Genomic DNA, 72,089 nt, shown 5'->3' with positions numbered 1-72,089 from the left:
CAGTGGACAGAGATGTGATGACCAAGCGAGGGTCAGAGAGTCAGAGAGAGACTGGAAGATGCTACGCTGCTGGCTTTGAAGACGGAGGAAGGGGCCACAAGCCAAGGAATGCAGGCAGCCTCTAGAAGCTTCCAGAAGCCGGAAAGGACAAGGAAATGGATTCTCCCCTGGAGCCTCCAGAAGGAACCAGCCCTGCTGACACCTTCATTTTAGCCTCATGGGAACCCCTTTTGGACTTTTGATCTCCAGAACTGCAGACAATATATTTGTTTTATGCCATAAGTTTGTGGTCCTTTGTCACAGCAGCTGAAGGACACGCATACCCATGTCTCCTGACTCTTGGCTGGTGAGCTCCTCCTGCTGCTTCCGGGCTGGTGGCCGTGGCTGGTCCTTCCTCCCTGCGTAGCAGACACTGGGCACGTGCTGTGAGCTGAGCTCTCCTACCCATCACCTCATTTGGTCTTCATGGCTGGGTGGTCTTATCTCCCTGTGCTACCGAGGGCCCTGAGGCCTGGAGAAGTTGAGAGAGAGTGGCAGTAAGTTGTAGAGCAGAGATTTGAACTGAGATCTGTCTGATCGTGAAGCCCGGGTTACAGATATGAGTGTTTAAGAGCGGAGGTGGCGGGAGAGGCCGGGCAGCTGCTTGGGCTCTGGACCCTGAGGACCAGGTCTCCTGGGAAAGGGGGACTCAAGATTCTGCAGTGCTGCTCTGTCCAGGAGCAAATGTGGGGGTCTGGTGGTGTTCTCAGAGAACCCCATCTGCAGAACAGGGCGTGGGAGGGGGGTAGTGAACAAGTGAACATGAGCTTTGGGAATCAGACAGACCTGGGTGCCACCCCAGCTCCGCTGTGTGCACTTGGCAGCTGCTTTCATCTCCCCGAGTCCCTCGGTCTCTTTATCCCTGAACTGGAGACAGCAACGTTGCCCCCTTTCCTGGTGTTTGCCAGGATCCAACAAGATTGAGGAGGTCAAACAGCCAGCCAATGAGGCCAAGTGTTGGCCTTCTCTTCCTTGCGTCCCCACAGCTCTGAGCGTGTGTGCATGTCTGTGTGCATTTTCTCTCCCCGTTGCACTGTTCACTACAGGGAGGAGCCCTCGCTTTATTCCTTTCTGTACCCTCCTTGACCCCCCCACTTAAGGGGAGGAGGGGGATGGAGCGAGATGGGAGCAGAGGATGGGGCAGCCTGGTGGTCAGGGGCCAGTCTGAGCAAAGACACAGAGAGGGGCTGCTGGGATGTGGGTGTGATGGTCAGCGGCAGAGTGTGGTCAAGACCCTGGGTACAGGCTGAGGTGTTGGGGTGCTCTCAGGAGGCAGGGCGGTTGGGAGTCTGGAGAGAAGCTTCCAGTGGGGAACCATGCAGGAAGGAAAAGGCTGAAGGTGGACGAGTGGCAGAGGGATGGGGACCCGGGGGCAGGGGCAGTATGTCGTGGGCATCAGTTAAGTCCTATTTGGCACTGGTCAGTTGGTGGAGGCGCCAGAGTGGACATTTCCCTGATTCCGTCTTCATGGCCTGCGAGGTCGGCGGGGATGTCATTGTCCCTCTCATGTTGCGGGGTTGGAGGCTCAGTGGGTAACCCGGCCAGGCTCACAGCTGGGACTGCCCACTGTCCCCTCACAACCAGCCCTCCAGTGGCCACTATGGCTGGCTTTGAGCCGAAGGAATGGAGAGCAGAGATCTCAGCTGGGAGCTGGGCTTTGCTGCCACCTTCCCATTCTCAGGCCATGGGTGGGTCTCAAAAGGTGGGGCCTCCCCCAGCAACCTCCGCAGCCCCTGGGAACTTGTTAGACATGCAGATTCACAGGCTCCACCTCAAAACTACTGAATCAGAAGCGCTGGGGGTGGGGCCTGGAAGTCTGTGTTTTCCAGCCCTCCAGGGGATGCCAATGTGGGCTCGAGTTCCAGAACCCCAGCTCTAATCTGCCTGTCCCTGCAGCCAGGCTGGACTGGGGACCCGGGGCCTCCCTTGGGAGTAGAGCTGACTTCCTGCACACTGCTCATGTGAGGATCCCTGGCCCAGCCTGGATGAGCTCCCAAGCACCGCAGTAATTAACAGCTTTACCTCGAGGGCCCATTTTCTCTTTGTCCAAGCCAGGAGTGCTTCTCGTGAATTCTCTAGTAATCATGAGCCTGGTACTTCGAATTGAATGTGATGTAGAAAAGCAAGTTGGAATCATGGGGAAAAGATTCATTTAAAAATAAAAAGGAGAGGAAAAGAGCAGGTGAGAGTGTTTGGCTAACGTTCAGTGAGCTGGGCCCATGAGGCCATGTGCTCACCCTGCCGACACAGGTGGATCTGAATCCGTCCCTACCCTGGAGGAGCTGAGCCAAGACCCACCCGTGGGCACAGGTCTGGCCTGGACACAGCCAGCTCTGCCGGCCTCCACGGGGAATGCCCCTACTTGGGCATCTGCCCCATCAGAGCGGTTTAGAGCAGTGGCACCTCCGCTCAGGGCTTGCTGGGCCTGGCTGCCGTTCCATCCTGCAGTCACCCTCTCCGTTGTTGGCCCATTGGCTGCCATCATCGTGGAGACCATGTGGGCTGCTCTTCGCCCGCAGATGGGCTTCGTGTGGCCTGCCAAACGTCTTAACACAAACTCAGATCAATTCTTAAAAACTGGGGGATTGCATCTGAAATCTGGGTTTCTGTTTTATGTTTGTTGTCCTTGAAAAAGTAAGAGATTTGCCACACGTGGCTGCATTGCACTTGGAATACAGAGGCCGTCCCCTGGAAGGGGGCAACCATCGCGGTCCCCAGATCTCCCTGCTGACCTGGACCTGGGCCACCTCCTTTCTCATGCTGCCCACCTGGCCCCAGGTACTGCCTCCTCCAGGTGCCTGGTGGCCAACCCTGAGCCGACTGCTCTGTTTCAAGGCTGGGCTGTGAGCCAGAGGGGGCTACGGACCGCACAGAGAGGGAGGGTCTGGGAGCGTGGGCCAGGAGGGGTGGGGGCTTCTTGGGAGAGATTTGGTGGAAGGTCTGAGATCCAACCTGGCTCTGTGGGTGGCTCTGAAGTGCGTCAGGGATGTGCCAAGGGCAGGGTCTGAGGAAGAGGATGGGTCCCAGGATGACTTGTCCCACGCTGCCTGCTGGGGCTGGTGAATGCCCCTGACAGCCTCTGAGGCAGGTAAGGAGCTGTCTTGGGGTGATGGAGCAACATGTCCTTAGGGTGGTCGTGTGGATGAGACCTGGCTTCAGATCTCCACTTTACCGGTTCCCATCTACTATCTTTGATGCAGTGTTGTGTGGGCAGACATATTAATGTAGATTAGATTTTGGAATCCTTTGGATGTTTCCATGGGGATGTGATTCAGTCAACCGTGGACAAGACCTTTGGTTGGATAATTTCCATGGCGGTGCTGCCGCGCCCATTCAGTGTGGGCCTTGATTAGTTTACTGGAGCACTATATAAGATCAGACAGAAGGAGCAAGCTTGCTACAGCCAAGAGGGGCACTGAAGAATGCACTAGAACTGATAGAGGAGTTTCAGCTTACAGAGACCTTTTGGAGACAGCCTTTGAAAGCAGACTTTTGCTCCGGAGAAGCTAAGAGAGGACAAATACCCCAAGAGCAACTGAGAGTGACCTTTTGGAGAGAAGCTGAAGCCTAGAGAGGAATGTCCTGGGAGAAAGCCATTTTGAAACCAGAACTTTGGAGCAGATGCCAGCCACATGCCTTCCCAGCTAACAGAGGTTTTCCAGATGCCATTGGCCATCCTCCAGTGAAGGTACCCAATTGTTGGTGACTTCCCTTGGACACTTATGGCCTTAGGACTGTAACTGTGTAACCAAATAAACCCCCTTTTATAAAAGCCAATCCATTTCTGGTGTTTTGCATTCTGGCAGCATTAGCAAACTAGGACAGACAATTATTTTTCCTTTTCTGGGACTCAGTGGCCTCATCTGTAGAATGGGTCTAATAATACTTTACAGAGTTATTGTGAGAATTAAATGGGGTGATGAATGTAAACCCCCAAGCTTCAATGTCTACACATTGTAGATGCTCACAAATAATGCTTTGCTCCCTCTTCTCTCTTCTCCTTCCCCTACCTATGTGCGGTGAGGGGAGAGTCTTGTCATGGCCCTTCACATCAACAGGACAGAGACGTGGCCTGGGTTGGCACAGGTGTTGGGACCCTGGAGGCCCCTAAATCCTAAATCATCCACCACATCCCCTCCGCTTTGACCCGTGGTGAGTCTCTCTCACGCCCATTCATGTTCTTGTTTGGGGCTTGCCCCAGACAAGCATGCAGTGAGCTCAGTGTGTGACGGCTCCTGTGTTATGGAGGACCTGGAGCGCAGAGAGGCTCGGTGCCTGTGCAGGAACCCAGAGCAGGGCTGGCAAAGCTGGACCAGAGCCCTGGTTTCCAGATGTCCTTGCACGGACAGGCTCCTGACGTTAGCAGCATGCTGGTGAGGGTGCCCGGGAGCACCCAGGACCGGGGTGGGCTGCACCAGCCCCCTGGCTGCTCCAACCCCCAGGCCCCTGGACCTGGAGGGGGCAGCCTGCCCCACATGGGCATTTGCCCAAGCACATGGTGCGGTTCAGAGACAGATTGGCCCCAAAGTCAGAGCACAAAACAAATAAATATTTGTTCAGAAACCCTTGTGATATCAGGTTCTATTGTAAGCACATTTGGTGAATGACAGACTGATAAATCTTGCATGTGTTAGATCCTCTAGCTCTGAGTCCTCTCCCCCTGATTGCTTGTCATTCCACAGTTGTGTGGCTCTGTCATCAAAAACACAGCCTTCTTTGGCTCAGCTCAGCACCCCAGCGGGTGTCCCCAGACCCGGGGCTGCCAGTCCCACCATCCCCCTTTTGCCTCAGCAGAGACCTCTTTCCCCATCTGGATAAAAATGAGGCTGCTTCAGATCAAACAGCACCGAGGAGGGGCAGTGCCTCTGGGCCCCTGGCAAGCTGACACCGAGCTGGGTGTTCGGACGCTGCTGGGTCCTAGGGGGACCCCCCACGGCCTGCTCCATGGGGCAGTGGACCCCGGAGATGCCCCACCACGCAGGCTTCCCTGTCACTCGGGAAAGGCCACTTTCTAGCTTCTCAACTCCTATTGGCATCTGGGAAATGATGGACTGAGGAACTGGTTCTGTACTGGTCCTGTACTGGCTGTGACTCTGCCCTGCTCTGTGACTTTTTGCTGCTTCACTTCTCTGAGCTTTTATTCTTCTGCTGCAGAGTAAATGGGTGACGTGAGATGAGCCATTCATTCACGGTTGTGTTGCTCTGGAAGCTTTTACAGGAAACCTGTGAAATTCTAGGCTTATGACCCATGATCCAGCACAGATGATGCATTAATTCAGTAACTTTTTACTGAGTCACTACTTGGTGGATAGCGGATTTCTCACAGTGAGGCAGGCTGGGTTCTGCTCTCCTGGAGCTCACGTTTGTGTGGTCGGCCTGTGGTAGGGGCATCTGACGTCCACCTGGGGCTCCCGAATGCCGGCAAGAGGGATCTGGAGGCAGGTGGATGTGGGGAGGTTTGGACCCCTGCCCCGCACCAGGCGTTGGCTTTCTTGAGGAGCAAGTGAGGGGCTGGGCTGCAGCCTGTGGGTAGAATGGTAGAATGGTGACCTCTGGACGTCCCACTGTGGTGATTCTCTGCTTCCAAAATTTTTAGGGCAACTTTTCTGACTTCTGTATTGAGGATTATCTGGGACAAAAGTCATGGATCTGAGCCAAGTGATTTTGAGTGGAGAATGTTTGAGAACAGGTGGAAAGTACGAGAGAAGCCAGATCTGGGGGTGAAGGGCTTGGGTTGGGTGAGCGGGTGGGGCCTGGTGGTCTCGATCTTTGCTTTGTGTCTCTTCTGTGCGGTGTGGAAGGATGAGGTGGCTTTCTTACCTAGGGCCATTTTTCATAGCACTGTTTATATCAGAGCAGAGAACTGGCTGAGAAGAGTTTAAAAATATTGAAATAATTCATTATCTAGACCAGGGGTTGGAAAACTATGGTCCTCGGGCCAAATCCAACCAGCTGCCTGTGTTTCTAAATAAAGTTTTGTTGGAACGCAGCCACACCCATTAGTTTAGTTATTCTGTATAGCTGATTTCCAACTACAACAGCAGAAACAGCTATTCACAGAAAATTTTGGCAGACTCCTCAGCTGGAAATGTACAGAGACATTTACTGAACATCGTCTACTCACCCAGATTCAAATAACAGAAAAAACCACTTTGCAATATTGGTTTCAGAGTTTTACTTTTGTTTGTTTCTAAAAGAATAAACGTCATGGTTTTATTGGAATTCCCCTTTATATCCTTCCAAAATCCCTTTTCTTGTCATCTATTTGCAGAGGCAACCACTAACTGGAGTTTGGTTTGCACTATTCACATTCTTTAACTGTGTATGCATTTGTACATAAACAATATTCCAATATCATCTGTGTGCTTAAAATTTCATAGGAATGAAATCTACTGGGCATATTCTACCCCTTTTTTCAAGACCCATTCCCATAGTTCACTCATTCTAACTGCTGCATAGTATTTACCATGAATTATGTGCACGTTCCTGAAATGGCGGATATTTATGTCATTCCCCATTCTCTGCCATTACAGACGCTGCTGCCTTGCACGTTGTCATCCGCGTCTCCGTGAATTTATGGGGCAGTCGGCCGTGGGGAGCATCCAGAAACAGAATGGCTGAATTGTGTGATCCGTGCCTCTTGCCTGGAAGCTGCTGCACGCTCACAGCTCACACTCGCCGGCACCTCTTTACATGCACCACACGTTAGCCCGCTCATCCTCCCAGCGGGTCTGTGGTGCGTGGACCCTGCTGTCCTCATTTCACAGTTGAGGCAGTTGAAGCACAGGGCGGTTTCGTGCCTTGCCCGAGGCCACACAGCCGAGATGGAAACCGGAGAGGTGAGCCCCAGGCGGGCTGCCTGGCGCTGGCCGCTGTCTCTGGAGCCACTGTCGGTGGCATGGGCAGTGAACGCAGAGGCCAGCTGTGTCACACACTCAAGGGTACGCGGGACGGTCAAACGCATGCTTCTGCCAAGCCCTCGGCATCTCCTCCTGCCTTTAACGTGCGTTTCCTGGTTGCTGGCGAAGGTGTGCATCTTTTCACGTTTAGTGGCCTATCACGTTTGCTGTCCTGTGACTTGCCTCTTTGCATATTTTGCCCATTCTTTATTGGGCTCTCGGTCGTCTTACTATTGATTTGTCAGAGTTCTTTATATATTCCAGACACTGATACTGCATCAGTTATGTCAGCTGAAATATCTCCCCAACCCCCAGCTGTGACTAATCCTTATGCTATTTTTTGATGATCAAATTCTCTTCCTTTATAGTTTGTGTTGTGTTGTGTGTGTGTGTGTGTTGTTTAGAAATCCATCTCTGCCTTGAGGTCATAAAGATATTCTCCTGTGTTTTCTTTGAAAAACTCCTGCAGTTTGCTTTTTACCATGCAGGTCATTGGCCCAACAGAAATGGACGTGTGTGTCGGGCGGGGTGGGGTCGTGGGGTGTGCTGACTGCTGGGTGCGGCCGTCCCTGGGTGACGTAGATGACCCAGCGCCCATGTCCACAGCTAGTCATTGAGATGAAACAGCACACCTGTGATTTCTAGTCACCATTATGTATTCTGTGGAGAATGCGGCCGTGCAGGGTTGGTAGTGTAGGAAAAAATTATATCCAGAACGGGATGTTTGATTCAGGCATATGGCTTATTAAAGGAAATTTTCTTCAACCTATGAAGTATTTATACTGCAGTTTCTACATGGTGTGACTGAGAAATAAGGGGCCAGGAGGAGCCTGCTGACAACACTGCAGCCCTTACTCTGGATCTGCCACTGTCACAGCGAGGGGGGGACGCCATGCTCACCACACAGACCCGATCTGGCTTTCCCATGGGTTCACCTGAGAAAGTGCATCATCTCAACTAGGAAACAACCTGTTACTGCTGTAAAATATTTTAGCCAAGCCTCCAGCCCACTCCTTTGCAGGACCGCTCCAGGGCTCAGATTCCATTTTGTTTTCGTATGTGGATAATCACTCCAGCAACATTTACAGAATAATTCATTTTTTCCCTGCTGATTTTTGTTTTGCTATGCTGTGTGCTTGGCTAATATCGATTGAATGTTGGGCACTGAATATTTAAAAAAAAAAAATGCAGAAATAATTAAACCCAGGGTCTGGTGATCTTCCTTTGGGGAAGCTTTGAGTTAGCTTCTGGGTGGGGCCAGGGGTGCTGAGACCCCAGGCCAGCTTTCCTGCCCTCGCAGGAGCTGGGAGGTTCAGAGCTGGGCTTTTGCGCCCGGGAAGGCTCATCTCTTTCTTTTCTCCTAGGTTCAAGGGTACCATAGGGGTCTCGTCCCACTGATTTCTAATGCCACTCTGTCGATGTCAGGTTTTTCTTGAGATGTGGGTCTGGTCTTGTGCTCTGTACCCAGTCCCATCAATTTGTTTTCTGCCCCTGTGCTAATATCACACTCCTTTAATTGCTCTTGCCCTCTGGTGGGACAAGTCCCACCACCTTGTTTCCTACCTCAATATTTCTTAGCCAGTTCTGGGCCTTTGCTCTTCCTAATGAATTTTAGGATGAGCTTATCAGGTTCCACAAAGCACCCTATTGGGATTTTGATTGAAATCGCAATGAAGATATAGATTGACTGGGGCGAAATGACATCTCCATGATGTCAACTCCTTCCTTGCGTGTGCCATGCATCTCCTGATTTAATCATGTCTCTATGTCCTGCATATGTGTTCTTTTTATTAAAATTAATAGACTTTATTTTTTAGAACCGTTTTAGATTTACAGAAAAATTGAGCTTGATAGCACAGAGATTTCTCACATACCACCACTGCTCCCCTGCAAACATGCACAGTTTCAGCTATTGATAACATCTTGCATTTGTGTGGTATATTTGCTACAATTGATGAACCAATATTGCTTATTATCATTAGCTGAAGTCCATGTATTAACTTCACTTCCTGTGTTTTACAGTTCTATGTGTCTGACATACGTAATATCATGTATCCACCATCACAGTATCATATAGAATAGATTCACTGTCCTAAAAACCATCCATCCTCTCAACTAGGAACCCTTGGCAACCATTGATCTTTTTACCATCTTTATAGGTTTGCCTTTTTCCAGAATGTCATACAGTTAGAATCCTATAGTATGTAGCCTTTTCAGACTGGCTTCTTTCCCCTAGCAATATATATTTATGGTTCCCTCATGTCTTTTGTAGCTTGATGGCTTATTTTATTGCTGAATAATTTTCCATTGTATGGATGTACCAAAGTTTGCTTGTCCATTCTCCTTTTGGTTGCTTCCAGTTTGAGGCAATTATGAATAAATCTGTTATAAATATTCATATGCAGGTTTTGGTGTGGACATAAATTTTCAACTCAATTGGGTAAACACCAGGAGTGCAATTGCTGAATTGCATGGTAAGATTATGCTTAGCTTTGAAGAAACTGCCAAACTGTCTTCCCAAGTAGCTGTACCATTTTGCATTCCTACCAGCAGTGAGTGAAAGCTCTGCTGTTTTGCATCCTTGTCTGCGTTTGGTATTGTCAATTGTTTTATCTTAGCCATTCTCATTCTAATGGATGTGTTGTGCTCTCTCATTGTTTTAATTTTGCAGTTCCCTAGTGGCTTCTGACATGGAGCATCTCTTCATGTGCTTATCTGCCACCTGTGTATCTTCTTTCGTGAAGTGTCTGCTCAGATCTTTTGCCCATTTTGTAATTGGGTTGTTTCCTTTGTATATATTGGGTTCAAGTTCTACTTCAAATATGCATTTGGCAAATATTTTCTCCTCATCTGGAGTTTGTTTTTTTAAAAACTTTTAACAGTGTCTTTCACAGAGCAGAAGTTTTAATTTTAATAAAGTCAAATTTATTAATTTTTTCTTTCATAGGTCATGCTTTTGTTGTCATATCTAAACATGCATTGCCAAATCCAAAGCCACCTAGATTTTCTCCTATTTATCTTGTAGAAGTTTTATAGCTTTTCATTTTACGTTTATGTCTATTGTCCATTTAGAGTTAATTTTTGTGAAAGGTGTAAAGTCTACATCTAGATTTATTTATTTTGCTTATTTATTTTGTTCCAGCACTATTTGTTGAAAAAACTTTCTCCCTCCATTAAATTGCCTTTGCTCCTTTGTCAAAGATGAGCTGAATCTGTGTGGGTCTGCTTCTAGGCTCTCTGTTCTGTTCTGCTGATCGATTGCCTGTTCTTTCAGCCACGCCCTGCCGCCTTCGTCTACTGTGACTTTATGTGAAGTCTGCAAGCAGGGTATTGTCACTCCAGGGTATTGTGTCAACTTGGCCAGGTGATAGTACCCAGCTGTCTGGTCAAGCAAGCACTGGCCTAACAATTGCTGTGAGGACGTTTGAGGCTGGTTGATAAACCAACATGCTGGTTTATTAAATCATCAGTCAATTGACTGCAGCTGTGACTGATGACTCACCAAAGGGCGTGTCTTCCACAATGAGAGAATGCAATTGGCTGGATTTAATCCAATTAATCAGTTGAAGACTTATAAGGGAGACAGATAGAGGACCTTCACTTCTTCTTCGGCTGCCCAGTGAAGCGTTTCCTGAGGAGTTCGTCGAAGTTGCTGGTTCGTTTCCTGAGGAGTTCATCGGACATCTTCCTTGGAGTTGACAGTTTGCTGACTGCTCTACAGAATTTGGAGTCGTGCATCCCCACAGTTGTGTGAGTCACTTTTATAAATTTTATAGTCGTAGACACCTCTCATTGATTCTGCTTCCCTAGAGAACCCTAACTAATACAACTTGGTACTGCGAGTGGTTCTTGAGAAACAGAATCTTAAAATGGGCTTTTACAATTGGTTTTCTACTCTGATTAGATCCAAAGGCACTAATGACTCTATTTCCAACAATCAAGAGGGCACTGACAGTCCATGGCATGAGTTGGCAAAGGAGATACACAAAATAGCACCATTTGATTCTCCTAATCATACTCTAATATGAAGCAAGGCTCTGGGTGACAGTGTTTTCGACACCTTCACAGAGTTTTGCAGAATTAAGAGGTATAATGATGTTGGCTGGCTGCTCTTAGATACTTTGGATAAAGTTGTAAGAGAAAGAGACAAACTAAAGGCTTCAAATTCAAAACTTAAATGCCATATGACAGACGTAAAGGTTTCTATGTGTGCCCTGAAAGAAAATCTTATTTCCTGTGCCAGCAAACTTGAGGTTTCTGACTCTCATTGTGCGAGTAGCAGATTTACAACATAAACTAAAATCTAAACCTCTCAGGGTGTCTGCTGTTAAAGTAAAGGCATTGATTGGAAAAGAATGGGATCTGGAAACTTGGGATGGGGATATATGGATTGATAATAATGGCAGTGAGGACATTGGAACCCTGGATTCTGCTGAGTCGTTGTTAGATTTACCTGTAGAGGGCTGTCCTGAGGAAACAGCTTCCCCGCCTCCAGTCTACCCTGAGGAGCCTGCCACCCGACCCCCACCTAAGGAGATTAACCCTTCAGTGCCTGCTAACCCTGTAATCGCCTCTCCTGAGGAAGCAGCCCTCACTCCTCTGTCTGGAGAGATTGATCCTGTTTTACAAGACGAAAATGCAACAGAATGTCCTGAAGTAAATTGCTTGAGGGATACGTCTAATTCTTTTCATGACCCACTCCCACCACCAGTCTTTGCTTCAAGACCTATAACTAGGCTAAAGTTCCAACAAGCCCCAAAGGGTGAGGTACAAAGTGTGACCCATAAGAAAGTACGCTATACTCCAAAGGAACTGTATGAGTTTTCCAACTTATACAGACAGAAACCAGGGGAATATGTGTGGGAATGGATATTAAGAGTGTGGGGTAATGGTGGAAGGAATATAAGGTTGGATCAGGCTGAATTTACTGATATGGGCCCACTAAGCAGAGATTCTGCATTCAATGTTGTAGCTTGAGGGGTTAGAAAGGGTGTTAACAGTTTGAGTGGCTGGCTGAAACATGGACCAAAAGGTGGCCGGCATTACCAGAGGCTGAAATGCCAGCACTGCCCTGGTACAATGTGGAGGAGGGGATTCAGAGGCTTAGAGAGATTGGAATGTTAGAGTGGATTTATCATGGAAAACCTGCTCACACAGCCCTGGAATGTCCAGAGGACACACCTTTTACCAGGACTGTAAGGAATAAATTTGTGAGACTAGCTCCATCATCCCTGAAGAGCTCTGTAGTCGCCCTTCTCTGTAGGTCAGATATTACTGTGGGAATTGCTGTCACTGAGCTGGAATCCTTAAACACAATGGGGATAATCGGGTCCTGAGTAGAAACCAAGTGGCTGCAGTTAATCGCCACAGACAAGGTGGGCATGGCTACCATAATGGAAAACAGGCTCAAAGCAGCAATCAAAATAATATGACTCGCACAGACTTATGGCGTTGGTTAGTGGGTCATGGAGTACCAAGTAGTAAAATAGATGGGCAATTGACTAAATTCTTGTTTGAACTATATAGGCAGAAGAATTCTAGGTCACGTGAACAAAAGTCTCCCTTGAATTACAAAAACAGAGAGTCACGGCCCGTTAATCAATTCCCAGACTTGAGACAGTTTACAGATCCAGAGCCCTTGAATGAGGGGAAGGCTGGGTACCCTTGGGGAAGGACCCTGTTACACTGCCAAAAATTTATACTGTTAATCTTCCTCCCAGCCTTCCCCAGGGGGACCTATGGCCTTTTACCAGGGTGACTGTTCAATGGGGAAAATAAAATGATCAGATATTTTGTGGATTATTAGACACTGGTTCAGAAGTGACATTAATTCCCAGAGACCCAAAACGTCACTCTGGTCCACCAGTTAGAGTTGGGGCTTATGGAGGTCAGGTGATTGATGGAGTTTTAGCTCAGGTCTGTCTCACAGTGGGTCCAGTGTGGCCCTGGACCCATTCTGTGGTTATTTCCCCAGTGCCAGAATGCATAATTGGAACAGACATACTCAGCAACTGGCAGAATCCTCACATTGGTTCCCTGACTCCTGGAGTGAGGGCTATTATGGTGGGAAAGGCCAGGTGGAAGCCACCAGAGCTGCCCCTGCCTAGCAAAGTAGTGAACCAGAAGCAATACCGGATTCCTGGAGGGATTGCAGAGATTAATGCCACTCGTAAGGACTTGAAGGATGCAGGGGTGGTGATTCCCACCACATCCCCGTTCAACTCTCCTATTTGGCCTGTGCAGAAAACAGATGGGTCTTGGAGGATGACTGTGGATTATCATAAGCTTAACCAGGTGGTGACTCCAATTGCAGCTGCCATTCCAGATGTGGTATCATTGCTTGAGCAAATCAACACATCCCCTGGTACCTGGTATGCATCTATTGATCTGGCAAATGCTTTTTTCTCAATTGCTGTCAGTAAGGACCACCAGAAACAGTTTGCATTCAGCTGGCAAGGCCAGCAGTTTACATTCACTGTGCTCCCTCAGGGTTATATCAACTCTCTAGCCCTATGTCATAATATTGTCCACAGGGATCTTGATCATTTCTCCCTCCCACAAGACATCACACTGGTCCATTATATTGATGATATCATGTTGATTGGACCTACTAAGCAAGAAGTAGCAACTGCTCTAGATTTGATGGTGAGGTATTTGTGTGGCAGAGGATGGGAGATAAATCCAACAAAAATACAGGGGCCTTCCCCCTCAGTAAAATTTCTAGGTGTCCAGTGGTGTGGGGCCTGTCAAGATATTCCTTCTAAAGTGAAGGATAAGCTATTGCATCTGTCCCCTCCTATGACCAAAAAAGAGGCACAACGCTTAGTTGGCCTCTTTGGATTTTGGAGACAACATATTCCTCATTTGGGTGTGCTACTCCAGCCCATTTACCAAGCGACCAGAAAAGCTTCTAGTTTTGAGTGGGGACTGGAACAAGATGAGGCTCTGCGACAGGTCCAGGCTGCTGTGCAAGCTGCTCTGCCCCTTGGACCATATGATCTAGCTGACCCAACGGTGCTGGAAGTGTCAGTGGCAAATAGAGATGCTGTTTGGAGCTTTTGGCAGGCTCCTATAGGAGAATCACAATGCCGGCCCTTAGGATTTTGGAGTAAAGCTTTACCATTCTCTGCAGATAACTACTCTCCATTTGAGAAACAGCTGTTGGCTTGCTACTAGGCCTTAGTAGAGACAGAATGCTTAACCATGGGCCACCAAGTTACCATGAGACCTGAGTTACCTTCATGAGCTGGGTATTGTCTGACCCACCAAGCCATAAAGTTGGGCATGCACAGCAGCACTCCATCATAAAATGGAAATGGTATATATGAGATAGAGCTTGAGCAGGTCCTGAAGGTACAAGTAAGTTACATGAGGAAGTGGCCCAAATGCCCATGGCCCCCACTCCTTCCACCTTACCTTCTCTTTCCCAGCCCATAGCTATGGCATCTTGGGGAGTTCCTTACAATCAGTTGACTGAGGAAGAGAAAACTTGGGCCTTGTTTATAGATGGTTCTGCATGATATGCAGCCACCACCCAAAAGTAGACAGCTGCAGCACTGCAGCCCCTTTCTGGGATGTCCCTGAAGGACAGTGGTAAGGGGAAATCCTGCTAGTGGGCAGAACTTCTAGCAGTGCACCTGGTTTGCTTGGAAGGAGAACTGTCCAGAGGTGCATTTGTATACTGATTCCTGGGCTGTTGTTAATGGTTTGGCTGGATGGTCAGGGACTTGGAAGGAACATGATTGGAAGATTGGTGACAAAGAAGTCTGGGGAAGGGGTATGTGGATAACCCTTTCTGAGTGGGTAAACAACATGAAGATTTTTGTGTCCCATGTGAATGCTCACCAGAGGGTGACTTCAGCAGCAGAAGATTTTAATAACCAATGGATAAAATGACCTGTTTAGTGGATACCAATCAGCCTCTTTCCCCAGCAACTCCTGTCATTGCCCAATGGGCTCATGAACAAAGTGGTCATGGTGGTGGGGATGGAGGTTATGCATGGACTCAGCAACATGGACTTCCACTCACCAAGGCTGACCTGGCCACGGCCACTGCTGAATGTCCAATCTGCTAGCAGCAGAGACCTACACTCAGTCCCCGATATGGTGCCATTCCCCAAGGTGATCAGCCTGCTACCTGGTGGCAGGTTGATTACATTGGACCACTTCCATCATGGAAAGGGCAGCGATTTGTTCTCACTGGAATAGACATACTCCAGATATGGGTTTGCCTTCCCTGCATGACATGCTTCTGCCAAAACTACCACCCATGGACTTACAGAATGCCTTATCCACCATCATGGTATTCCACACAGCATTACTTCAGACCAAGGAACCCACTTCACAGCAAATGAAGTGAGGGGATGGGCACATGCTCATGGAATTCTGTGGTCTTACCATGTTCCCCATCATCCAGAAGCAGCTGGGTTGATAGAACGGTGGAATGGCCTGTTGAAGACTCAATTACGGTGCCAACTAGGTGGCAATACCTTGCAGGGCTGGGGCAGTGTTCTCCAGGAGGCTGTGTATGCTCTGAATCAGCGTCCACTCTATGGTGCTGTTTCTCCCATAGCCAGGATTCATGGGTCCAGGAATCAAGGGGTGGAAACAGGAGTGGCACCACTCACTATCATTCCTAGTGATCCACTAGGTAAATTTTTGCTTCCTGTCCCTGCAAGCTTAAGCTCTGTTCCAAAAGGAGGAGTGCTTCCACCAGGAGACACAACAATAATCCCACTGAACTGGAAGTTAAGGCTGCCACCTGGCTACTTTGGGCTGCTTATGCCTCTGAATCAACAGGCAAGGAAAGGGATTACTGTACTGGCTGTGGTGATTGATCCTGACTATCAAGGGGAAATAGCACTGCAACTACACAATGGAAGTAAAGAAGAGTTTTCCTGGAATACAGGAGATCCCCTAGGGCGTTTCTTAGTACTTCCATGCCCCGTGATTAAAGTCAACGGAAAACTGCAACAACCCAATCCAGGCAGGACTACCAATGGCCAAGAAACTTCAGGAAGAAGGTTTAGGTCACCCCACCAGGCAAAGAACCACGGCCAGCTGAAGTGCTTGCTGAGGGTAAAGGGAACATGGAATGGGTAGTGGAAGAAAATAGTGATAAATATGAACTACGGCCACATGACCAGTTACAGAAAAGAGGACTATGATGGCATGAGTATTTCCTCCTTGTTTTGTTATGATTGTGTTTGTATTTGTCTGTAAAGCAAATATCTTTGCTTTCTTCTCTGTCTTATCCCCTTATCATATGGCATAACCCGTACTGTTCATTTTGCTGTATTTAAGCTAAAGGAAATCAATTTTAAGAGCTAATGTCACCTAAGGACTTGCACCCTATTCTGGAGAGATTTAGTGCATTTCCAGCTGTATGCTGCACAGCAGAGTATTGTTAGGCAAAATATATGTCTGTTATTGTTATCTACTTAGAGATAAAGTATGGTTTTAGGTGATGTGTATAACTGGCAAGTTGCAAAGTGGTGGACTGTGATGGTTAAGTTCATGTGTCAACTTGGCCAGGTGATGGTTTCGAGGTGTCTGGTCAAGCAAACACTGGTCTAACAATTGCTGTGAGGATGTTTTTGGCTGGTTAATAAAACAACAGGCTGGTTTATTAAATCATCAGTCAATTGACTGCAGCTGTGTCTGATGACTCACCAAAGAGCTTGTCTTCCACAATGAGAGAATGCAATTGGCTGGATTTAATCCAATTAATCAGTTGAAGACTTATAAACGAGACAGAGGACCTTCACTTCTTCTTCGGCTGTCCAGCGAAGCATTTCCTGAGGAGTTCATCGAAGATCCCAGTTCATTTCCTGAGGAGTTGTCAGAGTTGCTGGTTCGTTTCCCAAGGAGTTCATCGGACATCTTCCTTGGAGTTGACAGTTTGCTGACTGCCCTACAGAATTTGGACTCATGCATAACCATAGTTGCGTGAGTCACTTTTATAAATTTTATAGTCATAGACACCTCTCGTTGATTCTGTTTCCTTAGAGAACCCTAACTAATACACATACTAACTTTAGAATTTGTTTGTTGATATCTACAAAATAACTTATATGGGGATTTTGATAGGGATTGCATTGAATATATAGATCACATTGGTGTGATACATCCCTCTATTTAGATTTTCTTTGCTTTATTTCATCAGAGTTTTATAGCTTTCCTCATAGAGATCCTGTGCATATTTTGTTAGATTTAAACCTAAATATTTATTTTTTGTATGCTAATGTAGATGGTATTATGTCTTCAATTTCAAATTCCAGTTGTTTATTGCTGGTATGTGTGGAAGCAATTGACATTTGTATATTAACTTATATCCTGCAACCTTGCTTTAATCATTTATTAGTTATAGGAGATTTTCTGTTGATTCTTTGGAATTTTCTATATGTATAATAATGTCATCCTTGAACAAATATGTTTCTACTTTTTTCTTTCCCAATCTGTATTCTTTTTATCTCCTTTTCTTCTCTTATTGCAATAGCTAAGACTTCTAGTATGCTGTTCAATAGGGGAGCTTAGAGGGAACATCCTTGACTTGCTCCTTATCTTGGGGAAAAGCATCAGTTTCTCACCATAAAGTATTATATTAGCTGTAGGTTCATTGTAGATTTTTTTTTATCAAGTTGTAGGTTTATTTCCTCTACTAGTTTGTTGAGAGTTTTGATCATAAGGGGATTGAATTTTGTCAAATATTTTTTCTGCATCTACTGATCTGCTCATATGATTTCTTCTTATTTAACTTCTGTTAATGTGATGAATTTTATTAATTGATTTTTGAATGCTGAACCAATCTTCCATGCCTGGAATACATCACACTTGTTTGTAGTATGTAATGTCTTTTTCTGATTTTTTATCTTAGGGCAATGCTGGCCTCATAGAATGAGTTAGGAAGTTGTCTCTCCACTTCTGTTTTCTGAAAGAGATTATAGAAGACTGGTGTCATTTCTTCCTTATGTGTTTGGTAGAATTCACCAGTGGAACCATCTGAGCCTGGTGCTTCCTTTTTTTATGGGAAACTTATTAATTATTGACACAATTTCTTCAACAGATATAGGCTTATTAGGATTGTTTATTTCACACTGTGTGAGTTTTGGTAGCTTGTGTCTCTCAAGGAATTGGTCCATTTCATCTAAGTTATCAAATTTGTAGGCACTGAGTTGTTCATGATGTTATTATCCTTTTAATGCCCAAGGGCAGAAGGGATGACCCCTCCTTCATTTCTGACATCAGTCATCTGTGCCTCCTCTCTTTTTTCCTTGGTTATCTTGGCTAGAGGTTAATCAATTTTATTGATTTTTTTTTCATGGAACCGGCTTTTGGTTCCATTGATTTTTTTCCTAGTAATTTCCTGTTTTTGCATTCATTGATTTCTGCTCTAATCTTTATTATTTCTTTTCTTCAGCTTACTTTAGGCTTATTGCTTTTCTTCTTTAGTTTCTGAAGGTGGAAGCTTAGATTATTGATTTTTGATCAGTCTTCTCTTTTTATATGCACAGTCAATGCTGTTAATTTCCCTGTTTTCACTGCATCCCACAAATTTTAGTAAATTGTATTCTCATTTTCATATAGTTCAAAATTTAAAAATTTCTCTTGAGACTTCTACTTTGACCCATGTGTTATTTACAAGTGTGGTATTTAATCTCCAAATATTTAGGGATTGTCCGTCTATCTTTCTGTTATTGATTTCTAGTCTAATTCTATTGTGGTATGAAAGCATATTTTGTATAATTTCTATTCTCTTAACTTTGTTAAGGTGTGTTTTATGACCCAGCATGTGGTCTACCTCGTAGAATGTTCCATACGAGCTCAAGAAGAATGTGTTTTCTGCTGTTGTTGGGTGAGGTATTCTATAAATTCCAATTAGATCCAATTGATTGATGGTGCTTTTTGGTTCAACTATATCCTTACTTATATTCTGCTTGCTGGATCCGTCACTTACTGATAGAGGGATGTTGAAGTGTCCAACTATAATGGTGGCTTTGTCTATTTCTCCTAACAGTTGTATCCATTTTGCCTTACATATGTTGATACTGTGTTAAGTGTGTGCACATTAAGAATTTAAGGATTATTTTGTCTTCTTGGAATACCAGCCCCTTTATTATTATGCAGTGGTCGTGCTTATCCCTGATAGTTTTCCTTGTTCTGAAGTTTGCTGGGTCTGGAATTAGTATAACTCCAGTTTTCTTTTGATTAGTGTTAGCATGGCGTGTATTTCTGCATCTTTTACTTGCAACCTTCTGTGTCTTTATATTAAAAGTGGGTTTCTTGTTGACAATATACAAGTGTTTTTTAAACACTCTGACAGTCTCTAAGTATTAATGTATTTAGGCTATTTAAAGTGATTATCTTCATAGTTGGATTAATATCTACCATGTTTTTAACTGTTTTCTATTCTCTCCCTCCCTCCCTTTCTCCCTCCCTTCTTTCCTTTTCTTTTTTATCTTTTTCTCCTTTTTTTTTGGACTTATTTGGCTCTAATTGAGCATTTTTATGACTCCATTTTCTCTCCTCTCTCAGCACAGTAATTATACTTCTTTTTTACATTTTTGAATGATTACCCTAGAGTTTGAAATATGCATTTGCAACTAATCTAAGCCCACTTTCAACAGCACTAAACTGTTTCATGGGCAGTGCAGGCATCTCGGAACAGAATATTCCCAGTTTCTCCCTCTGTCATAACATTGTTGTCACTCATGTCACTTATCCATGTGCTATATCCACTGAATACATTGCTTTTGTTAATTTGAACAGTTATCTATTACATCAGTTAAGATTAAGAAGCATAAAAGATTTTAATTTACCTTCATTTATGCCTTCTCTGACACTCTTTCTTTCTTTATGTAGATCTGAGTTTATAACCCATGTATTTTCCTTCTCTCTGAAGAACTTATTTTAATATTTCTTGCAAGGCAGGTATACTGGTGACAAATTCCCTCCATTTCTGTTTGTCTCAAATTATTTCTCCTTCACTTTTGAAGGATAATTTCACAGGATACACAACTCTACATTTTTCTCTCCTTTGAACTCTTTATTTCACTCCTCTCTCTTCTTGCCTGCATGATTTCTGATAAGTTTGATGTACCTCTAACCCTTATTTCTCTATAGTAGGGTGTTTTTTTCTTTGGCTTCTATCAAGATTTTCTCTGTGACTTTAGTTTTCTGTAGTATGAATATGATATACCTAGATGTCAATTTCTTTAAAAATTTATTCTGCATGATGTTTTCTAGGCTCCCTGGATCTGTAGTTTGGTGTCTTCCAGTAATTTTGAAAATTCTCAGCCATTATTACTTCAAATATTTTTTGTGCTTATTTCTTCCTGTTTCTTCTGGTATTCCCATTATACATATGTTATACCTGTTGACACTGTCCCACACTTCTTGGGTGTACTGTTCCTTTTCAATTCTTTTCTGTCTTTGCATTTCAGTTTGGGGTTTTTATTTATGTGTCTTTGAACTCAATGACTCTTTCCTCCTCTGTATTCAGGCTCCTGTGAGCCCATTTCTTTTCTTTTTTTTCTCAAACACTCCCTGTCCCCCTCTCTCCCATCTCCTGGTAACCTTGAATCTACTTTCTATCTCTATGAATTTGTTATTTCTAGTCATCTCTTATACGTCATATTATACCATTGTTTGTCCTTATTGGCCTTGCTTATTTCAGTTGGCACAATTTTTCAAGGTTTTTCCGTCTTGCAGCATGTTTTATAACTTCATTCTTTCTTATGGCTGAACAATATTCCATAGTGTGTGTGTATTACATTTTTAAAAATTCATTCATTTTTTGATGGACACTTGGGTTGTTTCCACCTTTTGCCTATTGTGAATAATGATGCTATAAACATTGGTGACCATCAAAGGGATTTTTGACTTCTGTTATAGTGCTTTTGATTTCCAGTATTTCCTTTTGATTCTTGGATTTTCCCACCTCTCTGCTTATATTATCCATCTGTTCTTGCATGTTGTCTATTCGTTAGAGTCCTGTTGCGGGATAATACCACTACCGAGGAATCTGATGATGAGGATGCTCACTCCTTCTCTCCGTGCTGCTTTCATAGACCACCTGATGCTTTCTGTTCTGATCGTGAAGAACCAGTGATTCCTTCTGATATAGAAGCATATTTAACAGAACTTTTACCCCAAAACACTCAAGTACAATTTCCAAATGATACAAAGTGGAAAGGCCTTACTATAATAACTGGGACAGATGATTCATATCCTTCAAGTCCTATATTAGAAGATTATACTGAGGGCAAAGCTAAATAGTTAAAAGCTGTGAATATTTTCAAGAAAGCAGAAAGCCCTTCACAACCTTCTTAGATATAGATAACTTGTAACCATCTGGTCCTCTATGTGAAAAGAAAAGAGGATGGGGCTGTAGCTATTACTTCAATCATAGATAAGTTGTAAGTAATGTAACAAGGCTGGATACAGTTTTAATCAAATATATTCTTATCAACATACTACAATGGCTAAACTAATTATAGAATGAAATAAGAAAACTATATTAATAAGCTAGAGATAAGTAATAGTAATCTCTTCTAATTTTTAGTTTTATATAAGTAAAAAGTATGTTTTATTGTTCTTATAGAAGTCGTAGCTCAATTAGTAGAAATATTTTCAGTAGAGTTTTTGCAGACATTCAAGGTTAAGTCTCTGATAACACTGTGGATACAGTCCTTTGATCTTGATTCACTTGTGGTTCACTACACGTAATTCACCACTTGTGGTTCAAATATAAAAATAAAATATAACTTAATTGAATGTATTCTAAATAAAAAATGCCCTAAATACTCTGCAACTCAGCAAGGGGGAGCTCTCTGATCTCATGTCCAGCTATGTTTAGAGGAGTGGGGGCTCCCAGACTTGGTAATGTATCAATTTATTTTTACATTGTAAACTTGTTCCTTTTACCTTAAGTGCTCCTTTAGTAAAAGTATGCTAAAGGTGAATTTTTGTCTTGAGTGCTCTTTGCTTTTAAACTATTGTCTGTCCCTATACTCTAAATTTAGTCGGAGTTTACTTAATGAAGCCCAAACTGACTGAATCAAGACCTGATGAGGCTCAGGCCTTTTCTAACAGAGAACACAGGTTTGAGGTGCAAAGAGGCAAACCTGTGACAGTCCTTAATGTATTAATTACAGTTATTTTAAGTTCCTTATCTGCTAATTTCAACATCTGCATCATATCTGGGTCTGGTTCTGATGTTCGCTTTGCTTCCTCTGTCTTCTCCTGCCTTTTCTCATGTACTGTAAGTTTTTGTTGAAAGTCAGACATGATATATTGGGTAATAAAAAGTGAGGGTAACTGGGCTTTCAGTGTGACATTTCATGCTGATCTGGCTAGAAGCTGGGCATGTTTAATGATTGCTGTATTGTCAGAAGCTTCAGTTTCCTTTTCTCTTTTTTCCTTTCTCCACCATTGTTTTGGTTTCCCTAAGGACTTCTTAAATAGAGTCTGTGTCTTCCAGGTCTCTCAGTTTAACTTTTGCAACTACCCTGGAGCTCTGCTGATGTGGCAGTCAGGGGTTGGGTGGGGGATGCAGACTTTAGTCTTATGGCTAAACCTCAGTTTTTGTTAGTGGGCCTGGGTCCCTGGGCTCTGACATTCAGAAGCCCCCCCCCCCCCTTTTTAAATATAATTTTATTGAGATTGTTCATATACCATAAAATTATCCAAAGATTCAAAGTGCATAATCAGTTGCCTGCAGTATCATCATACAGCTGTGCATCCGTTACCACAATTATTTTTTAAAAAATTTTTAGAACATTTTCATTACTCCAGAAAAGAAATGAAGACAAAAAAAGAAAACTCAAATCATCCCATACCCATAACCAACCCCACTCCATTATTGACTTATATTATTGGTATAGTACATTTGTTACTGTTGATGAAAGAATGTTAAAATACTACTAACTGCAGTACATAGCTTGCAATAGGTATATATTTTTCCTTATATACCCCTCTATTATTAGCTTCTAGTTATAGTGTCATACATTTTTTTCTAGTTCATGAAAAAGATTTCTAATATTTGTTGTTAATCATGGACATTGTCCACCACAGAATTCAGTTTTATACATTCCTATCTTTTAACCTCCAACTTTCCTTCTGGTGACATACATGACTCTAAGCTTCCCCTTTCCACCACATTCACACACCATTCAGCACTGTTAGTTAGTCTCACAATAAAGTGCTACCATCACTTCTGTCCATTTCCAAACACTTAAGTTCAACCTAGTTGAACATTCTGCTCACAATAAGCAACTCCTCCCCATTCTTTAACCTTGTTTTATATTCTGGTAACTTATACTTCATGTCTATGAGTTTACATATTATAAGTAGTTCATAACTGTGAGACCATGCAATATTTATCTTTATGTGTCTAACTTATTTTATTCAATGTAGTGCCCTCAAGGTTTCTTCATCAACCTGTTTGTTTTTTTAAAGATGGTTTTGTTCACCCACCATACTTTCCATCCTAAGCAAACAATTGATGGTTCCCTGTGTAATCATGTATTTATGCATTCACCACCATCACTGTTATCTATACAAGGACATCTCCATTTCTTCCACAAAGAAGAAGAGTCAAAAAAGGTAGAAAGACAAGAGAAAAAGAAAAAGAAAAAAAAAAACATGACAGCTAAAAAGCAACAAAAGGAAAGATAGAGTTTACCTAAAGTAGAATAAAAGAGTCAGACAACATCACCAATTCCAAAAGTCCCATACCTCTCCCTTATGTCTCCCTCTTAAAGGCATTTAGCTTTGGTATATTGCCTTTGTTACATCAAAGGAAGCATGATACAATGTTTCTGTTAACTACAGTCTCTAGTTTGCATTGATTGTATATTTTTTCCCCAATACCACCCTATTTTTAACACCTTGCAAGATCGACATTCATTTGTTCTCCTTCACATAAAAACATATTTGTACATTTTATCACAATTGTTGAGCACTCTAGGTTTCACTGAGTTATACATTCCCAGTCTTTATCTTTCCTCTTTCTTTCGGGTGTCCCACATGCTCCTAATCTTCCTCTTTTAACCATACTCACAGTCATCTTTATTCAGTGTACTTACATTGCTATGCTACCATCACCCAAAATTGTGTTCCAAACCTCTCACTCCTGTCTTTTCCTTTCTGCCTGCAGTGCGCCCTTTAGTTTTTCCTGTAGAGCAGGTATCTTGTTCACAAACTCTCTCATTATCTGTTTGTCAGAGACTATTTTAAGCTCTCCCTCATATTTGAAGGACAGTTTTGCAGATATAGGATTCTTGGTTGGTGGTTTTTCTCTTTCAGTATCTTAAGTATATCACATCACTTCCTTCCTGCCTCCATGGTTTCTATTGAGAAATCTGCAAATTGTCTTATCAAGTTTCCTTTGTGTGTGATGGATTGCTTTTCTCTTGCTGCTTTCAGGATTCTCTCTTTGTCTTTGATGTTTGATTATCTGATTATTAAGTGTCTTGGCATAGGCCTATTCATATCTATTCTGTTTGGGGTATGCTGCACTTCTTGGATCTGTAATTTCATGTCTTTTATAAGAGATGGGAAATTTTCATTGATTATTTCCTCTGTTATTGCTTCTGCCCCTTTTCCCTTCTCTTCTCCTTCTGGGACACCCCAGACACATACATTCATGTAATTCATGTTGCCATTCAGTTCCCTGAGATGTTGCTCATATTTTTCCATTCTTTTCTCTATCTGTTATTTTGTGTGTAGGATTTCATGTGCCTTGTTCTTCAGTTCCTGAGTGTTTTCTTCTGTCTCTTGAGATCTGCTGTTGTATGTCTCAATTGTGTTTTTCATCTCTTGTGTTGTGCCTTTCATTTCCATAGATTCTGCCAGTTGTTTTTTTAAACTTTCAATTTCTATCTTATGTTCACTCAGTTCACCCAGATTGCCTTCATCTCTTTTGTTATAACTTCTCTGAACTTGCAGATTTGTTTTTTTATTTGATTTAGCATATTTCTTTGAAAGTCTCTAAAGACTGTTACATTAAAGTGAAACAATATCTCAACTGTATCTTGATTGAGGTGTACATTTGTTCATTTGACTGGGCCATATCTTTGTTTTTCCTAGTGTAGATTGTAGTTTTCTGTTGTCTAGGCATCTGGTTTCCTTGGTTACCCCAGGCAGCTTTTCCCAGAGCAGAACAGGTTCAGGTCTCAGATTGGAGTTATATTGAGGGTGTATCTTAGAGAAATGACAGACTATCCTGTGAGGTCTCCAGTCCCTGTGCTTTTCCTAACCTGCCCAGCAGGTGGCACCTGTCAGCCTGTCACTCCTGACTGGTGTAAGGAGGTGTAGCCCCTTGAGTTTCTATTTTGGCTGTTTTCCCCCTGGAGTCTGGGGGGAAAGCTGGGCCCCACATCCTTACTCTTTGGGAAGATACACCCCCTAGGGAGTTATCATCTGCATTTGAATTGTCTCTCTGACTCTGTTATCTCCACCCCTGTCTGGGTCAGAGCACTGTGAACTGAAAATGGCTGCGGCTCTCTCCTTTGATCCCCTCAGGTTGAGAGAGAGGAAAAGGGACAGAAAGCCCCCTTTTGGATCCAGTACACAGCCCCCCAGTTTCACTCATCTGCCAGAAGCAACACCTGGTCTTCTGGGCTCCCCCTCCCAGGACAGATGGGTCTTCTGGTTCTTTAAGGTCAGTAGTTACTAAAAGCCTCTGTCTGCTGGTTGGGAGTTTGTAGCTTGTATTCAGCAGTGCACATTTGTTAATTAAAACCCCAGTTGAAGCTCTGCTGAGCTATATATTCTCTTGCTCCAGGAATGCTGCTTTCTACCACAGTGAGGTTTTGCAGTAAAGCCTGCCATGGGGGGAGGGGGCTCCTGGCACAGTTCCACAGTTTTTACTTACAGATTTTATGCTGTGATCTCAGGCATCCCTCCCAATCCAGGATTGTGTATGATGTGTGGACAGTCACGGTTGTCCCCCCACAGTTATTCCAAATTATCTATTGGTTATTCCTTGTTGTTCATTAGTTGTTCTGGTGGACTAACTAAAACTGGGTCCCCAGGAGTTTTTAACTCTCAAGTCGTCCAAACTCAGCCTCTGGAATTTCACAATCACCATTGGTGTTCCTACCAGTTACTGGATTCTGCTGTTTCAGTGTCACGTAAGCTGATCTCAGCTGGGACTCTCTGTATTTGCAGGGCTCTCTAGATTTTGGGTTGCTGGGTCACAGCGAGACCTCAATTCTCTGATGGATCTAGGAAAACATGTTGATTTTCAGCTTGTTCAGTGTTTCCCTTGCTGTGAGGATTGGAGTGAGAACATCCGTGCTCTTTATGTGCTGGAGCTGAAACCGGAAGTCCCATATATGTTCTTCACACAGACCTTACACATTCTGTTAGAGCCATAGGTTCCCCATGATTTCTGTTATATTTTAGATATAATCTTTATTGTCTTTTTTTCCTTCAAACTATTTTCTAATGTTGCTGCTGATAAACTGGGGCGCTTTTGAGATTTGTTCCCTTGGCATCCAGCAGCAACATAATAGTTAATAGAGAAGGCTCTGAGGCCAGACTGTCTGGGTTTACAGCACAGCTCCTCCAATGATTAGCTGTAATAATTCAACTACTTAATTACTGCTCTGGGCCTCAGTTGTCCATGTATAAGATGGGAATAAAACTACTTCATAAATTTGTTTTGAGGTGATAAACACTTGAATAATGTCTTAGAACAACTTTGAATAATGCTACTTTTATAGCAACAACTTCATAAATATTATCTACAATTATTGATTACATTTTGTTATGATTACCCAAAACCTCTCTAATCTTTTTAAGCATGCATATTAAAATACAATTCAATTCCATAGCATCATCCTTTCAAAGTATACAATGTAGTGTTTTTAAATAAATTCACAAGGTTGTGCAACCTCATCACAATCTAATTTTGGAGCATTTTAGTCCCCACTGAAAGAAACCAATGCACGTTTTCAGTCAACCCTCATTTCTCCAACTCCACCTCAACCGTTAATCTAGCCTCTGTATGCCTATTTTGGACATTTCCCATAAATGGAATCATACAATATAAGGTCTTTTGTGATTTGCTTCCTTCACTTAGAATATTTTCAAAGTTTACCCATACTGTATCATGTATCAGTCTTTCATTCCTTTAAATTGCTATATAATATCCCATTGTATAGATATACCACCTTTTATTTATTCATTCATAGGTTGATGGGCATTTGGATTGCTTCCACTTTTTGACTATTAATAATAGTGCTGCTATGAACATTTGTGTGCAAGTTTTGTGTGTGGCTATATGGTTTCATTTCTCTTGTGTGTAAAACTAGAAGTGATATTGATGGGTCATATGTTTAGCCATTTAAGGAATTGCCTGACTGTTTAACAAAGTGGTGGCACCGTTTTACTTCCCCACCAGCAATGGATGAGGGTTCTGATTTCTCTACTTTCTCACCAAAACTTGTTATTGTCAGTCTTGATTTTGTCTATATTCGATTTGAGTATCTTAGTGTGAAGTGTTATCTCATTGTCATTTAGATTTGCATTTCCATAATAAGTAAGGGTGATGAACATCTGTTTATGTGCTTATTGGCCACTTGTATATTTTCTTTGGAGAACTGTCTATTCAAATTCTTTTCCCATTAAAAAAAAAAACAGTTTTATTGAGATATATTCACATACCATACAATCCATCCATAGTGTACAATCAGTGGCTTTTAGTAAAATTGCAGAGTTGTGGTATTCACCACAATCAATTTCAGAACATTTTCATTACTCCAGGAAGAAAAACCCCATCCCCCTTAATGGTCACCTCTCAATCCCTCTATCCTTCCCCAGCCATATATAACAACTAATTTATTTTGGTCTCTATAAATTTATTTATATTTATATTTTATATAAATGAAATCATACAATATTTGGTACTCTGTGCTTTGTTTCTTTCACTTAGTATAATGGTTTTTAAAATCATTGTTATTTTTTTAATTAGGCAAGTTGTAGGTTTACAGAAAGGTCATGTAAAAAACACTGTGTTCCCATATACCCCCCTATTGTTGGCACTTTGCATTAGTGTGGTGCCTTTGTTACGACTGATGAGAGTATTGAAATATTAATGTTAACTATAGTCCACTGTTTACCTTAGGTTATTTTTCCCCATATACCACCCTATTATTAACACCTTGTAATAGTGTTGTACATTTGTTATAATTCATGAAAGAACATTCTTATACTTGTACTATTAACCCTCCTTGGTTCATTGTCCACAGCAGGGCTCACCGTGTTACACTGTCCCATGCTTTATCTTCTAACTTTCATTCTAGGAACATACACAACCCCAAACTTCCCCCTTTCAGCCACATTCACGTACATAGTTCAATGCTATTAATGACACTCAACGATAGTGTGCTACTATCCCCACTATCCATCTCCAAATCTTTACAATCAACCCAAATAGAAATTCTGTACAAATTAAGCATCAGCTCCCTATTCTGTACCCCAATCTGTCACCTAGTCACCTATATTCTAGATTCTCTATGAGTTTGCTTTTTATAATTAGTTCATATCAGTGAGATCATACAATATTTGCCCTTTGGGCTTGGCTTATTTCACTTAGCATAATGTCCTTAAGGTTCATTCATGTTGTCACATGCATCAGGATTTCTTTCCTTTTTATGGCTAAATAATATTCCATCATATGCATATGCCACATTTTATTTATCCATTCATTAGTTGGTGGGCACTTGGGTTGCTTCCATCTTTTGGTAACTGTAAATAATGCTGCTATGAACATCAGTTTGCAAGTGTCTGCTTGTGTCCCTGCTTTCAGTTCTTCTGAGTATATACCTAGCAGTGGGATTGCTGGGTCATATGGTAATTTTATATTTTGCTTCCTGAGGAACTGCCAAACTGTCTTCCACAGTAGCTGCACCATTTTACATTCTCACTAGCAGTGAATAAGTGTTCCTATTTCTCCACATCCTCTCCGTCACTTGTAATTTTTTATTTTAATCATAGCCATTCCAGTAGGTGTGAAATGATATCTCATTGTGGTTTTATTTTTCATTTCCCTAATAGTTAGTGATGTTGAGCATCTTTTCATGTGATTTTTAGTAATTTGTATATACTCTTTTGTAGAAATGTCTATTCAAGTCTTTTGCCCATTTTTAAATTGAGTTGTTTCTCTTCTTATTGTTGAGTTGTAGGATTTCTTTATATATTCTGGATATTAAACCTTTATCAGATATAGGGATTCCAAATATTTTATCCTACTGAGTAGGTTGTCTTTTCAGTTTTGTGACAAAGTCCCGTGATGCGCAATTTTTTTTAAATTTTGAAGATATCCCATTTACCTATTTTTTTCTTTCATTGCTTATGCTTTGGGTGTAAAGCCTAAGAAACTATTGCCTAACACAGGATCCCAAAGATGCCTCTCTAGAAAATGCTTTCTTCTAGAAGTTTTATAGTCCTGGCTCCTATATTTAGGTCTCTGATCCATTTTGAGTTAATTTTAGTATAAGATGTGAGACAGAGGTCTTCTTTTATTCTTTTGAATATGGATATCCAGTTCTCCCAGCACGATTTGTTGAAAGAACTGTTGCATCCCAATTATGTGGACTTGTCAGCCTTGTAAAAAATCAATTGGCCATGGGTGTGAGGATCTATTTCTGAACCCTCAGTTTGATTCCATTTGTCAATATATCTATCCTTGAGCCTGTACAATGCTATTTTGACCACTGTAGCTTTGCAATATGCCTTAAATTCAGGAAGAGTGAGTCCTCCAACTTCATTTTTATCTGTCAGAATGTTTTTGATATTCACACCCCCTTCGATATGAATTTTATGATTGGAATTTCCATTTCTGCAAAGAAGGCTGTTGAACTTTTTATAGAGATTGTGTTGATTCTTTAAATCAACTTGCAGAATTGACATCTTAGCAATATTTAGTTTTCCAATTCATGAACATGAATATTTTTCCATTTATTTAGGTCTTCTTTGATTTCTTTTAGCAATATTTTATAGTTTTTTTTTGTGTGTACAAGTCCTTTACATTGTTGGTTAAATTTATTCTTAGATATTTGACTCTTTTAAAAATTGCTATTTTAAATGGATTGTTTTCTTGATTTCCTCCTCAGATTACTTATTACTAGTGTATAGAAACACTACTGATTTTTGTGTGTTGTTCCTATACCCTGACACTTTGCTGAATTTGTTCATTGGCTCTAGTAGCTTTGTTGTCAATTTTTGGGACTTTCTTTATATAGGATCATGTTCAAATAGGAAGAGTTTTACTTCTTACTTTCCAATTTTGATGCCTTTAATTCTTTTCCTTGCCTAATTCTCTGGCTAGAACTTCCAGTAGTATGCTGAATAACAGTGGTGACAAAGGGTATCCTTTTCTTGTTCCAAATCTTACAGGGAAAGCTTTCAGTCTTCCACTATTGAGCACAATGTTAGGTGTGGGTTTTTCATATATGTCCTTCTCATGTTGAGGAAGTTTCCCTCTATTCCTGTGTTTCTAAAGTGTTTCTATCAAGAAAATAGGCTGTATTTGTCAAATACTTTTTCTGCATCCATTGAGGTGATAATTGGATTTTTTCTCTTTGACTTGTTAATGTGGTATATTACGTTAATTGATTTTCTTATGTTGTACCAAGTTGCATATCTAGGATAGAAACTACTTGATCATGGTGTATAATTCTTTTGATGTGCTATGAATTCAATTTGCATGTATCTTGTGGATTTTCGCATCTATATTTATAAGAGACTTTGGTCTGTAATTTTCTTGTAGTATCTATATCTGGCTTTGATATTGGGGTGATGTCAGCCTCACAGAATGAATTAGGTAGTGTTCCCTCCTTTTCAATGTTTTGGAAGAGTTTGAGCAGAATTGGTATTAATTCTTCTTGGAATGATTGATAAAACTCATCTGTGAAGCCATCTGGTCTGGGATTTTCTTTGTCGGGAGGTTCCTGATGATTGATTCAATCTCTTTGCTTGTAATTGTTCTGTTGAGATCTTCTATTTCAGTGTAAGCTGTTTGTTTTTTTCTAAGAATTTGTCCATTTAATCTAGATTATCTAATTTGCTGGCATGAATTTTTTTATAGTATCTTCTTATGATTCTTTTTATTTCTGTGTGGCCAATAGTAATGTCCCCCCTCTCATTTTTTATTTTATTTATTTGTGTGTTCTCTTTTTCCTTGCCAATCTAGCTAAGGGTTTATCACTTTTATTGATCTTTTCAAAGAACCAACTTTTGATTTTGTTAAGTCTATTTTTTTATTCTCAATTTCATTTATTTCTGCTCTAATTATTGTTATTTTTTCTCTTTCCTTCTGCTTGCTTTGGGGTTAATTTGCTGATCTTTTTCTGGTTCCTCCAGGTGTGAAATTAAGACTTTGATTTTAGCTCTTTCTTCTTTTTTTAATGTAAGTGATTAAGGCGATAAATAAAATCAGAAACGAGAGGGGGAACATTACTACTGGCCCTACAAAAATTATTTGGAAGCCACAAATCTGATAAGAGTTTAACATCTAGTCTATATAAAGAAATTCTACAACTCAACAATAAAAAGACAACTCAATTAGAAAATGGGCAAAAGACTTGAATAGACATTTTTCTAAAGAGGAATATAAATGGCTAAAAGCACAAGAAAAAATGCTCAGCATCACTAGCTATTACGGAAAAGCAAATCAAAACCAAAATGAGATATCATCTCACACCTACTAGAATGGTCACTATTAAACAAACAGAAAGCTACAAGTGTTGGAGAGGATGTGGGAAATAGGCAATCTCATTCAGTGCTGGTGAGAATGTAAAATGGTACAGCCGCTGTGGAAGACAGTTTGGTGGTTCCTCAGGAAGCTAATTATAGAACTGCCATATGGTCCAGCTATCCAGCTACTAGGTATATACTCAGAAGACCTGAAAGCAGGGATGTGAACAGACATTTGCACACTGATGTGTATAGCCGCATTTTTCACAATTGCCAAAAGATGGAAACAACCCAGGTGTCCATCAACTGATGAACGGAAAGCAAAATGTGGTATATACATACGATGGAATATTATTCAGCTGAAAGAAGAAATGAAGTACTGAGGCATGGGACAACATGAGTGAAGCTTGAGGATTTTATGGTGAGTGAAATAAGCCAGACATAAAAGAACGTAATCACATACTAGTGCAATGTATGATCGCACTAATATGAACTAAATATAATGACTAAACTCATGGAGTTAATATCTAGAATATAGGTTACCAGGAGATAGAATGAGGGTAGGGATGGGGAGCTGAAGCTTAATTTGTGCAGAATTTTTGATAAGGTTGATTGTAAATGTTTGTAAATGGATAGAGGTGACAGTAGTGCATTATTGTGAGTGCAATTAGCATCACTGAATTGTGAGAATGATTGTGGTTGAAAGGGGAAATTTAGGGTCATGTATATCACTAGAAGTAAAGCTGGAGGATGAAACCTGGGACCAGGTAACACAACGAACCCTGTTGTGGACGATGAAGTTGGTTACTAATACAAATATAAGTATGTTCTTCCCTGAAACTAGAACAATGTATGTCACTATTACAAGGTGTTAATAATAGGGTGGGATATAGGAAAAAATACACCTCATGCAAACTGTGGACTACCGTTAGTAATATTATAATATTCTTCCATCAGTTGTAGCATAAGTACCACATCAATGCTAATTGTCTATAATAGGGTGGTGTAATCGGTAGGGAGTTTTCTTTTTGGAGCAATGAAAATGTTCTAAATGATTGTGGTGATGAAGGCACAACACTGCAATCATACTGAGAGCCATTGATCGTACACAACGGATGGATTGTATGGTGTGGGGGTAAAAATCCTTTTTAAAAATGTGTGGTATTCCTATTTGGAATAATGGAAATGTTTTGGTAATGGTGATGGAAGCACCACATTGTGAATGAAATCAACAGCCCAGAAATATGTATCTGAATGTGATTAAAGGGGAAAGTGTTAAATTGTATATATGATAACAATAAAAATTTAAAAAATTGTTGGAATTGCGCTACACAAAGAGTGAACTGTAAGTTAAACCATGGGCTTTATTAGTGCAATTATAAAAATGTGCTGTCATCAATTGTAACAGATGTTCTGTACCAGCACAAGGTGTTGGTGATGGGCTGGTATATGGGAATCCTGTATTTTATGCATGATTGTTCTTTGAATCCTCAACTTCCCTAATAAAGAAAAATAAAGTAAAATAAAAAGCACAAGCATAAAGGTAAAAATAGGTTAATTGATCTTCATTAAAATTAAAAACTTTTACACTGCAAAGAATATGATCAAGAATGTGAAAAAGAAAAAAAATAAATGGATCCAATGTTCATAGTGGCATTATTCACAATAGCTCAAGAGTGGAAACAACCCAAATGTCCATCAGCTGATGAATGGACAAATAAAATGTGGTATATCCATAAAAACAACACGGAATGAGGGAAGATATTTTCAAATCATATATTTGATAAGGTACGTTTACCTCGAATACATAAATAATGCTTACAACTCAATAATATAAAGTAAAGTAGGCCAATTAAAAATGGGCAAAGGACATGAATAGACATTTTTCCAAAGATATACAAATGTCCAATAAGTGCATGAAAAGATGTTCAAAATCATAAGTCATCAGGGAAATACAAATCAAATCACAATGAATTACTCCTTCCAGCCCACTTGGATGGCTATAACAATAAAGATAGACAATAAAAAATACTGAAGATAATATGGAAAAATTGGAATGCTTGTACCTGATGGGGGGCTTATAAAACAGATCAGCTGCTGAAGTGGTTTGAAGCTGCATGGACCCCAGAAAGACATGTTCTTAAACTCAATCCATTCCTGTGGGTGTGAACCCATTGTAAGCAGGACCTTTTGATGAGGCGACTTCAGTCAAAGTGTGGCCCATCTTAGTCAGGATGAGTCTTAATCCTATTTCTGGAGTCCTTATTAGAGGAAAGAAATTCAGACACACAGAGAAAGACAAGAAGCTGAAACGGAATCTGGAAGAGAAGGTGGAGACCAGGAGTGGCGCCATGTGCCTTGCCATGTGGCAGAGGCCATGAGCCAGCTCCAGAAAGCCACAGTCTTGGGGAGAAAACATCGCCTTGATGACACCTTGATTTGGCCATTTTCTGACCTCAAAACTGTAAGCTAACAAATTCCCCCTATTTTAAGCCAGATGATTGCATTGATATTTGCTTGAGCAGCCCAGGAAACTAAAACAGCTGCTTTAGTAGACAATTCGGGAGTGCCTCAAAAGAGTCAACATGGAATTACCATACATCCCAGCAAGTCCTGTCCTAGATATATTCCTAAGACTAATGAAAACATATATCCACACAACAACTTGTTTACGAATGTTTGTAGCAGCATTATTCATAACCGCCCCAAAGAGGAAGCAACTCAAATGACCATCAACTGATGAATGTATACATAAAATGTAGTATATTCATACAAGGAAGATTATTCAGCAATTAAAAGGAATGAAGTTTTGATACGTGCTACTCATGGATGACCTTTGTAGACATTCTAACATGCTAAGTGAAAGAAGCCAGTCACAAAAGACACATTGCATGATTCCATTTATAAGAAATGTCCAAAATGTGCAAATCTCCAGAGGCAGGAAGTAGATCAGGGGTTGCCCAGGGCATGGTGAGGAGGGAATGGGGAATCACTGCTAATGGGGACAGGGTTTCTTTTTGGGGTGGTGAAAATGTTCTAGAATTACTTTTGCTGATGGTTGTACAACTCTGAGAATATACTAAAAAACACCGAATTGTTCTCTCCACCAAAATGAATTCTATGGCATATGAATTATACCTCAATAAAGCTGTCTTTTTTAAAGAAACTAGCAATCTCCAAATAATGAAGATCTTTGTCCCTTCCTTTCCAATATTTATATTTCATTACTTTTCTTTGTCTTATTGCTTGCCTATGGTCTTTAGTAGAAGATAGAACAGACACAATGAGAAGCTCATCTTTGTCTGGTTGCTGGCTTAAACGAAATGGCTCCTAGTTTGCTATAGGTTTGTGATATCTTGATCATATTAAATATTTAATAAAAAATAAAGAAATTGACTTATATTCTTTTTATTCTGATTGGGTATTGGATCTTATCAAGTACCAGTTTTGCATCTCTTTAGGTGATTACATGTGTTCTCTTTTATTCTGTTACTCTTGTGTATCACAATAATATATTTTCTTATGTTGAACTATTTTAGAATTCTAGTGGAAAACCCAACTTGGTAACAAGATAGTGTTACATATGGATTGCTGATATCTTATTTTGTTTTTATGAGATATTTTTATGTGCTATTGTTCTATAACAATATTTTCTTACACTATCTTGTCCTGTTTGAGTGTTGAAGTTGGATAGATTTCCTTCTTTCTAAAAAAATGTTAAAAAACTTATAGTAAAATTTACTCCTTTTAGTGTATAGAGCTATGAGTTTGGACAATCACAATAAGGGTATAGAACCACCCCAACATTCTCCGTAACTCCTGTGTGCAGCCCCTCTACGGACAACCCCTCTCCGTACTTCCGTCCCTGACCATGACTGATCCGTTCTCCATTCCTGTAATTCTGCTTTTCCCAAAATGTCATATAAGTTGACTCCTACAGTCTGTAGTGTCTTGAGTCAGCCATCTCTCACTCAGTATAATGCATTTAAGACTTGCCTGTGTTGTGTGCATCAGCAACTTGTTCCTTGTTGTTCTTGAGTAGTTGTCCGCTGTATGGCTGTATTACAGTTTGCTCATTTGTTCACCTGTTGAAGGACATTTGGGCTATTTCTAGTTTGGGGCTGTTATAAATATTTGCATTCAGAATTTTTGTGACTGTGAGTTTTAATTTCTTTCTACACCAAGGAATAGGATCGTTGGGTTATTCGGGGAGTGCAGGTTCAATTCCAGGGAAATGGCCAAATTCTTTTCCACAGCGGCTGTGCCGTCTGCCCTTCTGCCAGCAATGACTGAGAGATTCAGCTGCTCTGTGTCTTCACCAGCACTTGGTATAAGCATGTTTTTTTTTTTTTTTTTTTTTTTGTAGGTTTGTTTCGTTTTAGTTTTAGTCTTGGTTTTAGCAATTCTAGCGGGTGTGCTGTGGCATCTCATTGAAACTTTAATTTTCATTTCCCTAGTGACCAATGAGGTTGAACACCTTTTTGTTTTGTGCTCATTTCATGTATCTTCTTTGGTGAACTGCCTGCTCACATCTTTTGCCTAATTTTCCATTGGGTTGTTTGCTTGCTTATTGCTGAGTTTCAATAGTTCTTTATTTATTGGAGTTCAAGGCTTTTGTGAGATAAGAGATTTGCAAATATTTTCTTTATGTGACTTGTCTTTTCATTCTCTTAAACGTGTCTTGCACAGAACTAAAGTTTCAAATCGCAATGAAGTCTGATTTATCTATTTTTTCTTTTTTGGAATGTATTGTTGGTGTCATAGCTACAAACTCTATGTAGAATTTCTCCTCTGATTTCCTCTTGAAGTTTTAGAGTTTACATTTTAAATTTTGGAGTGTGATCTATTTTGAGATAGTTTTTGTATAAGGTTCAGGGTATGGCTCAATGTCCCTTTTTTGGGCACATGGATAATCCATTTGTTGAAAAGCTTATCCTTTCTCCATTGACTGGCCCTTGCAGCACTGTCAAAAATCAATTTACCATATTTTTATGGCTCTGTTTCTGGACTGTCTTCTGTTCTATTGATCTATAAGTTTATCTCTTTGCTAATACTATACCATCCTGATAATTGTAATTTTATAGTAAGTCTTGAAATCAGTGCAATTCCTAAACTTTTTTTTCCACAATGTTTTCAGTTAGTCTAGCTCCTCTTCCTTTCTGTATCAATTTCAAAGCCATACTAGCTTTTATACACTCACTAATCTTTATTTGTTTGACATATTAATGTCTTACAGATTTAAAAAATATCTCATGAAAATTATGAATTTGGAAAATTCTCCTACAAGTTTATGGATTTTATTAATTTTGGTTTGTTCTTATTTTTGTAATGTGATGTTCCTTTTTCCACCTGGCAAAGTTTTCTGCCTTAAGTTACATTCTCTCTGTGCCTTGCTACCTTTCTTTTATATATTATTTTTCTTGCATGTATTTTTCCATGTCTTTATTTTCAATTTTTCTGTGTGATTTGCTTTCAGATATGTTTCTTGGAATCAGGAATTAACTATATTAAAATCCAATACAATATTTTTTTGACTTTAACTCCATGATTTTAATCCATTTGCATTGATTGTGATCTGCTGATACATTTAGTCTTATGTCTATAAGCTTATTCTATGTTTTTTGTTTGGCATCCTCTTTTTTTTTCTTTTTTCTTCTTTCTTGCTTTCTATTAGATTAGTAGTGCTTTCTAAATTTTTTTCTTTTTTGGTTTGGAGGTTATATACTGTATTTCTGTTACTTAGTGGTTTTCTTTACATTTTTAAGCATAAATATTTAACTATACCTTTTATTTTCTTGTGAAATCCCAGAACTTCAGTATAGGCATCTCTTCCCTTATGTCACTCAGCCACAAGCATTTGAAAATCAGAAGGCCTCGGTTAATGTACTAAGCAGGAGTCTATTTCCCATTACTTGAAAAGGGGAAAAAAATACAATGTATTACACATCAATCCAAAACTCACAGCCAATTTCCTAGAATGTACCTAAAACACAGAAAAATGCCTACATAAAACCACAAGCCTATCATATTAGGATATAAAATGTTTAAATATCATTTCCAGATCACCAACACTTAGGATTGTTAACAAACCATTGCTTTATAGTCAGTAATATATCTAGTGTACATGCTGTTTCACAAACATTACGTTTGCCGCACAGCATGCCAAATAACATACAGAAATAGATACATTCGTTAGAAAGATGCAGGCTAAAATTTATTAGGACTCTCATGGCAAATTCCTGTAATAAAGCATCGCTCCCCAAGTGAGGCGGAGACTTGAAGCCGACTGAGAAGAGGGGCTCAGAGCAAGGAGGCGGCCACGGTCTGTCCTGAGCATGGAAAGGGATGGGCAGAGGACCTGGGTGAGAAGGGGTAGTTTGGGGCAAGCTGTCAGACTCAGAAGATCTGAGAAGAATTTTCCACCCTTTGGGGGCTGCTGTAGAAACTGCCGAGGAGGGAGGCTCGACAAATCTTCAGAGAAGTTGGTCAATGCTTTTGAATGAAACTATTGCAGAATGCAGCTTGGCTGCTTGTCCGGATGCTTACTTCATAAATTTATTTATATGGGCTATTCGACACCAGGCTGCCTTTTTTAAAGCTTCTCATCTCATTGCAGTGATGTTCATAGATAATGTTCAGCACTGCATCTGTGAGGTCATCATGGAAGATACCTCTCTAGGGGTCGGCGACTTCCAAGAGGCACTGCCCTGTGCTTGGCACTTGGTGGGTTTTCCAGAATGTTTATATGCGATTCTGCTGTCCTGCCAATTGAATTGTAGCTGACTTGATGCTTCCTTTTGTTTTGAATTTTGATGGTGTAAATATAAATGTTTTTCCCACATACCTAATAGCTGAAAATATCACGTTGAGAGATAATTAAGTTTAAGTAAGCGTATTTAACCAAAGATGTGTTCTACTGGGAAAAGCTCATGGGGAAAGACTTTCTAGAGTGGGTAGCTCATATTTCCATCTTTTTCCTCGATATGGCATGGATCTTGGCATGCTTTGCCAGCCCCTCTTGTACCACCCTTCCTGTTACTGTTATCTGCAATTTAATTTTGCCTTTATGAAAGCACGAAACCTGCTACTGTTATTTCATAAGTCAACATTTAATTAAATTTTTCAATCTGCATATCATCAATCTTTAAGCTTACCCTTACTTCTTGTGTACCATGAGTTCTCTCTGGGTGAATTTTTCTTCTTAAGAGCATCCTTTCAGACTTCTTGTAGTAAAAATCTGTTGTGGAAAATTCTTTTAGTACTGTTTTTTTTTCCTCTTTGAGTAATTGTCTTGGTATAAAATGCAGGCCAATCATTATTTTCTCTCAGCATTTTGATGATATTATTCCATTTTCTTGTAATCTCTGTTGTTGATAAATCAACAGTATATCTAATTCATGATTCTTTATTGAAATCTCTATTTTCTTTCTGGTAGCTTTTATGATTTTCTCTTTATCTTGACATTTTCCATTTTTAGTAGTCTTTTTACATATGGACTTTTCTTTCTTCATCCTGCTGTGGGTTTATACCATAGTTTTGATTTGAGGACTTCTGTTTTTCTCTAAATCTGGAAAAATTTCAACTATTAGCTCTTCAGATATTGCTTCTCTCGTTTCTGCTCCCAGAATTTCTATTAGGTGGCTAAAGGATCCCCTTTGCTATGCCGTCAGCTCTGGCCTGCCTGGGTGTGAGTGTGTGCAGATGTTAGATAAACCCATCTCGATGACCCTAACGTGCCATGGATAGAAGGAGGCGCCATGTTTTTTATGCACCATTAAGACACCTGCCAAGGATAAGCAGTCTTATAGGAGGCCACTGCATAAAGCTGGAACCTCAAAAGGTAGCAACCTGTTGTACCATCAAATGAGAAATGAGCTCACCATAGAAAGGGGCAGCCAGGCACACTGGCACTTTTCCCTGAGATTTTGAACCACAAGCCTGTACATAATCAGGTTTGCAGTTTGAATTCAAATCTCAAGAATGGATTTTAATTTAAAGTGGTCTTATGTCTGTAGTACTTGCAAGTGATTGGAAGGGCAAGTGCAAATTCTCTCTGGAAGACAGCTTCAGTCTAGTCCCAAAGTGATTATGTTATCTTCAATTGTCCTCCAATTTCAGATAGATACTCCGTGAATATGCACTCTGATTCCAGATATGTTAGAATGTGAAAAAATGCACATGGAACTGATGAAATATGATATGTGTGTATGCATGTCTGACTGCAGAAACACATCCATATCTATATACCTACATATACCATTTTGTCTCTCTGTGAGGTAGTCTAGATGAGTTCCTCAATATTGTCTCCAATTCACTAATTCTTTCTTTTACCTCCATTTGGCTTAAAGTGTGTTCCTTTATCACATATTTAATTTCAAGTACTATATTTTAAATTTCCTAGTTTCCTAATTGGTTCGTTGTTTTTATAAACATCTGTTCTTCTTTCTTATCTGCCTGTTTTATTTTTATATAGTTTCCTGTGCTTTTAAAAGTTCATTTTCTTTCATTAATCTGTGTTGTCCTTTCAAGCACCCTAAACATAAATATTTTAAACTTTCAGACAAATTGTCCCATGCAATTAATGTCATCTGGAGTCACTTTGTGTTCTGATTACCAATTCTGTTATTTTTCTTTCTCAGTATTACAATGCTTTATGTGTTGTCCCTCCCTCCAAAGCAGCTGGGCAGTTGCCTCCAGTCATCCTGGGCCTGTGATCCTGCACCAGGCGGGAGGTGGCTCTTTCCCTCATGGTGTCCCTTTCTCTGGTGCTTCCTCAACCACTCTCAAGTTTTGCCTGGGGCTCCCTGGCTCTTGCTTCTCTGTGTCTCACTCATTTGTTTGCCTCTCACTTATTCATTAAATAAATATTTTTGAGCACCTATGCTGTACCAAGATCTGGCCCCTCTTCTGTCTCCTTTTAATCATCCATTGTATGAAAATGGATCACATTTTGCTATTTATTACTTACGTTAAACAAAGTTTTATGAGTTCTGTTTTCATTTACAAGAAGCTGAGTGAGATGGTATATATTTCTTATGAAAAATCCTTCTCAGTCCTCTGACTCCCAATGGGTTACTTTATTTTCTATGAGTCATCGGCCCTCTATCATATCAGTTCCCTATCGATCAACTCAGCTGATTATCTCAACCAGCTACCGTGTGAGGTAGATGGGGTGGCTATTACAGCCCCATTTTGCAAAGGGAAAACATAAGGCTCAGGGAGAATAGGCCTTTTTCAGTGTCAACCAGCTAATAAGAAGCAGCACCCAACCACAGTGAAAACGAGATCTTGTGATTTAAACTTCTGCACCAAATTTTAGAGTATCGCCTGGGTAGGGATGATATCTTCTGTCTTCCTGCCCCTCATTTCACCTGGCACACTGCTGGGTGTGAGGCATTTACACAAATGAGATGCTTGCTGGAGCCTGCCTGGGAGAAAGCTGGTTTGGAGCGTCTGGTGGGGGCTGAGGCTGACCCCTTCCCGCAGTGATCCTGCATCCTCTGCTGACCCATCAGGCCATCAGAAAGACCTGCAGGAAGGCACCTGGAGGAGACCGGGCTGCAGCTGCTGTGTTCTCCGACAAAGGCAGGTTTATGCCCCAGAGCAGTGATGGCCTTGGAGGACCTCTTTGCACACGCACCTTCTAAAAAGTCAGTAGGAATCGATTTGCATTACAGAGCTGACGGAAGTCACAGGCAGTATCTATTTGGAGTTGTGATCCTGATGTAATAGCACTTAGATTACAATATTTTCTGTAATTATTTAAAAATGACATTGCATATTGGGTTAGCGATAAATCAGAGGCAATTTAAATAATGTCACCAGGAACTGAGGAGTATGAATTCTGCGGGTTTCATCCTAGCCAAAGGGCTGCTGCTTCAAAGAGGTGCCATGTGTCTGACATGCAGCCCGGCCAGGGGGATGGGGACCCTGGGATCTGACCTTGTCCCCTGGTGTCCTGTCATCTCAGTCTGATTGCCTGGGTGCAGTGGGCAGGCACTGGCCGGACCTGGAGCACTGTCTGTGCCAAGGACATGGGGGCGAGCGCTGGTGCAGCAGATGTCCGTAAGCCTGGCAGGCAGTGGGCAGGAGGAGGGCACTCCACTTGGTGACCTGAGGCCTGGGGAAGTGCATCCCTGCCCTGCTCACTTTTGCTCAGGCTGCAGGTCTCTTGGGATTGTCATACTTTTGCATGGACCTTGGGGCACCAAGAGCAGCCTTGCACAGGAGGGGTTTGTGCTTGCCGAATGCTTAGACTCAGTGGCTGGGGGTGGGGAGAAAGGAGGTGATACGTGTTGAGCCCCACTCATGTGACAGCCATTCCACGGGCTGCCTTATTTATGGTATTAATTAAAGCCATTTGTTTGTTGGTAGCACAAACAAGCTTGGTTTGGCGTCAATGGGATGTGGGAGCCTGGGCAGAAATATGGACTGGATCTTGGGAAGGGACAGGAATGAAAGTTTGGAAAGTGGTCTAAATCTCTCTTCATGTTTTGTCCTGCCCCTCTTGGGCACATCAGTTTCCATCATCCTTCTGTTTGAAGATGTGTATCCCCTGCTCCCCGCTGGCTTGTGGCTCCCAAGCCTCATGGCACAGGTCTGAGCCCTGGAAGACACAGACTCGTTCTTGGGCTCAGTTCTGCTTTCTGGGGGCAGTCAGGGGCTGAGCCATCGTGCAGTCCGGGTGGTGTCACATTGTGCAAAATGCCTTTGCCCCATCGCGGTAGAGCACGTGTCAGGTGAGAGGGTTCTTATGAGCCGGCACATACTCTCAAGGGCGTCCACTACATTTATGCCTCTTCCCTGCACTGCCCAGAGCCTGTAAGGTTGTTTGCTTATGGGTGTTACCAGTGAGGACCTGAGAGCTAACTGCTGTGCCCAAGGCGAGACAAGTGAGAGCCCAGCGGGATTTGAAACCATGGCTGCTGGATCCACAATGCGTGCTCTTTCTACACCCTTTCTCCATTTCCCACCATAGTGCACTATGTTCTAGTTGGAAGAAATGGCACAAGAAAAAGGCTGGATGGCGTAGGAGGCCAGGCTTAATATGTAGAAGGTGACTTACCTGGTGTTTTGCCTCCAGGCTGGTTAGGTAGGGACCCCTTCTGCCCTGCTGGTCTAACTGTGGGAGCAGAGGAGAGAGCCATTGGCAAAGCCCTTCAGCTCAGGGAATAGGGAGGGTGGGAGGAGGGAGGTGAGTGCCCACCACGTCACCATGCATGGGATAAAGTGGAAGATGAAGACAGGGATCCGGAGGAAGGAGATCACAAAACCCAGTAACAGGCATGATAAGAACTTATTTACTTTTTGTAACAAATGCCCAGATTGGCTTCCTTGATCCAACCTGCTGACAAACCTAACCTGGTTTCTCAGCCCCATGAGTGCTCCCTGGGTCTCAGATTTTTCTCCCAAGATGGTTCCAAGACCAAGTCTGTAAGATGCCAAGTCAAGAACATTGAAAACTCTCTTCGGTCACCAGACTGGTATTTTCTTTTTCCTCCACGGCCCCAAGTGTCTGAAAAACATCTGCAGGTTTGCCCGCCTTGGTTCTCCATGGAGGCACTAGGACTCCCATCACTATCGTCAATGCAGTTTTACCAGAAAGGACCAAATCTCAGAAAGTCTAATGGCTCTCCAAAGTCCAGGTAGATCTTGGCTCTAAGTAGATTTGAGAGTGTTTTCTTTCCCTCCAGTGTTCAAATTTTCTAAGCTACCTGATATCTTTAAACCTTTAAAATAACTGTAAATTTGAATTGAGCTAGTTGTCTTGAAAATGAAGTAACTGTGTTCCAAATTGCGAGCTGATATGGTCTGGGTGTAGGTATGGAGAGAGCCCGATTGGGAAGCACCTTGAACTTCCCCTGGATCTGTGAACCCTTCCTCCTCCTTCACCTTCCTGGGCTCACGTGCATCTGGAGTTGGAAAGACCCAGGTTCAAGCCACAGTGTTGCCTCAAACAGTGTTATCTTTGGTGAATGACTTCACATCTCTGGGTGTTGGTTTTTCATTAAAAAACAGAGAAAGGAAGCATCAGGCTTCATATGAGGGTGCTCGGAATGAAATGAAATAACATGCTAATTAGCAGAGCGCTTTTGAAAGTGTCCTATAAATGTGCTCCCCTTATTAACCACACTAGTAATTACTGTTATTCTTCATCCATCTCTCAAGTATTTATGTGGAATCTACTGTGTGCAGCCTCCCTGGGCTGGGGACTAAGGGAAGGAATTGTCATCTACTTGCAATATTTAGACTGTTTTTCTTGTGGGCTTGTTCTCCAGGAAACAAAATCACTATTCAGTACCTGGGACATTACAATAATATATTTTAATGAAAACTTAATTAATTTGAAATGATTGCTTCATTGTAAGCAGAAGGAAAGAAAAATCATTAAAAATTGGCAAATGGAAGAGAAAAATGCCTTTATATAAGTGCAGAAGAAAGACATATTGAGGTAATGAATATTTCTAAAATAAGAAAACATGGAACTTGAGTCTGTAAAGTTATTTCCTTAATTTGGAGGGCTGTTTCAACTTGTTCCTCAGTAAAAATAAAAGAAACAAGCTCTGCAGCTTCTGCAAATGAACGGGGAAATCAGTGTAGCTTTTAAAAAAGCTGTTTTCCAGTGGAGTGTAACAACATGGGCTCATTTGGGGCTTCAAATGGTTCTCTGGTCTGGTTCTTGTAGTTCTTATGGAAAAAAACAAATCTCAGGACGAGCTCAGCTAAGTTGCTCTGCCCTGTTTGACTTGCCTCAGGACACCTCTTGGCCTGGTCACTTCCCTGGCCAGACACCTTCAGGGCTCCCGGACGCCTCTGGGACCAGGTTGAGGACACCAAAGGGCGTCCCCATGATGAGGGGGAGGCAGGCTGTGGGGTCAGCAGAGTGGAGTAAGAACCCTGGCTCTGCCTTCTACCACCTCTTCCCCTGGGCTGGTCCCAGCCACGGTGTAGCCTCAAGTGGGGCACCCTCAGCCAGCCCAGACACCGGAGCCCACGCTCCGTCTCCTGCCCCAGGCGGCCTGCCCCGAGCTTGAAGAATGAGTGACACTGGGAGGCCCTGGGTCTAATCCTCAAGCCTCCCCTCCCGTCGAGTTCCACAGCGACACAGAGTGCCCACGTGTCTCTCTTCTGTTGGGTCCACTGGTGCGCTGGTGAATGTTTAACAGCCATTTTATGAAAACAGTAAGCCTTGATTTATGGTGCTGGCTGATTTCCCTGGTGTGGGTACCCCACCGTGCTGACATGGGGTCACTGCATGCTTGTGGCTGGTGCAAGCTGGCCTCAGCCCATCCCCGCTTGGGTCTCCCACTGATGGGGACCTCGCCAACTCCCTCACTCCCTCTCTCGCTCATTGTCAGCTAAATGGGACTGGATCTGACAACACCAGCTGATATTCCGGGCAAGCTTGCTGCCAGCCGGGCCCTGGGATCAGTGCTATACATGGATTGCCTCATTTGATCATCAGCCCAGCCCTGGGATCCATCCCCTGCTGCAGGTGGTTCTGTGACCTGCCAAGGTCACGCATCAGGGGCGGTGGGGACTGAATGAACCCCTGGGGTCTGACTCCAAAGCTCTTGTTCTTGGGCTGTAGGGGACCCTGGATTTCAGCCTTGCTCTTCTCCACTCTTGACATTTCTTCCTGTCCACAGAAAAATGCCTCGAAACATAAAGCAAGTCCATTTACATTTGGTTCCTTTATTTTGAATTCATTTATCAAATTTCCTGATGATTATTTTGCCTGTCTTTAATGCACTGGCCCATCATTGAGCATATTTGTAAACATGCTTTGACGATATTTCTTTTCACTCTAAGAACTTGCTGATTTATGCCATTTAGTTTTGTCTTTCTGTTTTGTTTTGGGGTTGGTCCCATTAATAGAGTAGAGTGCAGACATATGGGTCTTATGTGAAAGAAAAGTGACTTTATAACAGCTTTCTGTGATTAGGGAAAGAAATAGCCTTAAGTAAAGGGAGCTATTTGGAGCAGAGAGGTTTTTAATTAGGGTGATATTCCAGTGCTGCATGGCAGAGCTGCTGCTGAATAGCAGAAGCCAGCACATGTTCCTCTGGAAGGGTATCGATGCGTGCCAGCCGCCAAGCTGATTTTTCAGGGAATTAAGCGCCTGAACTGGCAGAGGCACAGAGCATTTGTCCAGATGAGCTCAGTACAAAGCAGTTTTGAACATGACAATAATCTGGAGAACCAGGCCACATGGATCGCCAGACTGGGTGATTTGTCCTTGTCGGTGGCATCACTAATACCCAGGGCCTGAGTTTATGGCTTGCTTTCCTGGGCCCCAGACAGACTGCCTACAAGAGATGGCAATCTCATTCCATGGAACTTAATTTTAAATAAAGTCAGACTACAAAAAATGGATTTGCAGAGACACACCTTTAGGTGAAATCAGCTGTCCACCAGACACAGTACTGTAGCAGAAAGCATTTTCAGTAAGTAATGGCTTTGTTGTTTTTGTTAAAATGATGGCTACTCACGGTTAAAAAAAATCAAGTAATGCATAAAGAAGACAACAAATTACCTGTAATCCTACCCCTCAGAAATGATCACACATTTGGTGACTGTTCTGGTTTTCTTTCGCTGTGTAACAAACAACCCAAACACAGGTGCATAAAGCAAACACCATTCTGTTATGCTCCTGGGTTTTGTGACTCAGGAACATCTCTACTCTACAGTGTTTCAGGCCACAGTGGGGACGACTCAAATGCCTAGAGGTGACTGGAACAGCTGAGCGCTGGAATCATCTGGAACCTTCTTCACTCACATGCCTGGTGCCCGGGCTGGGCTTGGGGAAGACCACCGGCTGGAGCCCGCCTGTGTGGCTTAGGCACCCTCAAAGGGGGACCTAGAGAGGACCCCTCAAGACCAGGGGAGCCAGGCTTGCTCGGACCCACCAGGGTTATTCCTCAAAGCCCCACGGGGTCATTTCCACTTTACTCTGTTGGTTACAAGCAGTGACGAAGGCACCCCTCGTTCAAGGGGCGGGGATTAGACGCCACCTCTTGAAGGGGGAAGGCAAGGTCATGCTGCCGGGCCGCATTTGGGGTGGAAGGCCCTGTTGTGCCGTCTTTGGAAAATACACTGTCCCAGCAGCCTCCTTTGTGGGTTGCATCGTGTCCCAATTCCCGGTCCTGTGAGTGTAACCTTGTTTGGAGGTAGGGTCTTTGAAGCCGTGATAAGTTAAAATCAGGCCATACTGAATTAGGGTGGGACCTTAATGCAATATGACCGGACTCCTTTAGGGAAGGAGAGAAATGGACACAGGCAGAGGGGAGAATGCCGTGTGATGCAGAGGCAGAGGATGCCAACGACTGTCCACCTGAGGCCAGACTGGGGCTTGGAACTGTGCCTCCCCCTCGGGTTTCAGAGGAACCGGCCCTGCCGACACCTGATTTCAGACCCCTGGCTCCAGAGCCATGAGAGAACCTGTTCCTGTTGATTTAAGCCACCAGGTCATGGCTCTTTGTTAGGACAACCCTTGGAAACTGATACCACCTTTCCAGAAGGTTCTTTAGGCCCATATGCAAATAGAAGCTAGACAGTTGGCTACAAGGTTGATTCATAGATGGAAATAATTCCACAAGAATGGAATTTAAAACTGTGGTTTTAGAAGTACAAATTAGTAAATTTAATTCTACTTGAGTTTAACAGAAGAAAATGAAACTGATGTAAAATTGAAGGCATTGCTGAAATTCAGATAATTTTTTTAACCACAAGAGATATTAGTGCCTAAATGATCTCCCTAAAAATAAGGAAAGAAATCACAAAAAACATTAAAATGTGGAGTCACTATTTTTCTGTTAAAAAACACATTTTTCAGGTTTAGATAGTTGGGATTAACTCCCTGCTAGGAAACACGCAGAGACTGGCGCTCTTGCACCTTTGTCCGCCTTCCGTCCCCAATCCCCGTGTTTGTTGCTTGCATTAGCTTTACTTTGTCAGTTTATGACATCGACGGCCGTGCACATGGTTCTCCAAGTCGCTTCGTTTAGTTCCGTGTCGGCTCAGACTCAGAGCTCGATGACTGTGTGGACGCATTTGTCTTCCTGTGGCTTCCCTATTCTGGTTTTTCTTTTTTGTGCTTCATCCCTTGGTTGGATGCAATTTATCACCTTGTGGTTTTATCAAAAGGAGCTCGTAGGTGCTTTGGTCCCAAGTTCTTTAATGTTTGAAAATGTTTGCCCGCTGCCTTTAAAGCGCATCACCTCCTGGTGGATAGAATATCCTGGGGGGCAATGTGCTTCCCGCAGAAGTGTGCAGAGCTCCTTTGCTTCAGGCACTGCGTGTTGCTGGGAAAAATTCTAGGCCAGCCCCCCTGGGCTGGAGCCGGCTTGCCCTCCAGCTTTGCTCGCTGCACTTTGAAAGCCGGTGCTGCCTGCAAACCAGGGTTCTGTGGCCTGAGGGCTCTGAGCCCCTGGCTTCAGCTCTGTCCCCTCCTTGGCCTGTCCAGTACCACCTGGACTCCTCTGCTGGGCCGCTCTGCTTGCTCCTTCCGGGGAGGGGGGATGGCAGGATAAGAGGGTGTGAAGCCGACAGCTAAGCTCAAGTCATCAGACGGTCCTTCTGCAGACGGTCGTATGAAATGGGGACCCCAACTCCCGGCTTGGAATCGAGGGCCCCTTTGCCTGGCTTGCCCTGTGGGTGGCGTGGCCTCTGTGGGGTTCTCAGGATGGGTGAAGACAGAGGCGGAACAGCACTTAGTGTTCAAGATGATGGGCCCCTGACCAAATAATTACCTCTGGTTTCATTTTAACCTGATTTTGGGGTACATTTAAAATGCTGCCTTAACATTTCTCTGTGTCTCAGTTTCCTCTGTTGTTGAGTGGAAACTTTAATAATCCCCTTTACAAAGAGTTGTTTCAGGCCTCGGCAGAGTTAGCACAGCAGAGCTAGAAACCCTGAGGCCAGAGAGGGTGGTGGGAGCGCAGACCCTGCTCCTCTGGGATGGGGGTCGAGGACACTGATGATGGGCCCAGAGGATGTCGGTGTAACCGTGATGCTTAGGAAGGGCCGAGGGGTGTCACAGTTACTGCAGGAGGGGGGAGGCCTGATGGAGGTTACTGTTACAGTAGGGTTGGCAGGGGCCGATGGGTTCATTGCTACTGTAGGGTTAGGAAACTTGGTGGTCCTTCGTTACTATGATGACTAAGAAGGGCTGATGGGGGGTCACTGTTACTCTAGGGTTGGGAGAGCCCAGTGGGTGTCACTGTTACTGTAGGGTTGGGAGAGCCCAGTGGGCGTTCTTGTACCTGGGCTACGTTTAGGAAGTTTCTGACAATCATCTTGATTGTGAGTCAGGACTCCCTCCTCCCGCCTCCCACACAGGAGTATTTCCTCCTTGTTGCCTCTCCCTGGTCTTAGCTCTGCTCCTGTCCTCTTGGGACTTGTGACCATCCCTTCCCTCCTCTGGGCCCCTCTCCCCAGCTGGCCCGTGGAGAGTGGACGGTTCTCCTCCCACGTCCGTCGCTTCCAGCCTTTTCCTGACTTGCCGCCCGCTGGCACCTTTGGTCTCTGACCGTCCCCAGTGCCAGGGAGCTGTGTGCAGCCTTCACTGCCCGCACTGCGCAGTGCGGCCCTGGCTGCTTCCAGCACGTTTGCACGTTAATGGAACGCTTGGAGCCCACGCCTCCACTGTCCCCCATCAGCGATGCCGCCTTGTTGGTATTTAAATGATTTTTATTAAGTGACTCTATCCAGCTGCCCATAAAATAATGGAAGGAAAAGTATTCTCGTTAAGGAGGAGTTTATTTAGATTGTTCAACGCGGGGCTATAATTGTGCCCTGAATGCCGCGCGGCGAGGCTGTTTATTATTTCTGATTGTGGGAGCGAGCGGCAGTGATTAAAGCCCACTTCGGAGGCGGCGGCACCGGGAGGGGCTGCCCTGGACCTGCCCCAGGGGCCTGGCCAGCGGGTGGGAGGCTCACTGCCCACCTGCTCAGGAAGCAGCGTCTCCTCGGAGGGCTTGAGGCAGGGCCGGGAGGTCCTGGAGCTGAAGCCGGCTGGCCCGGCTGAGACGGGGGCCTCCTCCAGGGCTGTCTGAGCCGCCGCTCCTGCCCAGAGTGCGGGCGCAGGGCCCTGCAGGAACAGCACTCAGCGGGTCTTTGCTGGATGAACCACAGTGCTCCCGAGTCGGAGAGCTCTGAGTGCAAACTCCAGTTTCCACTCATCCCTGGTTTGACTTAATCCTCTCTAGACCCCAGTTTCATCCCTCATGTATTCAAATACTCTCTAACTCATGGGTTAATGGGCAAGATCAAGACTGACCCTTCATAAATGGCCCTTTTATCATGATCAGCAATAGCCCTTCCTGGTCCTTCATTCAACAGGTGACTTCAGAGCACCTGTGTGCCTGTGTGGCTTACCTCAGACAGAGTCCCTGCTCTCAGGCTCTTTTGTTCTGGGGCAGCTGCAGAGAGCAAACAGGGACAGGTGAATTCCTGGGTAATTTCAGGTGGGTGAAAGCACTAGTGAGAGAAAAGAGCTGGGTAAGTGGATGGAGGGCCCTCGTGCTGTCAGGAAAGGGACTTGCGAGGAGGCTGCATTTAAGCTCAGACCCAGGAGCAGCTTGGTGGCCTCCTCTGCACTATGGCCCTCTGTTGGGATCCCCAGCTGTCCACTCCAGGGAGTGGATGGGGGCCCAGTCCACGGCCCTGCTGCCCCGACCCCTCTCCCCGCAGCAGCCCAACCCCGCCTTGCGTCTGTGAATGGTCTTCTGAAGAGGCAGTTTCCTCTGGGGTATCAAACCTTCGCACTGCATGGACGCAGGATCCTGGGGCCGAGAGGTTTCCTGCTCCTCGCCCAGCAGCAGCTCTCTCTTCTCTTCCACCCAGAGGCAGTGGGTAGTTAACTTGTTCCAGGGGATGGGAAGGAGGGTTTTGCTTCTCTGAGATTTATTGAGACTCAGTTAATGCCCAACATACTGTTCAGCTTTTTAAGTATTGGATGCATTGCTTGAAAGTAAAATTTTCTTTGCATTTGTTGGGTATAGTGTTTTGTAAATATCGCTTGGTTCAATTTTGTTACTCATGTTCGTAAAATTTTCTCTCTCTTTACTGACTTTTTCTGCTTGTTCTGTTGGGAGCTGAGAAATATGTCAAAATATACCATTTGATTATGGGTTTGTCTCTTATGTTCTTCTAGTTCTGTCATATTTTGTTTTGTGTATTTTAAGGTTTTGTTATTAGGTGCAAATAAATTTAGAATTTTGAAAACATTCTGGTGCATTAAAATCTTATCATTATTAAGTGTTTCTCTTTATCTCTCATTTTTTGACTTAAAGCTTACTTTGTATAACATTAATATAGTTCCACAGTTTTTTATAAAACTTAGCTATGTACATAATACAATATTCCATTTTTTTCCTCTCATCTTTGCTTTTTAGTTTTTAGATACTTTGTTTTTTTTTTTAACACCACATGGTTTTTTTTTTTTTTTTTTTTTTTTAATCAGTCTGTCAATCTTTGCTTTAAGCAGAGGACTTAGAGCATTTACATTTAATATGCTGATTAACCATTTGGGTTTAAATGCATCATCCTTTTAAGTGCTTTCTGTTTGCTCCATCTGCTCTATTTTCCCTTTCTCTCCTTTATTGCCTTTGTTGGGTTATATATTTTATTGTTCTCTTCCTCCCTCCTCTCATCTATATAATATTTCGATATTCTTTTAGTGGTTTTCCTGGATATTGCAGTGTGCACACTTGACTTGTTAAAGTCAAGTATTGTTGGTTATTTTATTCTCTTTCTGGTCAATTCAAGGTCATGGGAACACAGGAAGTCCATTTCTCATCCCCCTACTTGTATGCCATTGTTGTTGTATATTTTAATTCTCTCCATACGTAAACTCAACAAGGTATTATTTCCATTTTTCATTTTGTACACACACACATACACCCGCTTTTGCTCTTCATTCCTTTTTGCATCTCCGGCCTTCCAATTGGGATCATTTCCTTCTGCCTATAGGACATGCTTTAGGGCTTCCTTTAGTGTGTTTTACTGGTGGTGAGTTCTGTTTTGTTCACCCAAAATTCTTTATTTAAACTTAGAATTTGAAGAATATTTTCACTGGATATAGCATTCTTAGTTGTCGTTTACTTTCTTTTTAGCACTTTTAAAGCTATTGTCCATTAAGTTTTTGAGAAGTTAGCTGTCATTTTAACAAATGTTCCTTGAAGTAACCTACATTTTTCTTTCATTTAAAAAAATGTCCTCTTATTCTTTGGTTCTCATCAGTTTTGAAATGATATAGGTTGGTGGGGATTTTTCCTGCTGGAGGATTGTGGGACTTGCTTCTGTGCATTGGTGTCTTTTTACCAAATTTGGAAAATTCCCAGAATTTTCTCCTTAAATTTTCTTTGACCTATGCACTTTCACAACTCCTTTTGGAAATCCAACTGCATTTGCATTAAGCCTTTTCCCTGTGTTCTTTTATTTCATATTCATTCTTCTATACTTCCAATCCTTTTGTTTCTATATTTTTTATTTCAAACACTTTCTTTTGTCCTATCTTCTATTTCACTAATTCTCTTTTCAACTGTGTCTAATCTGCTCTTAAACCCATCCACTTTATTTTGAGAATTAGAATTTTCAGTTTTAGAATTTCCACTTTTTCAAAAAAAGTTTCCATTTCTGCTTTGAAATTTCCAAGTTTGTTCTTTATCTCCTTCAACATAATAAACATAGTTTTTTTTAAAATTATGCACTTGATAACACCAATATCTAGAGCCCCTGTGACTCTGTTCCTATTGTCTGTTGTTTCTGCTATGTTTTGTTCATGTTGCCTTGGTTCCTTCTGTGCATGGTTATTGTGTGCCAGATGTTATCTTTTCAAAGTTGTTGCAGAATAAATTTAGGGCCAGAATGATATTATTTTCTTTCAGATATGATTTATATTCCACCAGTTGCTTTTCAGCATTTGAGATCTGGGGTTGCATCAACTCACCTCCAGGTGTTGAGATAATAAATTTTAACTTGCATCCCCTGAGAAGGCTTCTCTACTTCTAGTTCACCATTTGTCCTGGAAAGCAGCCCTGTGAAGTCCTGACCAAAGTCAAGGGGGTTCACTGAGGCTCATGGGCCCTGGATTCCAGTTTCTGATATTCCAGTTACACAAGGCTGTCCAAGCACCATCTAGAGTCTGCCATGCTTTCAAGCAATGGGAGTACAGCAGTTACCCAGAGACACAGAGTCCCTGCCCTCACGGAGCTTATATTCAGTGGGAAGATGGAAAGTAAAGAAGCAGGCAAACAAATGCACCATATACTTGATATGTGATAAGGGCTGTGATGGCAACAGTGAGCTCAGGGGCTCTGAAGTGGGGAGAGCAGAAGAGGAAGGACCACTTTCACCAGAGTGGCCAGGGGAGGCCTCTCTGAGGAAGTTACAGTTGACAAGAAGGAGCCAACTGTGCAAAAACTTGGGGGCAGAGCATGCCAGGTTCAGAAAGGAAAGAGCAAAGGTCTTGAGACAGGTATGAAGGCAGCATGTTGGGTGTCTGGTGGGAGGTGGGGAGACTGGTTACTGGCGAGGCTGGGGAGGGAGGGCAGGCTGAGAGGCTGCATGGTCCACAGTGATGTGGGTGGGTTAATCTCCTTGTGGTTGGAAGCCTGTGTCGTGTTCTGGCCAAGGGGGAAATGGATGGGAGGGGGCTTGTGTGACTTTAGAGCAGCAGCCCCTCCCTATAAGGCAGTGATTCTCTATGTCTCATCTGCAGTCCCCTGGAGGTCCCCAAAACATTTTTAGGGGTTCCATCTGGTCAAAACTACTTTCATCAATATCATCACCATCATCCTCATCATGCATCATTTGCCTTTGTCAGTCACTGTTTTACATCTGCACTAAAACACCAATGCGATGGTAGGTAAGATGCCTGCCAATAGCCCTCAACTCAAACTAGTGGTCATGACATTCTTCACCTCCTCACACTCGCAGTAAAACAAAACCGCCAGGTTCACCTAAGACTGTCCTTGACAGAGCAGTTAAAATGATTAATTTTATTAAATCTCAACCCTTGAGTTCACATCTTTTTAGCATTCTGTGCAACCAAATAGGAAGTACACATACAGCATTTTTTCTGCATACTGAAATGTGAAGGTGTTGAATTGCAAGCAGAACTAGCTGCTCTTTTCATGGCAACTGTTTTCAATTCCTAAGAACAACTGACAGACAAACTATGTCTATGTGAACTTAGGTGTTTGGCAGATACTTTCTCAAAAATGAATGAAGTGATCTTGTTTCCAGGGGAAACAACTAACAATATTCACCCTCAAGATAAATGTTGAATTTTCCAATGAAAATTATAATTTAGTAACACTTATATCTGCTACTATGAGCTCACCAGAAACTCAGTACTTAAAGACTTCTGGTGTGATTGGTGGTTATTTTAACTAATGTAGCTTTTTGTTACTGAATAATGAAATGTATCTACATTTGGAAAGTCTGCATAACTCAGTGAAGCAATAATTTCCAAATGCATTTGCATGATGTTACAAAACAATGTGTGGCCAAAAGATGCTTTCAAAGTATGAAATACAGCAATGTATTTTAGTGTAGCAAAAGTATAAAAAGTTCATTGATGTGGCTTCAGATTCTGTTTTGCAACTAACCTTTCAGGAACTACTGCTTTTTGAGTTTTGATGTAGTATCAAAAGAGAATGCTCACAACGATCTGAAAAGGCTATTAAGATACTGCTTTTCTCCCCATCTACATATCAGTTTGAGGACAGGTTTTCCCCCCCGAACTTTGACTGAAACAACAGATTACAACAGATTGAATGCAGAAACAGATAAATGAATCCAGCTGCTTCCCTTAAGCCAGGCATTAAAAAGGTTATGCAAAAGGGTAAAACTCTGAAACTTTTCCCTCTAAGTTTTCTTTTGGTAAATATAGTTATCTTTCATAAAAATACATTATTTATTTTAACATAATGAGTGTATTATTGTTACTTTAATGAATTAATAAATACATGCTCATAAATCCCTCCATTTTCATTTCTAATATAAATATTGATGGATGTGCATAAACAAGAGTGCATTGGAGTCTCAATAGATTTCAAGACTGTAAAAGAAATCTGAGACAGGAGTGTGGGAGCCGCTGCTTCCAGGATTGCACTGGCATGTTGGAAATGGGCTGGGGTCTGCAGTCTAGATGCCAGCCTGGGACCCTGCATTCCATGGGGGTGGCCTGGACTGGGGAGAATAGAGATTGTGCCCAAGAGAAGAGTAACATAAACATTGGTTGTTTTTAAGAAAAAATCCCTTTTAAAATCCCCACAAACCAGTGCTCGGAGATCCTTCTGGGTCAGTGGAAGGACTGGCCAGGGCTGGGGGAGGGGGCAGGGCTTCTCCGGGGCTGCCTGGGCCTGGGGTAGCCTGTCCGGCCTCGGCCTCATGGGTGGCCCCTTATTCTTCACTCACCCATGGCTCATTTGCTGGGTGCCTGCTCCACAGTCATGTCCTGTGCTGGGTGCTAGGCAGAGGGTGGGGGATAGAGAGGGGAAGAGAGGAAGAGAAAGAGGGGGAGGGAGAGAGAAGAAGGAGGAAGAGGAGGAGAAGGAGGAAGGGGTAGGGGAGGGGAGGAGAGAGGAATAGAGAGAAAAGTAAATGAAGGAGAAAGAGAAAGGGAGAAGGAGGAGAATGAGGGGGAGGGAGAGAGAGAGAGTGGTCGGACAGGGTGGAGAAGAGAGTACGCAGACATTAAAACATAACAGGGGGAATGGGGTGAGGGGATGAGCTGCTGATGTGAGTGCACAGGAGGGACCCGGCGTCCATGCCGAGGGGGCGAGCCTGAGCCAAGGGCTGAAGCTTGCCTGGGAGTCCCCTGGGAGGGCAGGAGGGAATGGAGAAGGGGAGACAAGGGACACACCATGCCAGGGACTTCAACGCAGACTGATGCCAGGGCCCCCCACTTTCCCCCCACAGAAGGGTGCACATCAGGAACACCATTCACTGGAAGCTTTAGATGGCAAAGCCCCTGCAAAAATGGTCTTTAATATGGAATTTAATTTAATCCCCAACACCCCATGAAGCACCATTGGGATCCTTCCGTGATGGTTGAAGGAGACGAGGCGCAAGATGACCAGGGATTTGCTGGCCAGTGGCTGGATCTGGAAGTGGACTGCGTCTTCCAGGCCCCAGACTCTCCCACAGCCCAGTGCCTCCTCCCTCAGGCCCATCCATCAGACGGTGGCGGCTTGACTGGAAGCCGGGCAGCAAATGCTTTCCGGAAGTGGCTGCTGATGGTTATTTTGGGGACACCCAGATGTAGTCACCCTGAGTAGAGAGACTTAGTGACTAAAATGTCTCCAGTGAGCCCAAGCCCTGGCCTGAAGCTCTGACCCCTGGACGTGAGCCTTGTCGAAAGCTCCAGGCATCCCCAGGCAGGGTGGAGGGCACCCCTAGGAGCCCGTGGCGTCCTCGCTGGGCCAAGGGCTCTCAGCCCTGGGCTCGGCGCCTGCGGGACGATCTGCTCACGGGGGTGGATTGGGTGTTAATCAACTCACAGTGACCTTTCAGCTCCTGCCAATGGTGTGGCTCTATTTCACAGACAAAGGTGAAGAGGGTTGCAGGGGAAATGGTAGCAGCTTGAGTTCTGGATATTGAGTGCATCCCGGTAAAAATGCAAAAGATCTTCCAGGTCCTCCGGCTCAGCCACCAGCCGGCACGAGTCCTCACCTCCCCAGCTGGAACATCTGCACCGTGGAGCCAGCTCAGCCAGCTGGACGCCACCCCCTGCCCCACCAGCTGGTGCACTCGGGCAAGCACCCTGGCCTTGCTGGGAGCACGTGGGCTGCCAGGAGGATGTGACGGTTAATTGTGTGTGTCCGCGTGGCCGGCCTGTAGTGTCCACTTGTTTGGTGAAACACGGACCTAGGTGTCCTGGAGAAGGTGTTTGCAGAGGGCACTAGCGTCTACAGTCTCTTGACTTGAAGTCAAGGAGATCGCCTCAGTGGTGTGAGCAGCCTCAGCTCCGTTGAAGGCCTGAGAACGGAGAACAGCGGGTTCCGGAGAAAGAAGAAATCCTGCCTCAAGACGACATCTTCTACTCTCTGAGTTTCCAGCCTGCCAGCCTTCCCTGCAGGTCTCAGACTTGCCAGCTCCCAAGCTGCATGGGCCAGTCCTTAAGACAAACCTCTTAATGTATATTACATATATCATATGTGTATATCCAGCTGGTTCTGTCCCTCCGGAGAACCCGGCTGAAACAGAGGCTGAGCCGAGAGCCCACAGGTACGGGCAGTGCTGTGCACTTGGGGACCCGAGTTTCGGGAGGGAGGGGATGGGTGTGGGGTGGGTCTCTGTGGCTCGGGGGTGGGGGTGTCAGCCGTCTGTGCCTTCTGCTGGTGCTCAGCCGCAGTGGTCAGAAGCGGTGAAGGGCGGGGAGGTGACGGATGCACCTGCAAGGCTGACCATCATCCTCCTGGAGAACGGAAAGGCATTAGGGTCGGCAGCCCTGGCCTGAGACCCTGACCCCTTCAGTGTCTTCCCACGGCTCCTGGGAGGAAGCCAACTGCCCTCCCATGGCCTCGAGACCCTGCAAAGTGTCGCCCCACCCCAGCCCCCTTGCGCCGGCCTTCCCCATGGCGTGGGCTGTCCCACTACAGGACCTTGGCACACGCTGGGTTTTCGTGCCAGGAACAGCCTTCCCTCTCCTCTTGGTTGGCTTATTCCCACCATTCCTTGGGTCTCCACTCAACTTCACTTCCTCAGGGGCACCTTCCTTTGGCCAACCCCCATGTCCTTCTCACTGCCCCCGTCTCGGTCACAACTTGACATTTGTTTGCATGATGATGATGATCTGATTGATATCTGCATCCCCTGCTTGACTGTGAAGTCACATGAGGGCAGGGACCTGGTGTGTCTGTCTGTCCTGCCGTTGCATCTCCAGGGCGGAGGCCGATGGTGGCATCGGCACAAAGTCACCACAACCATAACACCCACAGGGCACCCCTACGGCCCAGCCCTGCTCCAGGCACCTATTGGCATGAATCAGCTCACCTTCGTCAAAGCAACCCCAGAGCAGGGACTGCTGTCATCTCCGTTCTACAGAAGCAACTGAGGCCCAGCAACGTTATTCAGTATGTCCAAGGCACCAGCTGGCAAGGGCCAGAACTGGGATTCAGAGCCCAGGCAGCCCGGCTCCAGAGGGCTGCGGTCCTGTACGGGAGTCTCGAGCCACCTGGGCCCAGGTAAGCTCATGGCCGCGTTCGTGGAGAAAGCAGTGTGGCCCCTTTCTGTCACTGCAGGTGGCTCCGTCAGGCCATGTTATGTCTAACCGTGAATTGGAAGTGGGTGCCCCAAAACTGTCTTCAAAGGGGATGAGTGAAAGGGGGTTCCTGAGTACCCTCACCCCATGTCCCGTGGAGGGGTGCCCCAGGCCAGCTGCCTTTGCGGTTTGTGGACTCAGTGGTGAGCCTCTGCCTCCTTGGGCCTCTCTGCCCTTGGTCCTCTAAACTTCTGGCGTTGGCCAAGTGTGCTCTATTTCTAGCCTCTTCTTGCCCTCCATGGCAGGAGCAGCACACTCTTCTTTGAAAAGGCTGACAGGAAGTACTTTAGGCTTTGCAGACCACCTACAGCCTCTGTTGCATATTCTTCTTTTTCTTTTTTTACCACCCTGGAGAAATGCAGAAACCAATGTAGCCACGGGCTGTGCACCCGCGGGATTTGGCCCACGGTAGAGCCCGATGCTCTGGAGAGCCACACGGTCCTCCGAGGCTCGCAGCGGGGGGCTCATCTCCGGTTCTTTGGCCTTTTTCCTTTTAAGTCCTAAGGGTGGGGGGGCCTTGTCCTCCTCTGACCTGGATTCGGGGTCCGGTTCGTCCTCCCTCGCTCGGCCATGGGAGCAGGAGTTGGGGCCACCCGGGGCATCGCGTCTCAGCCTGGCACTCTCAGAGCCCCCCGGCCCCCGCCCGGCTGTTCTGAGGCCCGGATGTGCTCTTCTGAGGCTCAGGTGCTGTGTCAACTTGCTCAGGTCCGGTCGCCTTTTATCGCCTGAGATCCTGGCTGCGAGGACTGTGCTTCTCGCACGATGAAGGGGCGCCGTGCCCCGTGGTTGGGGATGACACGGCCCGCAGATCCCTTGGCGCACCACAGCCTGGCCTCGCCCCCACCGCTGCCTGCTGAGCTCTGCTGACGCCGGTACCTTCCCCCTGCTGACTCTGCGGGCCTGGCGTCCCCTGGCTGTGCCCCCTGCCCCCGCATCATTGACTCGGTGTCTTCTGCGTGCTTGGCCCCGTTTCCTCCCCACCAAAGGTGCCCAGTGCACAAACACCTGCAAACGATGGTGAGGACGTGATGATTGGCATTTGGAGGTGCACCTGGAACGCCAGCCGATCCTGGGCAGCCACACTCCCCTGGAAGCACCCGTGGGTGCCTCTCGAGCCATCGTTTGCCTACAGGTCTCAAAATCCATCTGCCCTGCAAAATTGACCCATTCCCCAGCACTTGCTTTCTTAGCACTCCTCCTCTGATCCCTCTGCCACTAGGGGGGAGCCGAGACAAGATGCTCAGACCAAAGTCTCAGACTTGCGGGTACCTGAGTCACAGGCTTGGGGACACGGGCAGAGCACTGGGTACGGTGTCATGGCTGGAGCACTGGCTCTGCAGACAGACAGAGGCCAGGACGGAGCTTGTTTCCTCCCTCATTAGCTGTGACCTCCCTTAACTTCCTTTGAGAAATGGAGATAATTACAGCATCTGCTTTGGAGGGTTTTGTGATGATTACACAGTTATGTATGCAAAGTGCCTCCATCAGTCCTCAGAATAGGGCTAGGTTTCTGCCTGGAATTTCTCACACCCCGACTGAAATTCTACCTGTGACTCGTCCTTCCTGGGACTCCACCAGTTAGGATGCTGCCTGTCCTGTCCTGTTCACGCCCGGCGTGATGCTGGGTGCCAGAAGGCTCTCAACGGATAGAAGGCAGGTTTCAAGAAGCTCACGTTCCCATGGGGGAGAGAAAACATCCATGCTGGTGAAGCCATTGGCCTTAGACTGTTCTCTAGAAAGTAAAGTCTAAGGCAGAGGTCTCAAGTGCTCTGTTTATTAGAGGGTACCACCCCGGGGAGCTTGAGTGAGGGGCACAGGGAATGAAGGGAGGGAGCGAGAGCCAAGATGACGAGGATGGGTTGTGAGTCTGGCCCTCGCTGAGTGAGGCCAGCTGCTTCCTCCGTGGATTACACCCTCGAGGTCTGGTAAACCTGCTGCTGCCTGTCCCGGGGGAAGGGGAAAAGAGGAGGGAACTTAGCCCTTGTCTTGCTGTCTTGCTGGTTAAAATTCCCCACCCGGGGCCTTGGGTGGGGCCCTCAGTAATACTATCCAGAAAACCACTCATCCATCCATCCCTCCATCATCCATCCCTCCATCCATCCCTCCATCCATCCATCCATCCTCCATCCATCCATCCATGCCTCCCTCCCTCCCTCCCTCCATCCATCCATCCATCCTCCATCCATCCATCCCTTCATCATCCATCCTCTATCCTCCATCCATCCACCCATCCACCCATCCATCCATTCATCCCTCCATCCATCCGTCCATCCATCCATCCATCCCTCCATCATCCATCCCTCCATCCATCCCTCCATCCATCCATCCACCCTCCATCCATCCATCCATGCCTCCCTCCCTCCCTCCATCCATCCTCCATCCATCCATCCCTTCATCATCCATCCTCTGTCCTCCATCCATCCACCCATCCATCCATTCATCCCTCCATCCATCCATCCCTCCATCCATCCATCCTCCATCCATCCATCCATGCCTCCATCCATCCATCCATCCATCCTCCATCCATCCATCCCTTCATCATCCATCCTCCATCCTCCATCCATCCACCCATCCATCCATCCATCCCTCCATCCATCCATCCATTCCTCCATCCATGCATCCATCCATCCATCCATTTGTACCAGCCCTGATTCTGGACCCCGGGGAACAGAGAGTTACCAGAAGAGGATGTTGCTCTTGCCTTAGGAGGTCCCAGAAGTCCCCACCTGTTTCAGGACATCCCAGCTGCTATAATATCTGGCCCTGCAACCCTATGAAGTTTCCATCTGTCTGGGTACTAGTCAATGGGTTTGGACTTCCCTTGATCATTTTGCTTACAGTTCAGAACTTGAACTTGAGATTCTGGGGATGGCACCTGGTGTTTGGGTTTTAGGAGGTATCCCTACCTCTTCACTTACCTGGGTGTGGCCATTCCAACCAGCAGGTGGACTTTGTGTCCCTGACTTGCCAGTTCAGGATGGGTCTCTTTACCACCCCTCACCTGTGAAGTCTCTGCTGGTTGCTGGCCGGACTTATCCCAAATGTGGGTCTTAGTTCTGCTCTGTATATCCCACTGGCTCTGCTTGGTCTGCCACGCTGGGTCTCGGCCCCCTTCCTTGAGAGAGACCACCTCCCTTCAGAATCAGAGCTGAAGCAGGACTGGGGTTAGACCCCACTGTGGGCTTTGTGGCTTCCAACCCCTCCCACATAGAGGTGAGCAAGGCTTTGCCATCGAGGTCATCTGCACCAGTCCCTGTCTCTGCCTCTTCCTACCTGAGTGACTTTGGAAAGTTGCTTAACCCTTCTGAATTTGTTCTTTTGCTTATAAAATTCTAGATCATAACATCCACCCAGTGGTAGCATCGTGAGATTTACTGACATGACCCATGGAAGTCACACAGGACAGGACTGCCCCAGAACTGGGGCTCAAAACTGGCTATGTGTTATCATCATCACCATCATTAATTGTTAATGATGGTGGTAGTTATACATACACTTTCTCCCTGCCTGGTTCCCCCTCTCTCCCAGCAGACACCTGCCTGCTCTGATCTTGGGTTTATGTGCTCCTTTCTGGGAGCTGGTTTGGAAGACAAGAAACTCATTAATTATCCAAGGTTCGGCGTGTGACACTAGGGTGTGATCAGGGAACACAGATAAAAGGGCAGGCTTTCTCGAGTGATCTCAAGGGGGACATCTCAAATGATAATGCACTTTGTCTGTTTTTGTCTTTGGTTTTTAAAGGAAACATTTGTCAGCTTAGATCTCTAGGAAGAGGGAAAGCACGTGGGATGAAACGAATTGTGAGAGTGTCTCCCACGGGTCCCACATGCATGGAAGGAGAGGATGCGGCTCTCGCTGAAACAGAGGGTCTCGGGTCCACCTGCTCAGGTAGTCCAGGAGAGGCCCCCCACCCAGGCTGCTCCCAGCCACTCCTGCCCACCACCCAGCCCTGGCCTGAGGTCTGGTCTTTCAGGGGCTTGTGGACAGGCTGTCGCTGTCTCCATGACTCGGGCTGTCTCTGTCACTGTTCTGTTTATGGGACTTTCTCATTTCCTAACATAACTTGCTAAATGAGCAGGTTTTAGCAGTTTTAGCCAGCACACAATTGATTTTGAGGCTCCCTTGTTTTCCTCTCATCATAAGCCTTTGTCCATTTCTTTAAATGACTTCTAGTCAATATGGCAAACCGAATTGATATAAGATGCCTGTCCTTGCTTCAAACATGCAAAAATGATAATATATATAACAACAACAACAAAAATAGTAACTTCATGGTAGATCTTGAAGGCAAGGCAGGCAACACTTTGATCCCAAAGTGGAAGGGGCTCAAAGCTAGAGCCGGGAGTAGGGGTTTAAGTGCAGGGTCAGAAGTGGACACTGGCCTGAAGTGAGGCCCGACGGCTGGCCCAGGGGAGAGCTGGAATTGTGTTCCCTTGGTAAATGCAGGACCTGAGGGAGCTCGTCCCTGCCACACATGGGACAGCAAAGTGGGCTCCTGCTCTGTGCTGCAGGTTTCTGAATTTGGAACGCCAGCCCCGTGCCGTCTGGAGGCCATCGCTCCACTGCAGAAACCCCGAGGCGAGGAGTCACAGCAAAATCACGGCTGGGTGGTGGGAAGCCCCTGGCTGCCGCTGGCGCACCTGCCGGACCGCTGCACCAGACGCCCCCTGCCCGGGATGCTCGGAGCTCCCTACAAAGCCAATTTGCACAGATGAGCCCACCATAAAAATCACAGAGAATACACAGTCCTCAAGAGAATTCACATCCCAGAACTACAGAAAATAGAGCAATCTGAAAGAGATTTAAAATAAATATGTTCAAATTTTTCAACGAGATGAAGGAATAGAGTACCTAGGCAAAAGTAAGCTATTATGAAGAAAAAGAACAGGTAGTTTAGCAAGAACCAAAGGCAAATTCTAGAAATGTAAAATACAGTCATTGAAAGGAAAAAAAAAGAGGTTTTATAACCCCAGTCCCCATTCCTCAGGCAATTTTCCTAAGCATATACAAGTTTCGCTCATTCCAGACTTCAGAAATATGACAAGGAAGTAAAGGATATGGCAAAGCTCCCATCTACCACCCCTATTGTGAATTTATAATCTATTTGGGAAGACAAGTCTCAGAAAATGAAAAGAACACTGAGAATTTATTTGATCTCACTCTGTCCAGGCAAGGGTCAAGCCCTTTACAAGCATCATCTCATTGAATTCTAACAACCCTTTCAAGGAGGTCTGCTTTGTGAGTTTGTTTCCCCAGACTACCTACTTCTCCCTGTTACCCCTTGCTCTTGACAGTGTCAGTTATGGTAGTCTTCTTATCTCCAAGCATCCCTTTGGGTGGTATAATTGATTTCAACAAGACACTTGCCAGCTAAGGGCAAATTCTAGGACAATGACTCCAATCTGTGGCTGCTTGGGGCTCCTGGGACTTATTGACCTGTCTTCCACTAGGACCCAGCACGATGCTCACGATGTGGCGTCCCTTCTGCAGACTGATTGGGCCTCAGGGAGGGGATCCAGAAAGCTTAGGGCATAACAACTGATGGAGTTAATTGTAATTAATGACTGAAAAGCTCTTTAAGAATTCAAAATTAATTTTTAAAATGCATAGGCACACTGATGTTCACAGCAGCATTATTCACGATTGCCAAAACGTGGAAGCAACCAAAGTGTCCATCAACAGAATAGATAAACAAAATGTGGTATATACATACAATGGAATATTATTCAGTCGAAAAAGGAAGGAAGTTCTGGGATACGTGACAACATGGCTGAACCTCAAAGACATTCTGTTGAGTGAAATAAGCCAGACATTAAAGGACAAATATTGTATGATGTCACTGATATGATATAATTAGAATAGGCAAATTCATAGAGTCAGAATCTAGAATATAGGTTACCAGGGGTTGGGGTGGGATATGGAATGGAGAGTTAATCCTTAGTAAAGACTTTCCGTTTGGGGTGATGGATGGTGGTGATGTCAGCACAACATTGTGAATGCCATTAAAGCCACTGAATTGAATATTTGAATGTGGTTTAAAGGGGAAATTTTAAGCTGCATTTATGTTACTAGAATAAAAAATTTAAGATAAATGTAGGACTGTATAAAACAAGCAATGAATTCAAAAGTAAACTATGGACTACAGTTAGTATAAGTATAATCATATTGGTTCATCAACTGTAACAAAGGTGATACACTAGCGCAAAACGTTTATAATAGGGAAAACTGTGCATGTCTGGGGTGGGTATATGGGAACTCTATGTCTTCTGCATGATTTTTCTGTAAACTTACAACTTCTCTAAAAAAATATTAAAGACACATATAAGGCTAACAGCTTTTAAATGCTTCACATTTAAGACATATTTATCAGAAATACATTTTTTAGACAAACGTTTAGAATAGGTAAAAAAAACTTTCTTAAAATATCTGAAAGTACAACCCTTCCCCCACCCCTTGCTCAAAGGGAGAGAGAAAAAATGATAGAATACAAACATGCTATACAATATGCTGACATTTAAATCACTTGGGACTAGGTAATCGATCATCAGGAAATTTCTTCAAACTCAGTGATTTTAGGTAAAGCTGCAGGCTAGTTTCCATCCTAGCTTTGCCTGGCATATTATTATAAAGAGAAAAGGGATAATTTAGAATGCAGAGGGAGGTGAGATCATGGGGTCACTCAAATACATTCCCAGTAAGGAGTGCTTGAAAAATCTAGAGAGTGGAGGAAAGGGAGATTGGAGACAACTGTCACCATGGTTGTGTAGATTAAAGAGTCTGAATTCTTTGATACTCCTCCCATTTAGAGGACCCAAATATGCCCCCTCACTTTGACTCTGGGCAGCTCTGTGACTGCTGAACAGTAGGATGTGGCAGAACAAACACAGTGCCAGTTTTCAGGCATGCCTTAAGAGACTGGTAATTTTCACTTCTGGTCTCTTAAATACCGGCTTGTGTAAACAAGCCGCCATGTTGTGAGAGAGCCCAATCACCCATGTGGAGAGAGCTGACAGCGCCAGCTGAGCTCCAGCCCATGGCCAGCACAGACTTGCCCGCCATGTGGGTGAGCTCTCTTGAAAGTTTATTCCTAGCCCCTGTTGAGCCACCCAAACTGAACATACGGAACAGAGATGAGCCATTGTGACTAAACCCTGCCCAATTTAAGGATTTGTAAGCAATAAAACAAACGTTTGCTAATGTTTTAAGTCAGTGAATTTTGTGGCAGTTTGTTAGGCAGTAATATATAACTGGAACAATAGGGAAATGAGCTATGTGGGGAACACCTCATTTCCTGCTCCAAACACATACATGACAAATAAAATATTTATTTAAAAATTACATAGGTTTAAAAGCAGTATTGTGAAAACTCCGGATGCTAGAAAGGAAGAGGGAATTCATAGCTGAGCAGTGAGGGGAGATGGAGGCCCTGCCTCTCAGGGGTTCTAGAACCAGACATACAGCTTAGGGGCTGGGGTCCCAGGGCCTGCACTGGGTCTTGAGTCAAGATTGGAGGACCCAGTGTTTAAAAGGGAGCTAGACCTGGGCTCCCTCAAAAAGCTTAACACTTGGACAATCTATCCAATTCATGACAGGAAACAGAAAAACCAAAAAAATTCAGCCCAGGCAAGCAGGTGGGAATCAAGCTGCCTAAGGCACACACAGTTTGTCCCAAGCATTGAGAACCCCAAGCCCAGATTGTTTGCACACTAAATTCACACAGTGCTCCAGTATAGAAACCTTGAAGTAAGAAATTAATGTCAAAACTGATTTAGAACCAGTGCACTCATTAAGAATGTGTAAAAACCTGTTCCTGCAGGGCTATGGCAGAGGACAATATCCATGGAAGATGAGCTCATAAAAAAAAAAAGAACATAGCCCAAAAGAAAATCCACCATGATGCAGGATGGTCAGGAGAAAATGAATTGGAGAATTCACCCCTGAGGAACCAGAAATGATAGGACATCTTCCCAGAGCTTTAATGTAAGCATGAGAAAGATAGTCAAAGGGATAAAGAAAGTGATAGAATTCATCAAATGAGAAGAGGGCATTATTCAAAAGAAAAGAGCAGGTTAGTTGAGAACACAAATTGAAATTATAGCACTGAAAAACTGAGTCAAGAATCATTTAAAAATCTTTCCATCGATATTTTCATGAAAGACCGTACACACCCGTAGAGACAAACAGAGAATGGAGGTCCAGATGAGCACAGCAGACCCAGAATGCAAAGCAGAGAGGGAAAACAAGAACATATGGGACTCCCCTGTGACCAGCTGCCTCTCATGTGCCCTGGACTTTTGCCATTTCATGGAATCTCAGAGCCAAGGTGTACATGGAATTCCAACACCCCGTGCTCCCCTTATCCTTGATACGAGCTAATGTTCTGACGTTACATTTCTTTTGTGTTTCTGGCACAGGATGGCTTTTCTTTCTTGGTTGCCCTTGGCTCTATTTTATGAAATATTTTTTTGCTCGGATTTGTCCTGCATTTCTGTATGTTTGGAATGGGGAGTGTGGCTTTAGTTCAATTCATCTTACTTTTTGCCTCAGGTTCTTAGTATAAATACTCTAGGGCCAAACTGTCCAGTACAATAGCCACTAGTCATGTGTGATGATGCATATTTAGATTTAGATTAATTAAAATGAAATAATTAATACGATTAGTGGCACCAGTCACATGCCAGGTGCTCAGTAACCACATGTAGCTAGGGGCCACCATATGGACATCTCCATCATTGCAGAAATTCTACTGGACAGCCCTGCTCCAGGGCATCCAAGAAGATCCAGCAGGGAAAGCTATGGGGAGGAAGGTTTGGATTCCACATAAAATGAAGCTTCTTGCAGGAAAGGGCAGTGAGATCCCTATCATAAAAGTGGGGGAGATTCTTCGGGCAGGAGGTAGTACTGGATGGCTCAAGAGTTTCCTTCTAGGAAACGCCATCATTCTGAGACTGCAGGCTTCTTAATAGCACTGGTCCTTGCTGAGGGCTGAGAGTAGAACAAGGAGACAAAAGGAGGGAGTCTGAGCAGCTGCTTGGCTTTTTCTCCTGGTGGCTGAGAAACTTTGCATCTGCAAAATCTGGGCATCGAAAGCTCAGGGAGCTGTTTCCAGATGTTGCTAAATTATACCATAACCCACAACACTGTATTGCAACAACATGGATTCATTTATATGCACACAGATTTTGACATGAACTGCATTTCAAAATTAAGCAGAAACAGGGAACTGCAGCAGCTTCTGGTCGCTATGGTAAGAACAGAGGAGATGAGCGAATTGTTTAAACAGGAGCAGAAACAGTTGACTGGAGAAGTTTGCCACTACAGAATGAATGAAATGGAGCATCTTATAAAGATTGTCCCCTAGCCAGGCATTGGCAATGAGGGAGAAGCTCCTCTGGGGCGGGGGTAGCAGAGCAAGATTGGAACACAATATGTCCTTAGTTGATGATGCTGGAAAATGCAGTTCATATGGGAAAGCATAGACAGTCAACAAGCAAGCAGGGGAGTCCGGTTGATTAGTTTCTTATTTTGTATGACCCTAGTTCCCGGTGAAATTTCAAAGTGATGCCCAAGGACCTCATTCATTTAGGGTGGAGTGTCAGAGCACTGGATCAGAGAAGGGAGGGCTGAAGGATGAACCTAGAGAAGTAGAGGGTACAGAGGGTGGTAAGCAGCACCAAGGGGTCTCACTCATTTGACCCATTGGGTCAGGACATTCCAGATGTCTTCATCTACTCACTCAACCCTGGGCTGAGATTTAGTGTCTCTGATGTTTAGGACCTAATGCCTGTCCTCCTTGCGTTCACAGACCAGTGGGGGAGCCAGGAAAATCCGTTTGAAAAGGCTGCAGTTGAGGTGTGACCTGAGTTCTATGACACCTTCTCAGAAGAGGGAGCATTTGAGTTGGGGTGAGGAGGAGCAAGAGGGACTTCCCCAGTCACGGGAGTTTCCTAAGTCAGAGACCCAGGTGTCACCCCAAACTTATGCTCACATCTCATGTACAATCCGTGTAGCTGTTTTTTTTCACCTTATGTCATAAAGTCTATCTCTTGTCTGGGATGCTGCCAAAGGGTTTCTAATTGGTCTGCAGACACTCTTCAACCACTCCCTGTGTAGCCATAGGGATTGGGTTGGGACACATTTTACACCATTGGAGTTCTTAAGGGTGTCCTTACCACTTGCAGAAAGACACCCAAACTCCTTTAAATGACATATGAGGGTGCTACACAGTCCAGTTTATGTGTCTGGCATCACAGTCTTACAAATACAGCAAACATTTATTGGGCTCTTTATCAGAACATGCATTATTTCATTTATTCCTCTCCACAAGCTTGGAAGTAGATTATCATGCCAACTTGAATGAGGTTAAATGAACTTTTATGTAATTATTGAATGAAAGTTTAATGATCTCAGGAACACACAGCTGGTACGTGAGAGAGCTCACATTTAAAACCTGGGTGAGTCACATTTGAGAACCCATGCTCTATTTCTTAAGACTCCTTGTTCCAGTTTGCTAGAGCTGCCATTATGCAAAATACCAGAAATGGATTTCTTTTATAAAGGAGATTTATTAGGTTACAAATTTACAGTTCTAAGGCCGTAAAAGTGTCCAAACTAAGGCATCAACAAGAGGACCTTCACTGAAGAAAGGCCAGTGACATCTGGGACACCTCTGTCAGCTGGGGAGCATGTGGCTGGCATCTGCTGGTCCTTTGCTCCTGGGTTGCATTTCAAAATGGCTTTCTCCAAAATGTCTCTGAGCATCTGTCTTCACTCCTCTCTCTCAGCTCCTGTTCATCTTTGCTTCTTTCTCCCAGGGTGTTTCTCTCTAAATATCTGGGGGTCCTCTTTTAGCTTCATCTCTTAGCTTAGCGTCTCCAAACTTCCTTCTGTCTGCATGTCCAGGCATCTTTAAGCATCTCTAAGCATCAGCTTTCAATGGCTATCTCCAAAAATGTCTCTCTCAGCTTCTCTTGGGGCGTTTAGTCCTTTCTGTTCTCTGTGTGAACTCCCTTTAAAGAACTCTGGTGATCTAACTAAGACTAACCCTGAATGGGCAGAGTCCACACATCCATGGAAATAATTCATTCAGGTTCCACCATAATCAACAGACTAATCAATCTGTCCCCACAAGTTTGCATTAAAGAATATGCTTTTCTGGGGGGCACAATAGAATCATGTCCCCATAAAAAGCATCTTCATGTTCAACCCCTGGTCCTGTAGGTTTGAACCCATGTGTAAATAGGGCCTTTGAAGATGTTATTAATAAAGGTGTGTCCAAATTGAGTGAAGGTGGGCCTTAATCCAGTAAGGATGAAGTTCTTTGGAGCTAAGGAAATTGGACACTGAGAGAGCCACCTTACTGATGCCTTGATATTGGACTTCTCCCAGCCTCAAAACCCTAAGCCAATAAATTTCCATCGTTTAAGCCAACCCATTGAATGGTATTTGTTTTAGCAGCTAGGAAACTAAAAACAACTTTTATTCTTTACCTGAGCCTTGAGACCTTGATTTCCCCAAATGCTGACTTTTTGTACTTCCTGCAATAGGCAATTCACCATCAAGCGTCCATGTTTTGTGTCTGCTTTTGTGTCTTCAGGATCTCCTTTCCATGCTTGTCTACCTACATACCCATGGGGTCTCCATTCAAACATTACATTGCCTCTGGCATCTTCCCTCACTCCACAGGCAAACCCAAAGGCCAGCCCTGGTCTGCTCCCTGCCCCTCTCCCCACTCCCCAACTCCTCCATTCTTCTCTTCCTCTCGCTACCTTCCGTTCCCTCCCCTCCTTTTCTCCATCTCTCTACCTTCCACTCCCTCCTTAGCTCCTCCTTTCTCTCCCACTCCCCCTCTCCCATTTTCTTCTAGCTTCAATCCTTCTTCTCCTTTTCTTCCTTCTCTTTCTCCTCCTTTTCCTTTTTTTTTTTTTTAAATCTTGGCTGCAGAGACATGAACTAATCATATTCTCCAGTTTCTCTTTTCTAGAAAAAAAGATTTCATGCTTTTGTTGGGTACTTAAGTATATGTTCATTCTTGAAACATTGTTAAAACCTTGTAACAATACTGAACTAATTATTTTTCATAAATAATTTACTCTTATTTATTTATAACATATGCAATTTATCATTACAAAATTTGACCTGTTTTTACATATATATGTATATGTGTGTGAATATACATATATATATATATACAGTTACTTGCTATTTTTAATTTCTGGAAGTTCTGCAAAAAATAATTCTGCATATTATTCAATTTTAACATGATGGCCATTTAAATATAATTTTTGTTTTGGAAAAACTATGATTTTGAAAATTAGTTGTTATTATATAGTAAATATATACTACAGACATATATATGAAGAAGATGTAAAGAATAAAAACAAAATGAACCAACTCTGTATGCACTACACAGCTTAAGAAAGAGTTTTCTGGTAACTTTAGAGCCCCTGTTTGCCATTGCTTGATCTCTTTTCCCTCTAACAGGTATAACCATTTTCTTAAATTTGGTGTCAGCCATTCCCTTATATCTCCTTTATAATGATTTTATATATATAATAATTATATATAAATAATATATTGTTTAGTTTTGCACATTTTTGAACCTCATAAATGGAATTATGCTGTGTGAATTCTTAAGTGATTTGCAGTTCCTCACCTGACATTGTAGGAGGTGGGCCTGTTGAGGCTGCAGCCCCGCTAGAAATATGAGACGTGTGCTGAGCAGGGAGAAAGTAGGGGAAGAAATACCCTGACCCCTGTCTCCTCCTGCCGGTGGATCTCTTGTTGGTGTCTCCCTGGCTGGACTCAGCTGGAGTCCCAAGTACAGTGAGCCCTTTGTGGCCTGGAGGTCAACCCCTAGGAGCACAGGGCAGGGCAGCGATGGATAGAAACGGGTCTTGGGAGTGGAAAGGAAATACGAATAACCAGCACGTACGTTTTCAACTCTATCAGACAGTGCCAAATTATTACTCAAAGTGGTTGTGCCACTTCCTGCCAGCATAATTTAAGAGTTACAGGTGCTCCATAGCCACGCCAGTACCTGCCATGGATGACTTCTCGATAGTGGATGTGAAATGGTATCTGTGGAGGTTTTGATTCATTATCCCATAATTTATGACGAGGTTGAGCATCTTGCATCTTTATGGGCCATTTGCATTTATTCTTCTATAAAGTGTCCAGACAACCCCTACCTCACACCCTACACAAAAATTAACTCAAAGTGGATCAAAGACCTCAATATAAGAGACAGAACCATAAAACTCCTACAAGATAATGTAGGGAATCATCTTTAAGACCTTGTGTTAGGATGCCACTTCTTAGACCTTACACTTGAAGCACAAGCAACAAAAGAAAAAATATATAAGTGGGAGCGCTTCAAACTTAAATGCTTACCTTAAAGGAATTTGTCAAAAAGGTGAAGAGGCAGCCAACTCAATGGGAAAAAATATGTGGAAGCCAGATAACTGACAAAAGACTGAAATCTTGCATATATAAGAAATCCTACAACTCAACGACAATAGTACAAACAGCCCAATTATAAAATTGACAAATATATGAAAAGACATTTCTCTGAAGAGGAAATATAAATGGCCAAAAAAAAAAACCACATGAAAAAATGTTCATCTTCACTAGCTATTAGGGAGATGCAAATTAAGACCACAATGAGATATCATCCTACATCATATAGATTGGCTGCCATTAAACAAACATGAAACTACAAATGCTGGAAAGGATGTGGAGAAATTGGAACTCTTATTCATTGTTGGTGGGACTGTATAATGGTACAGCCACTCTGGAAGACAGTCTGGCAGTTTCTTAGAAAACTAGATATAGAATTATCCTTCAATCCAGCAATTTCGCTTCTCAGTATGTACCTGGAAGATCTGAAAACAGTGACATGAATAGATATTTCCACACCAATGTTCATAGCAACATTATTCACAGTTGCCAAGAGATGGAAACAATCCAAATATCCTTTAACAGATGAGTGGATAAACAAAATGTGGTATATACACATGATGGAATTCTACGCGGCAGTAAGAAGGAATGAGGTAGTGAAACATATGACAACATGGATGAAACTTGAAGACATAACGCTGAGCGAAATAAGCCAGGCATAAAAAGAGAGATATTGTATGTTACCACTAATGTGAACTCTGTGAAAAATGTAA

The sequence above is a fragment of the Choloepus didactylus genome, chromosome 8 (assembly GCF_015220235.1).
Source record: "Choloepus didactylus isolate mChoDid1 chromosome 8, mChoDid1.pri, whole genome shotgun sequence".
NCBI lineage: Eukaryota > Metazoa > Chordata > Mammalia > Pilosa > Megalonychidae > Choloepus > Choloepus didactylus.
The sequence above is the reverse complement of the archived record's forward strand: the minus strand, read 5'-3'. Positions refer to the sequence as shown.